Here is a 72089-nt window from a genome sequence, read left to right as displayed (position 1 = left end):
CCCACTCCAGTCATGCCTCCTCTTCTTCCTCTGATTCTGGCTTTCTCCCCCTGTCTCTTCCTCCTCTTCCTGGATTATACTTTTCTACTTTTCCTCTCTTCTCTTTCTGCCTACAGTTTCTTAACTGGTGCCCTTTCCTTCCACAGTAACTACATGGTTCCTCACATTCTCTAGCAAAATGTCCCGTTTTGTCACAATTGTAACACTTCTCCACTATTACCGTTTCCTTCTTGTCTGTCTTTGCTATCGTAACCTCTCTTCTCTCCTAGGTCCTTCCAGTCTCTCCTACCTCCCATCTCCCCTAGGGCTGCCACTAGGTACTCAGCTCCCTTCACTTCCTTTTTCTTGTTCGTTCCTTTCCATTCTGCTCATGATGGATTGCATAACGCTTATCTTCAGCTAAGGTAGCCGTCCCCCAGTTTTTTATTGCTTGAGAGATTTCTGGCCTCATTCCACTTAGGAAGGCAATCTTTAACTGTTGGTGATACGGACCCTCTGGAGCCCCTGGTCCTGGATCTATTAGCCCACTGTTTGCATTGAACACATCTCTCAGTCTCTCTAGGTATTGACTAATAGTCTCACTGTCTCCCTGCCTACACTCATGGACTTTGGAGAAGTCGGCATGTCTGTGATAATATTCTCTCAGATTACCACAGAGTTGTGCCAACTTATCTCCATAAGCCCCTCCTTCTGCCCACTCTAGGACCTGCGCATTCCCATCTCTGGGAACCCAGTTTCCTCTCACTGCCGCCCAGTCCTTTAACACTATCTGTCTGACTGCCCTCTCTAGTTCCCCTGTATTCCGCTTAAAGCTGGCGGTCAGCCCATCCACATCTCTTCTGAACTGGTGTACCCCCGTCTTGGGGTGGGGTATCCCTTCCACTGCTCTCACTACATCTCTCTGAGTCCATGCTCTGTATACTTGTAAGGTATCAGGCTGGTTGTCTTCTCCTGCTCTGGGGTTTGGCAGGGCTATTAAAGGATAGGATTGCTCCATTTTACCCTTACCACTGCCAGCCCCATCTGACTCTTCCCCATCTATCTCCTCTACCTCTATTGCTGACTTTCCATCTAACATTACATTAACAGATAACCAATTATTTTTAACTTTTAGTCAAAACAAACAAAACATCTGTTCCCAGAGCTGCAACTTAAACTACTCTGTTATACTAACCGCTATGTGTTGCTAGGACAATCTCTTTTCTCACCCATGACATATATCTATGTTTGGGTGAGCAAGTCAATATATCATTATTCTTCCAATTATTATTTTATGAAATCTCTAGTCTCTCATTTAACACATCCCCTTCATCAACATTTGACATTTCACTATGGTCAATTTGACCATAATCCTACATTACTTCTACATTTCCCAACATTAATTACCCCCCTAAAAGCTTACCGAAATGTATTGTATCGACGTCATATGATCACCCCCGTACACGTGACCTGTTCCTCCACCAGGATTTATCATACCCCTCCTAGTAATGTGAATTTTCCACTCAGTTGGTAAATGAATATCCACATACCATGAATTCTCCTCTTCCGAATGCAAGATTGGGCAAGCCCTTTCTCTACCAGCTTTTAGAAGCTTCAAACGACCTTAAATATAGTCCCTTTCCTTACACTTTCTCCACAAAGAAAAGGCTATTATTTACAGGATTTATTTTTGTTGTCCGATCACCCACACAGATAAGCAGCCACTCGTGCTTAAATGAATCACTGAATGACTCACAGCCGCTCAAGCTAACCATTCACCCATACGAGATGAGCAGACCTACTCTATCTTAACCTTCTCTTCACAACACACCTGGAATCACTGCTTTCTGTATAGGTAGTCTTGACTAGTCCCCCAGAATGATCTCATACTCTATGGAGGAATTTATCCCCACAATGTAATCTTGATAATTCCTGACAGTCTCATACAACAGGAATGGGTTCTCCCTGTTTTCTATACAACCACCTGGAATTATTCATAGATGTGACTTTTGAGCAAATATTAGGTCTCACACGTATACAACCTTGCATGATTATTGGTTAACACCATCGGTAACCCGGAGTTTGTAAGGCTCCAGTTTCATGAAACGGATAGATTTACGGCAAAATCTACAGTTGTTTGTGACTTTTGACTTTACTAATATTCTATTTCTCACACATGCTATTTTAATTCCTTCTGGTGTACACCCCTCCCTGTATTTCTTTATCCCGGATTATTTGTTGAACATTACTGTTCTATAATCTACTACAGGTTCTCTGAATACAGGGTAGTTTATTTTGGTAATGGCCTATTACCGTGAATTGTTACGGACCCACCCTGAGCAATCCCAGACTGCCCCAATTAATGAAGAAAGACTACTGACCTTATCCTTGCAGCCGAGATTCAATGTAGGTTTGGATTCCGTCACCGTCTCTGTCATTAATCAGGTGTTCTCTGGCCTGTCTTAATCCTTAATGTTTCTATTTACAAATGTATCATTCGCCCGTCGACGGTTTTCAGAGTTACCTGGAATGACAGAGGCAGGTATTGGATTCCGAGCTCGAAGGACCAAGCTGTTAAGTGAATTATTTAACAAACTATTTCAGTGTCTCTGTGCGTCTCCCAAAAGGTTGTAAGTCTTTTGGGATTTAAGTAACGGACAGAGTCCCGGTCTGCATAGTCAGAGATTTATTCATTGAGAATTCTGCCATCACAATTTCAGAGTCCATCTTTTATACTCATACGTCATACAAACATCCCTCCTCTCTGTAGGCGGGTTGTAGTTTTCCACTTTAAAACTGCTCTCCTGACCACCAGTTCACACACACACACACACACATATACATACACACACACACACACACACACACACACACACACACACACACACACATGCATACACACATACATACACACACACATGCGTACACACACACAAATGCATTCCTTAGTTATCGCCGTCCTCACAATATCCTGCATCCTCCTTAAAAAGCCTAACAGTTTCTCTCCTCCCTAAATTGGGAGGCCCCTTTATCTTGGTTTAGACAGTTCTCCTTGTCCTTTGTTGTCTGGTCTAACTCTTACTCACATTGCTAAATAGTAGCTCAATGTCATAGTCTTTACTGGTCCTACACTCACACATTCTAACACATTTCACACAGTTTCAGGGTGTAATAATTAGTCATTAATAATTAATCTATCAGCTTGTTATTTATAGGTTTAGTGAATTTAATGAAACGTGGAGTTATCCGATGTGTTCTGAGGGGGGAGTTTTTAGTTTTTAGTTTTTTCCCAGGATTGAGGGAAATCCCCTACAGTATATGTTAAGGGACAGTAGGAGACAACGTATAATTAAAAAAAAAATAGATGCCTGGAATAAAATATCACTGCTTACTTATACGAAGTAAGGGATTATATTGGCAAATGAGTGAAATATGACATTAAGAAGGGTGACAGGAACAACATACAGGGAAACCGATATCTCCTATATTCTTGATTACATTTTGCATTTTGGCCATTTGGCAGACGCTCTTATCCGGAGCGACTTACAGTTGGTGAGTGCATACATTTTCATACTGTAAAGAAAGGGGCAATCCTATGAGATAATGTCTGGCATAAGGATAACTTATTAAATGTATTAAAGTCACTGTTTTGATATGCGGAAATATTGACACATGGGTAAAGCAATGTGTCAATAGGGGGAATGGTAGAGCAGGTTAGGAAACACTTTGTGGCCTATGGTATAACGAATTACTAAAAAAATATTTTTGGGTTCCAGATGTGTCATCTGTGCACAGAATAATCACCAAGATAGACAGAGAGCACCCAAGGGGGAATATCCCCCTGGCAAAATATCCAGTCCAGCAATTGGAAATTGATTTTATAGAGTTATCACGGAGTGAAAGGAAGAAATTGGGTACAATGTCTGCCAATCGTACTAATGACTATGCGAATAACGCCAGATAAGAATGGATTGTCCCCCTTTGAGAAAGTGTTTGGAAGACCTTACAGAATGCCACAGTTGGCAGGACCAGAACAGGCAGACATATAACTAGAGAATACACTAGCAGAACACATGAGAAAATTGTTCGTTAACCATACCCGAATGTCTAAGAATTTGTGTCCTACAGGAGAATTAAAGGAGAAGGTGACTCATAGTATTCAACCTGGAGACTGGGTGTGGATCCAATCATTGAGGAAAAAGGATTGAAAGCAGCCACGCTGGGAGGGACCATACCAAGTCCTATTGGTAAGTGCCTTCGCTATAAGAATAGCTGAATGGAAAACTATTGTTGCTACTATTCTGGGTGCAGCTATAGCTTGTATGGGTATGCTTGTTCTTTGTGGATATTGTCTTATTCCCTGTGTCAGAGGGTTGGTGAGCAAGGCGTTGGAGAAAGCAGTGACCTTTGGGCCCATTCCCTACTCAGACCGATGGAATGAGGACCTATATCCTCCCGCTCTAGCGGATGATGCAGAAGATTTTAACCCTGATGAACCTAAACTGGATGAGACAATTTTTGATGTTTAGTATACTATCTTTTCAATGAAAGTTATAGTGAAAATCCTAACAAGGAGAGTGAGTTATGGTTGGAAGTAAAATTTGGTAGCAATGCAAGACAAATTGTATTTTATAGTGTGTTTTGTACTAGTGACTCATTTAATATGCAAAACAAGTTGTATGCCTTGTTGTGTGTTTCATTTTATAAGAATGTATTTTAAATGTGTGTGTGAAATTTAGTCAAAGGGTGGATTGATAAAGAAATGTGTGAGTAAGATATGACTAAAATGTCACACCCTCAGTTAAACTAATAATGTATGACTAATTAGTAGACTAGAGCTTAGTCAAATGTGTTTATATCACAGCAACAGAGTATTTGTGTCTTGTAATTAGGCAAGCAGAAGTGCAAAACGATTTAAACCAATAACAGGAGACTGGTTCCAAAAACACACAGGGAAATGGGAGTGAAAAGGCTTCCAGGATATTGTGAGGACGGCGATAACTAAAGAATGCAGCCTGCCCGAGCAGGGAGTAGACTATGATAAGAACGTGTGTGTGTGTGTGTGTGTGTGACCTGATGGTCAGGAGAGCAGAGGGAAATCAAATGAGCTAAACCCAGGTGTGAGCTGGACTACACCCTGTCGTTCTCCGCTAACATCAAAGTGGTGACCCGATCCTGCAGGTTCATGCTCTACAACATTCGCAGAGTACGACCCTACCTTACACAGAAAGCGGCACAGGTTCTAATCCAGGCACTTGTCATCTCCCGTCTGGATTACTGCAACTCGCTGTTGGCTGGGCTCCCTGCCTGTGCCATTAAACCCCTACAACTTATCCAGAACGCTGCAGCCCGTCTGGTGTTCAACCTTCCCAAGTTCTCTCATGTCACCCCGCTCCTCCGCACACTCCACTGGCTTCCAGTTGAAGCTCGCATCTACTACAAAACCATGGTGCTTGCCTACGGAGCTGTGAGGGGAACGGCACCTTCTTACCTACAGGCTCTGATCAGACCCTACACCCAAACGAGGGCACTACGTTCATCCACCTCTGGCCTGCTAGCCCCCCTACCTCTACGGAAGCACAGTTCCCGCTCAGCCTAGTCAAAGCTATTCGCTGTTCTGGCACCCCAATGGTGGAACAAGCTCCCCCACGATGCCAGGACAGCGGAGTCACTGACCACCTTCCGGAGACACTTGAAACCCTACCTCTTTAAGGAATACCTGGAATAGTATAACAGTAATCCTTCTACACCCCCCCTCCCCCAGTGGTTGAACGCACCAATTTGTAAGTCGCTCTGGATAAGAGCGTCTGCTAAATGACTTAAATGTAAATGTAAAATTCAATTCAATGTAAAAGCCATGAATTCAATGTCAAAATTCACATTTTAACATGTCAGAAATGATTCCACACCCAGAACCCGAAGCACCCACCAGCATTTCCACCCCTGGTTATACCTGATCCACAAAGACAGTCTTTATTTAAAGAGGGACTTTTCTTACAAGCTGATTGTGAATAAGAACATTTGTAGTTCTGTTGCATACTTTGCTTCGTCCCACAATGAGCCATTGTTTACAGACGTCCTTGATCAACCAAATTTAAACTATTCGGTTTCACCAAAATAACGTTTTCAGTCAACAGAGGCATATTCACTATCTCTAGGAATAATATTTACAATTTCACGTCTTACATTTTTATTAACCTTTATTTAAACAGGGAGTCACATTGAGATAACTATTTTACAAGAGAGCCTTGTATACGTTTACAAATAAAAACCCAATACATAAATAAAACACAACAGCCCTACAAAACACACTATAATAAAACACATAATACACAACATTAAATATATTTAAGAAAAGCAATCGCATTCTGTAACGTAAAGGTCTCCAGTCATAAAATGCCTGAAAGGCACCAGAATATCTAATTGCAAGGAATTCTGAATATTGTTCCACACATAAGGGGCAAATAAACTAAAAGCAGATTTTCCCAATTCTGTGGAGACCAAAGGGATCTCCAGAGTTATCGATCCCTGAGAAGGGGTTTGGTAATTTCTATGTCTAATATTAATCAATGAAGTAATATACAGAGGACGTTTCTGCAAGACTGCTTTGTAAATTAATAAAAGAGAGTGCAGCTCTCTTCATACAGACAGAGAGGTCCATCCCACATGTTTGTAAAGAATAAAATGATGAGTCTTAAAACCATCCCCAGTGATAAAACGTATTGCTGAATGGAATACTGAGTCTAATGGATTCAAAACAGAGGCTGCCGCGTGCATATAAATAATGTCACCATAGCCTATTACAGGGAGAAGCGTTGTTTGAGCAATCTTCCTTCTATTTTCAAAACTGAGGCAGGATTTATTTCTATATAAAAAAACAATCATAGATCTCAGCTTCTTTGTCAAGTTTTCCATGTGTGTTTCAAAAAACAACTTCTCATCAATCCAGATACCCAAGTACTTATAGTGAGAAACTTGCACAATTTGGGCTCCATTTGGAGTGAAAATATGCAAGTCCTCAGGGACCTAGAGAACAGCGTAAACTTGGTTTTATTTGCATTTAACACTAATTTAAGATCAGTAAGTGATTTTTGGATTGAGTCAAAATCATGCTGAAGGTCACAAATGGCCTGCTGCACTGAATAGGCACAGGAATAAAAAGCTGTGTCAGCTGCGTAGAGATGAATGTTACAGGTGTTAACATTATTTCCAATGTCATTTATATACAACGTGAGCAACAATGGCCCCACAATTGAACCCTGGGGTACCCCTTTAAGCACTTCAAGAAATTTGGTTTTAACCCCGTCTATCATAATAACTTAGGTTCTGTCACTAAGATAATTCTGAAACCACAAACAGGCATCAGTGCCAAGGCCGAACACAGACAACTTACTCAATAAGATAGAATGATCAACTGTATCAAAAGCTTTTGACAAATCTATAAATAGGGCAGCACAATTCATCTTAGCATTCAAAGCATTGACTATCATTTACAACTGATGTGGTTGCAGTACTAGTACTGTGCCCTGGTCTAAACCCTGATTGATGTACATTCAAAATACAGTTCACATTCACCAAGGAGTAAATAATCTTAGCTAGACAAGGAAGCCTTAATATGGGACGATAGTTGTCAAGATCACAACAATCACCTCCGTTATGTAGTGGCAGCACACAAGCTGATTTCCACACTTTAGGAATATTTCCAGATAACAATGTTAAATTAAAGATGTGGGTTACTGAACCAACAATAAGGGACGCTGCACATTTCAGCAGACCTGGATCCAAATGGTCGGCCCCTGTAGATTTCTTCATGTCTAATGCCAACAACACATCAAGGACTTCATTGTCTGTAAATTGCCGAAAGGAAAAACCCTGTCCGACATTTTCAAAATTATTCAGTAGAATTCCCCCATCAACATCCAATACATTGTCACAGTGAGTAGATTTTTGCACTGTATCAAAGAGAGAGCCGGCAGAAATAAAATGTTGATTACATTCATTAATTATATCAATTTGATCAGTAATAGGGCCAGACTCTACATTAATTTGTAAGGGAAGAGTAGAGGAAGTACAACCCTTTAATGATTTCACAGTTTTCCAGAATTTATAGGGATTTCCAGTACAGTCAGCTAGTGTTAATATCATAATCAGACTTTGCTTTTCAAACAAGTTTTACACATACATTTCTCAATTTTCGGAAGGATTGCCAGTCCCGGCCGAAGTCAGTACTTCTAGCCATGGCCCAGACAACATCTCTATTGCATATGAACTCAGATAATTCAGGTGTGAACCAAGGGTTCAATCTATTTTGAACTCTCAGTTTTTTAAACGGGGCATGCTTATCTGCAATGCTGTTAAAAACAGTAATAAAGGGATTTAGAGCCAATTCAGAATCCAGTATAGCTAAGATACCATTAAGACCACAATGGTAGAGAACATGTAAAAAAGCTTGTTCACTAAACATTTTAACATTTCTGCTTGTAATAATGCATGGTTTTGCCCTATGAGTCCTAACATCTCTAATACAAACAATAGGACAGTGATCACTAATATCCAGGGAGAAAACAACACTAGCCAGACATTTCTCTGGAGTATTTGTAGACATAAGGTAAATTATTGTTGATTTAGTAGAATCCCTCAGATTTGGATGTGTGTGTTTAGTAATCAACTGAGTGAGGTTTAGGTTATTTCAGAAATCCTTTAAACAGTCTGAGTCTTGGGTTCCCCAGGACAGGTTAAAGTCACCTACGACAAACATCTCAGAAGTAGAAAAGGATGCTATTAAGTCAGTGAGACTAGTTAACAAACATTTTTTAGCGGAGGGAGGCCGGTAGACTCCCAGAACAGTTACTTTAGAATTAGAATCTAGTTGAAGACGTAAAGCTAAAAATTCTAATTGTTTAGGACTGGACAAAGCCTTTAAAAGAGACACAGAAAGGTTACGTTTTGTATAGATAGCAACACCACCACCTTTGCCCATTCTATCATCCCTGAAAATATTAAAACTATCAATAGTAACTTCAGAATCGACAATTTTCTCAGATAACCATGTTTCTGATAACATAAAAATATCTGTCTCCGCCTGTGAAGCCCAGATCTTGATATAGTTCATTTTTGGCAAAAGGTTGTGAACATTTCGGTGCATTCATTTTAAACCTTTTCGTGCTTTGAAATCCCCTGGAGTGTCAATAAAAGCCGGATAATTACCTGCTAACCCATTATTGATAACCAAAGGCTGCATAGCAATGGAAATTAAATGGTCAAAATTGACCCCAATCCACCCTACATATTGTTAATCATTCACTGTTTGCTGGGGGCGTTGAGATGTAATAATAGTAGGGATTACCTGAGACAGCAGCGGCTTCACTTTACCATACAAATGAGTACAAATGCTAATGGGAGTACCCTCCTTTGTAGCCATAGCAGGGCTAGTAAAAGAGCACAACTGTCAATTTCTCAGAGCTGCCTTGTAGTGATTACATGTGTCCTTCGCTATTAATTAAGCGTTTAAAACACGTTTTTATCCAGGGTCGCCCATTCTTTTCGCCTGTGGGCTGCCATTGTAGTCCATTCTAGACCACACAGTCACGCGAGAGAAAGCTGCAATTTAATCTCCCGCTTCTACAGTGAAAAATGGGAGACCCTGGGTAAAAATGTGTTTTAAACGCTTTCTTGATAGCGTTAAACACTTATTTGATAGCGAAGGACACATTCAACACGTCGAATCGTAGGTATTGTTCCTACAGATATTGGATATGCCTCTGTTGACTGGAAATGTTATTTTGGTGAAACCTAATAGTTTGGTTGATCAAGTATGCCATGCTACGGAAGCTTCCACAACGAGCCATCTCTAAACAATGGCTTGTTGTGGGACGGTCCGCTAATACAAGAATAGTAAAGGCCCAGTGCACTACTTTAAAAAAAAAATGTTTTTACTAAATGTATTTGAGTGTTTACCAGCATTTATAACTTGTCTGATAATTATCTGTACAAAACAGTTAATCTGATAATACTTGTGGAATATAAAAACACTTACTTGATAGATGTTTTCCAGTTTCTTGAAATACACATTTTCACATTTCTATGTGAAAACTGAATGGTACATTAATTCCTTTTCACTAGACACTCTTATCCAGAGTAAATGGATACATTTTCATACTGGTCCCCCGTGGGAATCGTACCCACAACCCTAGGATTGCAAGCACCATGCTCTACCAACTGAGCCACAACACACAATCACAATCCACTTGATGTCTCAATGTACTCAATTACTGTATTGTGCATTGTTTTTCTTCATGGTGATTGAAAGTCTACAGGTACAAACCTAGATCACCAGCTTATGTACAATACAGTGATGTACAATTACATTAAGTGGTTTGTAAGGATGGTAAATTAATACTGCACAAAAAGTGGTTGTTTTCCATGTTATTTGATCAAGAAAAATATTTAATTTGATGTGGATGTTTTGTGTCTTTGCCGATAACTCCTCTGTTCTCATCCTCCTCGATCTGTCCGGTGCCTTCTACACCGTGAACCATAAGATCCTCCTCTCCACCCTCTCAGGACTGGGCGTCTCAGGCTCTGCACACTCTTGGATTGCCTGCTACCTGGCAGGCTGCTCCTACCAGGGGATGTGGAGAGGATCTGTGTCTGCACTACGTACTCTCACTACTGGTGTCCCCCAGGGCTCGGTTCTAGGCCCTCTCCTCTTCTCTCTATAGACCAAGTCACTCGGCTCCGTCATATCCTCACATGGTCTCTCCTATCAATGTTATGCGGATGACACTCAAATCCTTTTTCTCCTTCCTCCTTTCTGATACCCAGGTGGTGACACGCATCTCTGTTTGCCTCGCAGATATCTCAGCTTGGATGTCGCCCCACAAGCTCAACCTCGACAAGATGGAGCTGCTCTTCCTCCCGGGGAAGCCCTGCCCGCTCCAAGACATCTCCGTCACGGTTGACAACTTCACAGTGTCCCCCTCCCAGAGTGCAAAGAACCTTGGCGCCCTGTTTTTCTCTGCAAACATCAAAGTAGTGACTTGCTATACAAAAGCTGGGTGTCAGAAAGGGCATCCCTAATTCCTGTGGCTGTGCCCTATTCCCTATAAAATACCACAAAAGTAGTGCACTATACAGTGGGGAAAAAAAGTATTTAGTCAGCCACCAATTGTGCAAGTTCTCCCACTTAAAAAGATGAGAGAGGCCTGTAATTTTCATCATAGGTACACGTCAACTATGACAGACAAATTGAGAAGAAAAAAATCCAGAAAATCACATTGTAGGATTTTTAATGAATTTATTTGCAAATTATGGTGGAAAATAAGTATTTGGTCACCTACAAACAAGCAAGATTTCTGGCTCTCACAGACCTGTAACTTCTTCTTTAAGAGGCTCCTCTGTCCTCCACTCGTTACCTGTATTAATGGCACCTGTTTGAACTTGTTATCAGTATAAAAGACACCTGTCCACAACCTCAAACAGTCACACTCCAAACTCCACTATGGCCAAGAACAAAGAGCTGTCAAAGGACACCAGAAACAAAATTGTAGACCTGCACCAGGCTGGGAAGACTGAATCTGCAATAGGTAAGCAGCTTGGTTTGAAGAAATCAACTGTGGGAGCAATTATTAGGAAATGGAAGACATACAAGACCACTGATAATCTCCCTCGATCTGGGGCTCCACGCAAGATCTCACCCCGTGGGGTCAAAATGATCACAAGAACGGTGAGCAAAAATCCCAGAACCACACGGGGGGACCTAGTGAATGACCTGCAGAGAGCTGGGACCAAAGTAACAAAGCCTACCATCAGTAACACACTACGCCGCCAGGGACTCAAATCCTGCAGTGCCAGACGTGTCCCCCTGCTTAAGCCAGTACATGTCCAGGCCCGTCTGAAGTTTGCTAGAGTGCATTTGGATGATCCAGAAGAGGATTGGGAGAATGTCATATGGTCAGATGAAACCAAAATATTACTTTTTGGTAAAAACTGAACTCGTCGTGTTTGGAGGACAAAGAATGCTGAGTTGCATCCAAAGAACACCATACCTACAGTGAAGCATGGGGGTGGAAACATCATGCTTTGGGGATGTTTTTCTGCAAAGGGACCAGGACGACTGATCCGTGTAAAGGAAAGAATGAATGGGGCCATGTATCGTGAGATTTTGAGTGAAAACCTCCTTCCATCAGCAAGGGCATTGAAGATGAAACGTGGCTGGGTCTTTCAGCATGACAATGATCCCAAACACACCGTCCGGGCAACGAAGGAGTGGCTTCGTAAGAAGCATTTCAAGGTCCTGGAGTGGCCTAGCCAGTCTCCAGATCTCCACCCCATAGAAAATCTTTGGAGGGAGTTGAAAGTCTGTGTTGCCCAGCGACAGCCCCAAAACATCACTGCTCTAGAGGAGATCTGCATGGAGGAATGGGCCAAAATACCAGCAACAGTGTGTGAAAACCTTGTGAAGAAAACGTTTGACCTGTGTCATTGCCAACAAAGGGTATATAACAAAGTATTGAGAAACTTTTGTTATTGACCAAATACTTATTTTCCACCATAATTTGCAAATAAATTCATTAAAAATCCTACAATGTGATTTTCTTGATTTTCTTTCCTCATTTTGTCTGTCATAGTTGACGTGTACCTATGATGAAAATTACAGGCCTCTCTCATCTTTTTAAGTGGCAGAACTTGCACAATTGGTGGCTGACTAAATACTTTTTTTCCCCACTGTATGTGGAATAGGACACATACCCAGTCACACAGCCAGAGTTAAAGGAGGTAAGACTACAGACAAAGTCTGTTCATAATCATATCCTCCTTAACAAGTGAATGACACAATCAGAGCTTTATATTTATTTTATTTGCAAAACAAGAGGAAAACAAACTGTCTTCTGTACTGTGGCAGCTAAATACAATATATTTGTGCTAGCTAGCCAACGTTTAATTATTGCTGCGTTATGAAAGGAACTAGACACGGACACGAATTATCTGCTTAGTGTGTTAACACACTATTGGTGGTTTGTTGTGACCAAGTGTTGGTGCTAAACTGTGTGTTATTGGATGCTAGCATGCTAGTTAGCTATGGTGTCATAGTTAGCTAGCTGAATAAAGTGGGTTGAGTCTATTCCTTTAAACATTGAACCGCTGTGGTTCACAACAATTCTGATTTCTAAAGGTGGAAGTTGGGAGAGTTTTTGTTCGGGTGGTTCAGTGAAACAATTATAGTTTCTGAGGTGGAAGTTTTGGTGAGGGAGGCCCTGCTCTCTCCTCTCCCAGATGTTTAGTTCATTTCATTCCGATCTCCTCTGCATTATTGTAGCCATTTGCTACAGCCTGTCAACTATGCCTCTGCCTATCACTGTTCTCTCCTCTCTGCACAGGCTACACAAACGCCTCACACCGCGTGGCTGCTGCCTCTCTAACCTGGTGGTCCCTGCACGCACCCCACACCTGGAGTTCCAGGTCTCAGGCAGCCTCTGGAACTGCCGTTCTGCTGCCAACAAAGCTGACTTCATCCCAGCCTATGCTAACCTCCAGTCCCTCGACTTCCTGGCGCTGACGGAAACATGGATTACCACTGAAAACACTGCTACTCCTACTGCTCTCTCCTCGTCTGACCATGTGTTCTCGCATACCCCGAGAGCATCTGGTCAGAGGGGTGGTGGCACAGGAATCCTCATCTCTCCCAAGTGGACATTCTCAATTTTTCCCCTAACCCATCTGTCTATCTCCTCATTTGAATTCCATGCTGTCACAGTCACTAGCCCATTTAAGCTTAATATCCTTGTCATCTATCGCCCTCCAGGTTCCCTTGGAGAGTTCATCAATGAGCTTGACACCTTGATAAGTTCCTTTCCTGAGGATGGCTCACCCCTCACAGTTTTGGGGGATTTCAACCTCCCTATGTCCACATTTGACTCATTTCTCTCTGCCTCCTTCTTTCCACTCCTCTCCTCTTTTGACCTCACCCTCTCACCGTCCCCCCCTACTCACAAGGCAGGCAATACGCTTGACCTCATCTTTACTAGATGCTGCTCTTCTACTAATCTCACTGCAACTCCCCTCCATGTCTCCGACCACTACTTTGTTTCCTTTTCTCTCTCGCTCTCCTCCAACACTACTCACTCTGCCCCTACACAGATGGTAATGCGCCGCCGCAACCTTCGCTCTCTCTCTCCCACTACTCTCTCCTCTTCCATCCTATCATCTCTTCCCTCTGCTCAATCCTTCTCCCTCCAATCTCCTGATTCTGCCTCCTCAACCCTCCTCTCCTCCCTTTCTGCATCCTTTGACTCTCTGTGTCCCCTATCCTCCCGGCCGGCTCGGTCCTCCCCTCCAGCTCCGTGGCTTGATGACTCATTGCGAGCTCACAGAACAGAGCTCCGGGCAGCGGAGCGGAAATGGAAGAAAACTAAACTCCCTGCTGACCTGGTATCTTTTCACTCCCTCCTCTCTACATTTTCTTCATCTGTTTCTGCTGCTAAGGCCACTTTCTACCACTCTAAATTCCAAGCATCTGCCTCTAACCCTAGGAAGCTCTTTGCCACATTTTCCTCCCTGCTGAATCCTCCCCCCCCCCCCCCTCCTCTCTCTCTGTGGATGACTTCGTCAACCACTTTGAAAAGAAGGTTGACGACATCCGATCCTCGTTTGTTAAGTCTAATGACACTGCTGGTCCTACTCACACTGCCCTACCCTATGCTTTGACTTCTTTCTCCCCTCTCTCTCCAGATAAAATCCTGCGACTTGTGACTGCAGGCCGCCCAACAACCTGCCCGCTTGACCCCATCCCCTCCTCTCTTCTCCAGACCATCTCCGGTGACCTTCTCCCCTACCTCACCTCGCTGATCAACTCATCCTTGACCGCTGGCCATGTCCCTTCCGTCTTCAAGAGAGCGAGAGTTGCTCCCCTTCTCAAAAAACCAACACTCGATCCCACTGATGTCAACAACTACAGACCAGTATCCCTTCTTTCTTTTCTTTCCAAAACTATTGAGCGTGCCGTCTTTAGCCAACTCTCTTGCTATCTCTCTCAGAATGACCTTCTTGATCCAAACCAGTCAGGTTTCAGGACTGGTCATTCAACTGAGACTGCTCTTCTCTGTGTCACGGAGGCTCTCCGCACTGCTAAAGCTAACTCTCTCTCCTCTGCTCTTGTCCTTCTAGACCTGTCTGCTGCCTTTGATACTGTGAACCATCAGATCCTCCTCTCCACCCTCTCCGAGCTGGGCATCTCCGGCGCGGCTCACTCCTGGATTGCGTCCTACCTGACCGGTCGCTCCTACCAAGTGGCGTGGCGAGAAGCTGTCTCCGCACCACGTGCTCTCACCACTGGTGTCCCCCAGGGCTCAGTTCTAGGCCCTCTCCTTTTCTCCCTATACACCAAGTCACTTGGCTCTGTCATATCCTCACATGGCCTCTCCTATCATTGCTACGCTGACGATACACAACTAATCTTCTCCTTTCCCCCTTCTGATAACCAGGTGGCGAATCGCATCTCTGCATGTCTGGCAGACATATCAGTATGGATGACGGATCACCACCTCAAGCTGAACCCTGGCAAGACGGAGCTGCTCTTTTTCCCGGGGAAGGACTGCCCGTTCCATGATCTCGCCATCACGGTTGACAACTCCGTTGTGTCCTCCTCCCAGAGTGCGAAGAGCCTTGGCGTGACCCTGGACAACACCCTGTCGTTCTCCGCTAACATCAAGGCGGTGACCCGCTCCTGCAGGTTCATGCTCTACAACATTCGGAGAGTACGACCCTGCCTTACACAGGAAGCGGCACAGGTCCTAATCCAGGCACTTGTCATCTCCCGTCTGGATTACTGCAACTCGCTGTTGGCTGGCCTCCCTGCCTGTGCCATTAAACCCCTACAACTCATCCAGAATGCCGCAGCCCGTCTGGTGTTCAACCTTCCCAAGTTCTCTCACGTCACCCCCCTCCTCCGCACACTCCACTGGCTTCCAGTTGAAGCTCGCATCCGTTACAAGACCATGGTGCTTGCCTATGGAGCAGTGAGGGGAACGGCACCTCTATACCTTCGGGCTCTGATCAGTCCCTACACCCAAACGAGGGCATTGCGTTCATCCACCTCTGGCCTGCTGGCTCCCCTTCCTCTGCGGAAGCATAGTTCCCGCTCAGCCCAGTCAAAACTGTTCGCTGCTCTGGCACCCCAATGGTGGAACAAGCTCCCTCACGACGCCAGGACAGCGGAGTCACTCACCACCTTCCGGAGACATTTGAAACCCCACCTCTTTAAGGAATACCTGGGATAGGATAAAGTAATCCTTCTACCCCCCCCCCCCCCCCAAAAAAAAAATGTGTAAAGTGGTTATCCCACTGGCTATAGGGTGAATGCACCAATTTGTGAGTCGCTCTGGATAAGAGCGTCTGCTAAATGACGTAAATGTGCCCTTGAGCAAGGCACTTAACCCTAATTGCTCCTGTAAGTCGCTCTGGATAAGAGCGTCTGCTAAATGACTAAAATGTAATGTAAATGTTCATAGTGCTGATTATTCCCTCATCAAAAATCACAAACACTTTTGTTTAATGAAACTGGTTTACTTTTGTCATGCGATGTGGCGTGATCTCAGTTACACAGACGATGCAAAGCTGGTTTAAAGTGACACACTCACGCACCACGCACACACACACACAAGCTCTGCTCTTTCCAAGGTAAAGGTATGAAACACTGACAGACAGTAAGTTAGATGAAAAGCCAAGTCATGATACACTCAATAACATACATACAATAACTATACTGAAACAGAGTAAACACTGTGTGTGTGTGTGTGTGTGTGTGTGTGTGTGTGTGTGTGTGTGAGAGCGGGTATATTTGTTACAAACCTTGAATCACATCTTTATCTACAGGTGGAATCAAACTGGTTGAATCAACTTTGTTTCAATGTAATTTGTCAACGTATTGTGACGTCGAATTTGAACAAATTATCAACTGTTCTCAACCACAGGATTATGTCATCAGCATTGACAAATCTTGTAAAAATATGTTGAATTTGTACCTTTAAAACAACGTCAGATCTTCAACGATCAGAAAAAACAACAGGTATTAGCAGCACCTCCTAATGGAGAATTGATCCATCTACAGCTACCCTTCAGTCTCCCATCCAGGGACTTAACCCAACCCTGCTTAGCTATGATATTTATCACAGACTATTATCAATGTGCTATCATGAGAATAACTATTGAGATCTCCACTTAAAAATGAAATAGATTCACTAATGCTATCAAAGTAATTCCAAAGGGTAGGTTTAACAGAGCAAATGAAATGTGACCATACTTTAACACTTATCTTTCATCAATGATGCTATTTAGGCCTATATACTGTAGCATTTGCAATGTCATCAACAGCTATTGTTTCAGGATTTGACTAAACATAGACAATAGATAGGCCTAGGGTTTCAAGCTCTGGTTGATTTCAAATGTAATTATATTCAGTGATATTGAATTGTGTTTGGTTGTCTTCTGCTTGGAATAGGACTAAATCAAATAAAACTTTATTTAAAATGCATTTAAAGTTTGATTAGATTTACTCCTATTCTTTAACTTAGATTTTGGGTTGAGATGGAGACGTGAATCCAACATAACACTTATTAATTTGTAGACAAACTGGAATTAAAGCCAGACTAAGTCCGTGGCACAGATGGAACTATCCAAGCAGAAGATCCATCTCCTTCAAGTTTTGATATTTTGGTTGCCTTGAAAACCAAACAATTCAATATCACTTTTGAAATACAATAAATAGCCTATTAACTTGTGGACAAGTTAACAAATTATAAACTGCATGACCAAAAGTATGTGGACACCTGCTTGTCGAACATCTCATTCCTAAATCATAGGCATTAATATGGAGTTGGTCCCCCCTTTGCTGCTATAACAGCCTCCACTCTTCTGGGAAGACTTTCCACTAGATGTTGGAACATTGCTGCGGGGACTTGCTTCCATTCAGCCACAAGAGCATTAGTGAGGTCGGGGCTCTGTGCAGGCCAGTCAAGTTCTTCCACACCGATCTTGACAAGCCATTTCTGTATGGACCTCGCTTTGTGCACAGGGGTATTGTCATGCTGAAACAGGAAAGGGCCTTCCCCAAACTGTTGCCACAAAGTTGGAAGCACAGAATCATTTAGAATGTCATTCTATGCTATAGCGTTAAGATTTCCCTTCACTGGAACTAAGGGGCCTAGCCCGAACCATGGAAAACAGCCCCAGACTATTATTCCTCCTCCACCAAACTTTACAGTTGGCACTATGCATTGGGGCAGGTAGCATTCTCCTTGCATCCGCCAAACCCAGACTCGTCCGTCGGACTGCCAGATGGTGAAGCGTGATTCATCACTCCAGAGAACGCGTTTCCACTGCTCCAGAGTCCAATGGCGGCGAACCTTACACCACTCCAGCCGACGCTTGGCATTGCGCATGGTGATCCTAGGCTTGCTTGCAGCTGCTCGGCCATGGAAAACCATTTCCAGCTCCAGACTAACAGTTATTGTGCTGACGTTGCTTCCAGAGGCAGTTTGGAACTCGGTAGTGAGTGTTGTAATCGAGTACAGACTATTTTTACGCGCTACGCGCTTCAGCACTCAGCGGTCCTGTTCTGCGAGCTTGTGTGGCCTACCACTTTGCGGCTGAGCCGTTGTTGCTCCTAGACGTTTCCACTTCACAATAACAGCACTTACAGTTGACCGTGGCAGCTCTAGCAGGGCAGAAATTTGACAAACTGACTTGTTGGAAAGGTGGCATCCTATGACGGTGCCACATTGAAAGTCACTGAGCTCTTCAGTAAGGCCATTCTACTGCCAATGTTTGTCAATAGAGATTGCATGGCTGTGTGCTCGATTTTATACACCTGTCAGCAACGGTGTGGCTGAAATAGCCAAATTCACTCATTTGAAGGGCTGTGCACATACTTTTGTATATAGAGTATGTTGGATTCACGTCTCCAACTCACCCAAAAATAAAAGTTAAAGAATGAGATTAAACCAGTGACTCAGATGAAACTATCCTAGCAGTGGCTACATCTCCTTTAAATGTTGATGTTTGGTTGCATTATCAAATAGCCTTAACTTTAGGCTATTTGATAATGCAATCTTACAAACTAATGTAACATTCAACCTTAAAATGAGTAACATCCATGGCCACATGTTGAGGTTACTGTAACTATAAATGTCTTCTTATGTAATCATATAAAGTGTGCATGTTCAAGGTAGCATGCACAGGTCGTAACAGGTCTGTGGAGATTGCTGTAATAATCTGCGCAGAATCTCAAACGGCATTGTTCACTTGCACTGTACTTTTAATGTAATCTCAACTACAATCGAGGTCATTTGGTTCTGCTATTAGATAAAGCACAGTGATAACACATTAATCTGTCGTATAAATAAACAAATATCTGACATTGTATTCCCATTAGAATTTTGCTGTTCTTTGAAATGGTTGAAAGCGCTGTGATAAACATTTGGGTGACAACTTAACAAAAAAATCGGACATTATTTGTCCATTGGAATTTGGTTGTGCTTTTAAATGGTTGAAAGCATAGTGATAACACGTTGGACATTCAACTAACTTTTGGCTGTCTTTTTGAGTGGGTGAATATAGGTTGTAATTTCATTGATCAACGTCTCAACCAAATATTACCCAATTATCCACATTGAAATGACGTGGTGTGCCTATTGCGAAGAAGACGTTTTTCAAAGTGGGTTAAATCTGTTTTATACATCTTTTGCAGGATACATTGGGCCGGTTTCCCAGACATGGATTGAGCCTAAGCTTGGACTAAAAAACACTTTCAATGGACATTGAACAAGCTCTTCAATCCAGGACTAAGCTTAATCTGTTTCCAGGAATTCACTCCCCATTATGTTTAACATTCACCATTACTCCAATCCTTATCCACACCCATGCTAAATAAATATAAATCAACTCCATTCAAATATATAAAAATTGAATATATGTGATCTATCTGTACCCACAGCCCCCGGAAAAGTAAAGTACCTAGTACCAGACCCCCTTAAAAACAACAAAAAACACTTAAGTACCCTTAAATTGAGAAATTACAAAATTAATATCAAATAAAACCTTGCTGGCCTGTATGGTCACAAACATCTTAATCGCATTATAATTGTAAATACTTTATAAACAATATTTTAATTATTGCTGCAGTTGCATTTAAAGCTTAAAACATTTCTTCAAGGCTTGGCCTACTCTGTTTTTAAGCTACAGCGGTAATGCTGTATAAAAAGCAAATTAGCAAAAAAAATAGCAAAAAAGCTATTAGAAAAGACTGGGAGTCTGTCTGTCTATTTGAACTGGTATGTCCAGAGAGAGACACCTCCTGTAAGGCAACAGATGAGTGAAGCTTTGCAGTGAGAATTGTGTCCATGTAAATGTCATTTAACTTGGTCTTCTTTAGTCCATGTAACTTATTTATTTTTCTTTAGTCTATGAAACGTATTATTTTTAATTTTTTATCCATGTAACTTATTTTTTTTTATTTACTCTATGAAACTTTTTTTTTTTTTTTTCATTCATGTAATTTATTTATGTCTTTAGACCATGTCACTTATTTCTTCTTAGTCCATGGCCATGTTCTAATATCCATACTAGTTGTAGACCCCTTAGAATAAACCAGTGTATTGGGCATGCATTCGAAGTGGTATGCTAGCCTATAGTGTGAACGATGGGAACGTAGCTCTTCCTCTGTGGTGCCTCTCTGTGAGGACGGAGTGATTTTACGTCTACTTCCTCTTCTTGAAGATCGTGAAGGTGTGTTTCTTGCGCCCGTTGGCCGAGTCGATCTCTTCGCCCGTGGAACAGCTGTCCTCTTCCAGGGGGCTCTTCTTGGCCTGCATGTTGGGGATACGGCTGTCCCCCTTCCCCGACTGCGCATCAGGGTTAAAGGAGGCGGGGCATAGGGAGTGTGTGGAGTAAGCAGGGGCGAGGGTGGGACTTCCTCCGCCACGGAGCTCCCCGAGACTGGAGCTCTTCTCCAGGCCATATGACATCATCAGGGGGCTGTCGATGCGAGCCCTGCTCCCATTGGAGCTGTGGCCCTGCTGGGGGAGGGGCTTTGATGGGAGGGGGAGGGGCTTAGATATATAGGTGCGCTGTGATTCGCTCTGGGACAGGAAGAGGGAGGAGTCTGAGTCAGACCGGTTCAGATCCCTGAGGGATGGAGAGAAGAGCAAGAGAGAGAGGGAGAGACAGAGCGAGAGAGGGAGAGAGAGAGAGGCTGATAAGATACATAAAACATTGTCAGTAAAAACAAGCTCATAAAAAGCAGCAAATTGAAATCAGATCTTTACTCTAGAAACTAGATCTACAGATAAATGCAGTTAGCGGGGGGAGCACATACTGGATTAGGGGATGGAGAGGGGTGAGGGATGGGGTAGTTAAATGGAGAGGGGTGAGGGATGAGTTAGGTCAGGGATGGGCAACTTTTGTAGGCCTGCGGATCAATTTCCAAAATGTAAAACATTTAGCTTAGGGCCACCAAAAGGCTAGGTCCAGCTCTGGCTGCATGTTTGGGTATGGATGTGGGTACGCAGACCACTGCAGCCCCTCATAATCAGTTCAGATTTATTTGGGCCCCACCCCCATCAAAGTTGCCCATCCCTGAGTTAGGTAAAGGAAGATAGGTATGAAAAAAGTATGAAAAAGTATGAAATGTATGCACTCACTAACTGTAAGTCGCTCTGGATAAGAGCGTCTGCTAAATGACTAAAATGTAAAATGTAAATAGGTGAGGGAAGGGGGAGGTAAAGAGAGAGGGGTGAGGGAGGGGGAGGTAAAGGGAGAGGGGTGAGGGAGGGGGAGGTAAAGGGAGAGGGGTGAGGGAGGGGGAGGTAAAGGGAGAGGGGTGAGGGAGGGGGAGGTAAAGGGAGAGGGTGAGGGAGGGGGAGGTAAAGAGAGAGGGGTGAGGGAGGGGGAGGTAAAGGGAGAGGGGTGAGGGAGGGGGGGTAAAGGGAGAGGGGCAAGGTAAGGAATGGAGAGGGGAGAATAAAGAGAAGAAGGGAAGTCGGTCTGGATAAGAGTGTCTGCTAAATGACTAAAATGTAAAAATATAATGCATATGATAATGCAACTACAAAATCTCATAAAAGAGACATATATGAGAAACATGCATGGGTCAAGCCAGGTCAGCTCATCCAAGTCATGCTGAGTGTGTGTGTGTGTGTGTGTGTATGTGTGCTTGCATGACTGGGTGTGTGTGTTACTCTATGCTTGAACGTGTCGCCATGCTGAGAGAGATGGGTACCCAAAGCTGCAGGAGTCTGAGTGTTGGGGTCTGGCTGTGAGTGTGTGTGTGTGTGTACACAAAGCTGCTGGCTGTGTTTGTGTGTGTACCCAAAGCTACCAGAGCGTTGTGGACTGGCTGTAGCGCCCCCTGTGGGTGGGAGATCAGAAAAAGCCTCCAGAGACTGGAAATAGGAGGAGCGGAAGAGCAGAATGGAAAAACAGACAGCGAATGGGGAGGGATGGGAGAGGGAGGGCGGAAGAGAGAGAATGCATAGGAAGGAACTCCAGCTGGCCAAAGGAGTGGCTGCAAAACCGCTTGCCCTGAGGACCTCCGGGTGAGCCCAGCCCCTCTACCAACCTCTGAAAGCCCAGGGCCAGCGAGGGGTCTCCCGGCCGCTGTCGCAGGGGCATCAGGTTGGGAGCTTAAGGAGGGAAGGAACACAAAAACGTTATACACTGTATACTGCAGACACACATGCACACACATCCTTATTGCACAATGATACGCAAATACAGTATTATCCTCCACAGAGAGGGATGTGATATAAGGGTATGATACTGTACTGATAAAGCCTGGGAGTGTTTAGGCATAATGAAGCTGAGACTGGAGGTGGGAGTGTGCAGGGCCAGACTCAACTGCACCGTTGGAAAAAGACAAAAGTCCTTAGCAGACAGAGTCCCATGTATGTTTACAGTAATGTTTGCTGTATTATTATTATTATAATTTTTTCCAAATACAGCCTTATACATACGAACAACAACTTACAGACGCACACAAACGACTACATCTCATCTGTCCAGACCCGCATGCTCACACCCCCATCCCTAGTGTCTGCATTATTGTTTGCCACTTGGCCTTAAATTGCACCAATTAGTGTTCCTCGGTCAACCATGCTATTTCAATATTTCAATAATAAATCATAAAAAATTTCCAATGTGTTAATGATGGCGGATTGATTGATTTCCATGTTTTAGTATACGTTTTTTCCCATTGGGTATCTCACTACACCCCCATATGCCATGTCTTGAAATATGCAGACAGACGGATTAAAAGTACATTTACATTGTACTTCTGACAGACAACTTTCTAGCTCCGCCCATAACTTTTGGACTTTATAGCATTCCCAGAAAGCATGGATTATTGAGTCAATATTAGTTTTACACTTAAGACATGACTCTGTCATTGTGCTGTAGAATTTGTGAATTATGTCTCTTGTATAATGAATTCTATACATTTGTTTATATTGGATTAAGCGTACATTTCCTTTAACGGTAATTTCGTTAGTTATGCTCCAACAGTTCCTTTTAAGTATTTTTTATTTATTTATTTATTTTTTAGGGGGTAGATCAGCTTTAATATTGCAGATAGATTGTAGCTTCCATCAATGTCATTGTCTGCATCATTTCCAATTCCCCATATATTTTTTTGTAAATACAGTATATACAGTACCAGTCAAAAGTTTGGACACACCTACTCATTCAAGGGTTTTCCTTTATTTTTACTATTTTCTACATTGTAGAATAATAGTGAAGACATCAAAACTATGAAATAACACATTTGGAATCATGTAGTAACCAAAGAAGTGTTAAACAAATCTAAATATATTATTTTTGAGATTCTTCAAATAGCCACCCTTTGCCTTGATGACAGCTTTGCAAACTCTTGGCATTCTCTCAACCAGCTTCACCTGGAATGCTTTTCCAACAGTCTTGAAGGAGTTCCCACATATGCTGAGCACTTGTTGGCTGCTTTTCCTTCACTCTGCGGTCCAACTCATCCCAAACCATCTCAATTTGGTTGAGGTCGGGGGCTTGTGGAGGCCAGGTCATCTGATGCAGCACTTCATCACTCTCCTTCTTGGTGAAATAGCCCTTACACAGCCTGGAGGTGTGTTGGGTCATTGTCCTGTTGAAAAATAAATGATAGTCCCACTAAGCCCAAACCAAATGGGATGGCATATCGATGCAGAATGCTGTGGTAGCCATGATGGTTAAGTGTGCCTTGAATTCTAAATAAATCACAGACAGTGTCACCAGAAAAGCACCCCCAAACCATAACACCTCCTCCTCCATGCTTTATGGTGGGAAATACACATGCGGAGATCATCCGTTCACCTACACCGCGTCTCACAAAGACACGGCGGTTGGAACCAAAAATCTCAAATTTGGACTCCAGACCAAAGGACACATTTCCACCAGTCTAATGTCCATTGCTTGTGTTTCTTGGCCCAAGCAGGTCTCTTCTTATTATTGGTGTCCTTTAGTAGTGGTTTCTTTGAGGCAATTCGACCATGAAGGCCTGATTCACACAGTCTCCTCTGAACAGTTGATGTTGAGATGTGTCTGTTACTTGAACTCTGTGAAGCATTTATTTGGGCTGCAATTTCTGAGCCTGGAAAACTCTAATGAACTTATCCTCTACAGCAGAGGTAACTCTGGGTCTTCCATTCCTTTGGCGGTCCTCATGAGAGCCAGTTTTATCATAGCGCTTGATGGTTTTTGCGACTGCACTTGAAGAAACGTTCAGTTCTTGAAATGTTCCGCATTGACTGACCTTCATGTCTTAAAGTAATGATGGACTGTCGTTTGTCTTTGCTTATTTGAGCTGTTCTTGCCATAATATGGACTTGGTATTTTACCAAATAGGGCTATCTTCTGTATACCCTCCCTACCTTGTCACAACACAACTGATTGGCTCAAACACATTAAGAAGGAAATCAATTCCACAAATTAACTTTTAAGAAGGCACACCTGTTAATTGAAATGCATTCCAGGTGACTACCTCATGAAGCTGGTTGAGAGAATGCCAAGAGTGTGCAAAGCGGTCATCAAGGCAAAGGGTGGCTATTTGAAGAATCTCAAATATATAATGTAGAAAATAGTAAAAATAAAGAAAAACCCTTGAATCAGTAGGTGTTCTAAAACCTTTGACCGGTAGTGTACATTTTACGGACACAGTATATTTTACATTAGTTATCTTGTTGTTTTTAGTCCCACCCTCTAGTTCCTTTTAAGTCTTGGTTCCAATAGTTTATATTCTTTAAAAAAAAGTTCTTAATATAATGTACATTGAAAATGCAGCAATGGTGTCAGAGGAAGGCCCTCAAAATTGTCAAAGACTCCAGCCACCCTAGTCATAGACTGTTCTCTCTGCTACCGCACGGCAAGCGGTACCGGAGCGCCAAGTCTAGGTCCAAAAGGCTTCTCAACAGCTTCTACCCCCAAGCCATAAGACTCCTGGACTATTTGCACTGCCCCCCCACCCCCACCCCATCTTTTTACGCTGCTGCTACTCTGTTAATTATTTATGCATAGTCACTTTAACTCTACCCACATGTACATATTACCTCAACTAGCCGGTGCCCCCTCACATTGACTCTGCACCGGTACCCCCCTGTATATAGCCTCCCTACTGTTATTTTATTTTACTTCTGCTCTTTTTTTCTCAACACTTTTTTGTTGTTGTTGATTTATTTTATAAATGCATTGTTGGTTAAGGGCTGTAAGTAAGCATTTCACGGTAATGTCTACACCTGTTGTATTCGGCGCGTGTGGCAAATAAAATTTGATTTGATTTGATTTGAATGAAACTCATTTTGATTTCATTTTAAAATGGGCAGTCTGTTGTAGTATGAGAGTTTCGGCACAGATACTGTATATACACTGAGTGTACAACATTCGGAACACCTGTTCTTTCCATGACATTGATTGACCAGGTGAATCCAGGTGAAAGCTATGATCCCTTTTTGATGTCACTTGTTAAATCCACCAATCAGGTTAAAGATGGATTTTTAAACCTTGAGACAATTGAGACATGGTTTGTGTGTGTGCCATTCAGTGGGTGAATGGGCAAGACAAAATATTTAAGTGCCTTTGAACAGGGTATGGTAGTAGGTGCCAGGCGCACCAGTTTGAGTGTGTCAAGAACTGCAACACTGCTGGGTTTTTCACGCTCAACAATTTCCTGTGTGTATCAAGAATGGTCCATCACCCAAAGGACATCCAGGCAACTTGACACAACTGTGGAAAGCATTGGAGTCAAAATGGGCCAGCATCCCTGTGGAACGCTTTCGACACCTTGGAGAGTTCCAGCGCCATCAAATTGAGGCAGTTCTGAGGGCAAATGGGGTGCAACTCAATATTAGTAAGGTGTTCCTAATGTTTTGTAAACTCAGTGTATATAGGAAGTGACAGACATGCTAGAAATCTTATTTTATCAGGCTTCTGTATGTTCTGAGAAAATAAAGTGTTCTGACTGAAAACCCAATGTGCAAATATCTTGGTGTACCAGCCAGAATATGTGGAGGGACAGAAAAGCTGTAGACCTGCAAGTGGAGGTTAGTCTGCAACAGAGGGAGGACAGGAGAGGAGGATAAATAATAAGTACTCCTTTCTGAAGGAAGAGTGAAAAAGGAGTAACAAGAGTCTTCCAGGTGGACAGAATGTCTGATGTGTAGAGAGATAGGGGGAGAGAGAAGGAGAGAAAGAGAGAGGGAAGGAGAGAAAGAGAGAGGGCATGTGATAAGCGGATATAAAGTAGCAAATTCTTGTCGCTTCTCCACAAGATAAGATCAACCCCCCTGTCCGGCTCAACCCCCCTACTCCTGAGAGGCAGTGGACTATTCCACAGGTAGTGGAATAGTCTGTGTGGGAGAATCCACAGAGGAAAGAAAGAGAAAAGGGGGGTTGGGAGGGTACAGAGGTAGTGCTTGGTTAGGATTGCAAGGAGAGTAAAGGAGGGTGGGCCCAACCAGAATACTTCCATGGGGATTGGCTGTCGGAGATGCCGCTCATTGGCCAGAGGTCACTCACTCGCCGGTCCATCTGCCAGGCCGCGTCTGAGGATAGCCAATCACGGTACAGATGATGAATGTGAGGAAACCAACCAATCAGGACACAGAATATGAGGAGATCATCCAATAAGGAGGCAGAGTGGAGAGAAGATAGGATGCCATTGACCTGGCACAGCAAATCACCAGTACAAATCAACAATCCGTCACATCAGACAGATACAAATCACTTGTTCAGGAAGAGGTGTTTTTTGGACAAACTAAATTAGAAGGTGAGACGTGTGTCTGCTCTTCTGTACTGTCTGTGTACAGGTGTGAGATGATTGATACAATCAACTCTGTACACATACAGGACAGGACAGGAGGGTGGTTGCATTGCACTTTCACAGCCAGCAACACTAATTCAGTATAGGGTGAAGTTGCCCCTAGACGCTGATCTTGGGACAGTTTTGCATTTTCCACACTAATAGTTAAGGTTAGGATTGAGGGAGGGGAAGCTGATCCTCGATCTGTACCACGGGGAAACTTCATCCCGGAGCCACTAATACGCAATATGATACAGAGTGATGTTGTGTCGGTGGGCGGAGTGGCGCAAAGTGATGACACGTACACCGCAGCGTCCCTGGGGACAGGATATCCTCGCCCATGTCATCTAAATCGTCTGATAGGATTAGGTGCTGCGGGGTGGGCGGGTGCAGGCCCAGGAAGGCGGGGTCTAGGTTGAGGGCGTTGGCCAGGGCGGGCAGACCGGGGTTATTGACCAATGGTAAGCCTGTAAGAGACTCCAACTGCTGCCAGCGGTGAAGCTTCTCCCTCAGTGCAGCCGTCACCTCACCCAGAGCCTGCCTAGAGAGGGGAGGGGGCGGGGGGAGGGTGACAGACAAGAGGAGAGAGAGAAGACAGAGTAAGGGGCAGAGAGAGAAATGGAGAGAGCCTCAAGTACAGGTGCGTAACCCAACAAGGTAAAGTCACTTGGCTGGAACTCAGAAACTTTTATGGAGGCAGCTTGCTGTCAAAACATTGGTTGACTGAATTCTAAAATGTAAGCGTGTGCGGCTACCGTCTTTTTATGAATCGTTTTGTTCTGCCGGCCTGCACCTCGCTAACTAAGATGTGCTTTTCCCTTCTATAGAACATCAGTTGGCTGAACAAGGTAAAGTCAGTTGGCTGAACAAGGTCAAGTCTGTTAGCTGAGCAAAGTAAAGTCTGTTGGTTGAACAATTTAAAGTCAGTTGGCTGAACAAAGTAAAGTAATCTGGCTGAAAAAGGTAACGTCAGTTGGCAGAACAAAGTAAAGTCAGTTGGCTGAACAATGTAAAGTCGGTTGGCTGAACAAAGTAAAGTCGGTTGGCTGAACAAAGTAAAGTCAGTTGGCTGAACTTACTTGGCAGTCAGGATCTTGTGATCAACGTCATCCAGGGAGGAGCTATGCGCCACATGGAATGTCCCAAACAGAGTGCTCCTCTTCTTCTTGATCTTGTCAGCCTACATCATCACCATCATCATCATCATCATCATCATCATCACCATCATCATCATCATCATCAGCAGCAGCAGCAGCAGCAGCACCATCATAATTCACAAAACCACCAACATCAACTTTCTCACCAGGTTTGTGTGTGTGTGTTTCTGTGTATGTGAATGTTTCTGTATGTATGTGTGTGTCTCACCCCCTCTTTGGCCTGCAGTAGTTGTTTCTCAGCGCTCTGTTTCTTGATGTTGTAGTACTGGACCTCTATCTCGTGGGTCAGCTGCAGCCATGTCTTAAGGGCCTCAGGGGGAGACCAGCAGGCCCGAGACTCCAGCTCCCGCTCTGCCTTCTTCAGGGCCATACGCACCTGGATACACACACACACACACAAACACACGTATATACACAGGTATACGCACACACGGACGTACGCACACGTGCATGCACACACAAACAAACAGATGGACACACACGTATACACATACACACACACACACCCATGTACGCTCACAGACATACACACGAGTGTATGCTATGTGTGTGTATGAGTGTGTGTGTAGGTGTGTATAGAAGTGTGTATGCAGGTCAGTGGAGGCTCCTCAGAGGAGGAAGGGGAGGACCATCCTCAGTGAATTTTATAAAAATAAAAATAGTAAAACTATACTAAATATATTCACGTCACCAAATAATTGATTAAAACACACTGTTTTGCAACGAAGGTCTACAGTAGCCTCAACAGAACTCTGTAGGGTAGCACCATGGTGTAGCCGGAGGACAGCTAGCTTCCATCCTACTCTGGGTACATTGACTTCAATATAAAACCTAGGAGGCTCATGGTTCTCACCCCCTTCCATAGACTTACACAGTAATTATGACAACTTCCAGAGGACGTCCTCCAACCTATTAGAGCTCTTGCAGCATGAACTGACATGTTGTCCACCCAATCAAAGGATCAGAGAATGAATCTAGTACTGAAAGCATAAGCTACAGCTAGCTAGCACTGCAGTGCATAAAATGTGGTGAGTAGTTGACTCAAAGAGAGAGAAAGACAATAGTTGAACAGTTTTGAACAAATTAATTTATTCAAAAATGAAGGAGAAGCAAGAGAGTGTCATTTTTTTTCACTTTCAGTTTCACTTACTTAGCTAGCAAATGCAGCCAACTAGTTTAGCCTACTCAAACACCCTGCTCAAACATGCTATGTTAGCTAGCTGGCTATGACTATCAAACACAACACTGGCACTCTTCCAAGTCAAGGTAAGCTTTTGGTTTTACTAATTTATTGCCACCGGGGCCCGCCAGTTTAACTGCTAAACTGCTTACTGACTATACACTGTAACGTTACTGCATGATTGTAGTGGGTTTACTAACGCGTTAGTTCTATTAGCTATGACGTTACTTTAGCTAATATGGTGACAATGATGTAGGCTGTGTAGGTTTTTTCGCCTGGTCAGCTTACAGCTGATGTGTTGTGCATTGAAGTCCACAAACGAACGGAAAAGGTGAGAGGAGGAGAGTGCATAGATTGAGTGAGTGAGAAGGAATACAACGTGGCTGCTATGAAAGTGAACTGTGTTTACGCGTGATCAGGGGTGTATTCATACCACTGATTCTGTTGAAAAACGTTTCATAAACGGAAGCAAACAGAACAAACCGGGGATAACCATACCTGAATTTGTCCACTAGAAATTGTCGTTTGCAACTGCTGTACTAATGACTACACCCTAGATCAGCTAGATGCAGGCAATTGTGTGCAAGGCGGTATTGAATGTGTCATTGTCTGTCCATGTGTCACTGTCTGTCACCTCAAATCTTTCATTTTTTAAATGTATTTGCATACCAAATTAACAAAATAATAAAAACATGTTTTTTAGCCTGATTTTCAAAACTTTAATATTTAATTTAGATAAATATAATCTCTATTGTTCTCTATAAAATGTTAAATGTTGATTGTATGAATCTGAAACTTGTTGATTATATTACTTAGGCATACATTTACTTATGCATACATTCTATTATGTTGTTAGATGTTTAAATTATCACTTTACCTATCCTTACTCTGCCAAAATAACAGGCGTTTCGGTGTCAATTGTAGAGATAAATAGGACTCTATATGGAAATAAGACATTGCCATTGAGGGCCATTGAGGGCTTCCACTATTTAAAAGTAGTCAACTGAGTGGGGATTCCTTTGGGTTGGAAGTGATCAGCCAATAATCAGAGAGCATTGTCTTCTTCAAATTGGGTTGCCTATGGTTTGTAAACCAAAGACTAATGCAATATTCAGGGGCCAAGATCAAGATTTATACAGGACATTGGTCCAAAGATCCAGACCCAGGCCCAGTGAGTTGAGACCATGACATGTTAAAGACCGAATTTGAAGACCACTAGATCAAGAGTCCATGGGTCCTTTCTTCAATTGTAAGAGTAAATTTGAGTACAGTACAGTACAGTAAAGCACAGTACAGTAGAGTACAGTACAGTACAGTAGGGAATGGGTTTTCAAACTTTTCTTGCCCAGGGACCCCCACCCAGGCAAACCGGCAACCCAGGGACCCCCATCATATGTTAGCAAAAAAAATTATAATGATAATGGCAAGTAGAAGTAATCAACATTTTTAAATGAATAGATTTGGTAGACAGTTAAATTTTTTGGACCTCCGCACAGTTCATTGGAAGAGGAAGTGTAAACTCTAACATAGTCTATTAGCTAGAAAGGTATCTTGGCAGCCTAAAGAAAATGTTGCTTTTGTAAAGCTAACTTTCTGCAATTCTACACAGTTTGGCATGGAGCTGAGAGACAATTTTTTTGTTTTAAAGCACATTTCCTGCAATTCTATGCATTTAGCTAATGCTGTGTTCCTCTGCTCAAACATTTTAACAAAATCAAATGGGCATGTGCCCTGAATGACTGTTTTTTTGGAATTTCCAATTCTCCATGACTGTCTAGCTTTTATTTGATTGTTAGTTCTCAAGATGGTATTATTCAAAAAAATATATAGTTAAATATCTTTACTGCATGCTTTCTATCTGGTTTTGGTCGTTTAAGTTGACACAAACTGTTTTTAGTTCGAGATTTTGGCAATGAAGCCCTTTATCTACTTCCCCAGAGTTGGATGAACAGGAACAGCTAGCAGTACAGGAACAGCTAGCATGCTAACTGTTTCCTGTAGACTTCCAGTCATTGCGCTAACACTAGTTAGCATTGGTTGTGGGAAACTACCTCTAACTACCTCCGTCATACTGGACGCAGAGACATAAAAATGGTGTCCACAAAGGTATTCTGCTGCAGCTAGCGATATTTTTTTTTTTTACATAAAACAAATCCCCCCAAAATTGCGGACCACCTGCAGAACCTCCACGGACCCCAGTTTGAAAACCCCTGCAGTATGGTACAGTACAGTATAGCACAGTACAGTACAGTATAGCACATTATAGACATCTATGTTTTGGCCAAATAGATGTCAATGTTTGGGCTCTTGCTGGCTATGCATCTCAATACTCTACATTTTTACCTGAAGTGTGGACTTGTCCACTACCCACATGGTGGTCCTCTGTAGCTCAGTTGGTAGAGCATGGCGCATGCAACTTTAAATTGGAGATAGCCTCAATGGCACTGCCCGTGCTGTCAGAGACTCCATAGTGTAGACTTTACCATGAAATGCTTAGTTACAAGCCCTTTCCCAACAATGCAAAGTTAAAAAATTAGCAAAAAATGAAATGGTAACTAAATAAGATAACAATAACGAGACTATATACAAGGACTACAGGCACCGAGTCAATGTGCAGGGGTACGAGGTAGTTGAGGTAATATTTACCTCAACTACCTAATGTAGTTACGGGTAAAAGTGACTAGGCTATCAGGATAGATAATAAACAGAGTAGCAGCAGCGTATGAGTAGAGTGTGAAAGAGTGTTAATGTGTGAGTGTGTGGTGTCTATGTGTGAGTGTGTGGCGTCAATATGCATGTGTATGTTTTGTGTGTGTGAGCGTATGTAGTGTGCGCGCGTGTGTGTGTGTTGGAGTGTCAGTGTAATATGTTCAAGTGTGTGGGTAGAGTCCAGTGAGTGTGCATAGAGCCGGCACAGGAGACAAAGGGCTGTGAGACAGGGGTATAATTCTAGATACATGGAAAGTGGGATTTATACGGAGGATGCGGGGCAAAAGAAGGCGAACAGCAGAGGGGCTAAGGACCTTAGAGATGGGGAAAGGGCCGATAAAACGGGGGGAATGTTTGTGGGACTCCAACCGGAGGGGCAGATCCCGAGTGGAAAGCCATAGCCTCTGCCCAAGATGGTAGCGGGGAGCAGGGGTCCGATGGCGGTCCGCCTGTCGTCGATACCTGGAGGTGGTCTTGAGAAGAGTGGCCCGGGCTCTCTTCCAGGTACGGCGACAGCGACGAACGAACATCTGGGCAGAAGGTATGCTGACCTCTTTTTCTTGCTCCGGGAAGAGTGGGGGCTGATATCCCAGGGAACACTCAAAAGTATGTATGCCAGTTAGGCTCTACACCCTCTGTTAAGCGGATTAATGTGCTTAAAGTTTTGGGGGGTACTTTTCACCCCAATTGGTAGTTACAGTCTTGTCCTATCGCTGCAACTCCGAAACACGACCCCGCCAAGACGCACTGCTTCTTGCCACACTGCCCGGAAGCCAGACGCACCAACGTGTCGGAGGAAACACCGTACAGCTGGCGATCAAAGTCAGCGTGCATGCACTTGGCCACCACAAGGAGTCGCTAGAGCGCAATGGGACGAGGACATCCCAGCCGGCCAAACCCTCCCCTAACCCGGACGACGCTGGGCAAATTGTGTGGCGCCTCATGGGACTCCCGGTTGTGACCGGCTGCGACACAGCCCGGGATCGAACCCGGATCTATAGTGACGCCTAATATATTATAATTTTAATGATAGGCTAATATTGTCAACCATCAGACTATTCTTGATTTAATATTGTCTTTACATATACACTACCTGTCAAAAAGTTTGGACACACCTACTCATTCAAGGGTTTTTCTTTATTTTTACATTGTAGAATAATAGTGAAGATATCAAAACTATGAAATAACACTGTCATGACTCTCCCTGGGTGAGGATCAAAGGCCTCACATCAGCTTGGCAAATGGCAGACAATAACCAGACCCTCTTACCCACAGGGGGACTGTGCCGGTCTTGACACCTTAATACTGCCATAAATTAGAGAGGAGGAGAATCTATCTCTAGCATTCTAGTATGGCGAAAGGAATGGCTTTGTTTCAGATACTTTTTGTCGCTCAAAAACTTCAACATCCAACACTGAATATTGGGACAATATATTTTAACATCCAAACATTGGGAATGATGAGAAATGGAATATGGAAAATGTATGTATATTTTGTGATACCATTCAAAATGGTATAAAGGCGTTATAATGAAAACATTGTGACTTGAAGAGCATTTACACTGTGTATATCAGGCTTACATCCTTTACCTTGGGTAGAAAATATCAAGGAGGAAGACAATGTTTTTGTGAAGATAGGAATGTGATTTTAGCTTTCTAATAAAATCATAGTGATGATAATACTTTTGCCTCGTAACTAGCCATGCCCGAGGGAGCTCAGAGAGCGTGTCAGTATGACGGAAATGCCCCTCTTTACCAGAGTGCATAAAAGATTGAGATAAGAATGATCAGATCAGACGGACCTCAAGCTGCAGCTTTAGTCCATATTGGTCCCGACCCTGAAAATCAACACGAGGTGAAGACGACAAAGTTGCCTCCACTAACAATCAATGTTATGGCTGAGTAGCTGTTCTAAGTACTGTATCTAAGAAGGTGAATTTAAGTGGGACCATCCTGTTACTCTCTTCAAGCCATCGTCTACTAAACTGCTCTCATCACCCCACAGGGGATCATCGACGCGGCTGATTAGCCGTCCTCAGAAGAACACTTCCCACGGAGCACCATTAAATCCATTATAAAAAAATGGAAAGAATATGGCACCACAACAAACCTGCCAAGAGAGGGCCGCCCACCAAAACTCACGGACCAGGCAAGGAGGGCATTAATCAGAGAGGCAAAAAAGAGACCAAAGATAACCCTGAAGGAGCTGCAAAACTCCACAGCGGAGATTGGAGTATCTGTCCATAGGACCACTTTAAGCCGTACACTCCATGGCCAGAACAAAAACCATTACTTAAAGAAAAAAATAAGCAAACACGTTTGGTGTTCGCCAAAAGGCATGTGGGAGACTCCCCAAACATATGGAAGAAGGTACTCTGGTCAGATGAGACTAAAATTGAGCTTTTTGGCCATCAAGGAAAACGCTATGTCTGGCGCAAACCCAACACCTCTCATCACCCTGAGAACACCATCATGCTGTGGGGATGTTTTTCATCGGCAGAGACTGGGAAACTGGTCAGAATTGAAGGAATGATGGATGGCGCTAAATACAGGGACATTCTTGAGGGAAACCTGTTTCAGTCTTCCAGAGATTTGAGACTGGGACGGAGGTTCACCTTCCAGCAGGACAATGACCCTAAGCATACTGCTAAAGCAACACTCGAGTGGTTTAAGTGGAAACATTTAAATTTCTTGGAATGGCCTCGTCAAAGCCCAGACCTCAATCCAACTGAGAATCTGTGGTATGACTTAAAGATTGCTGTACACCAGCGGAACCCATCCAACTTGAAGGAGCTGGAGCAGTTTTGCCTTGAATAATGGTCAAAAATCCCAGTGGCTAGATGTGCCAAGCTTATAGAGACATACCCCAAGAGACTTGCAGCTCTAATTGCTGCAAAAGGTGGCTCTACAAAGTATTGACTTTGGGAGGGGGGGGGGGGGGGGGGATAGTTATGCACACGCAAGTTTTCTGTTATTTGTCTTATTTCTTGTTTGTTTCACAATACAAATATTTTGCATCTTCAAAGTGGTAGGCATGTTATGTAAATCAAATGATAAAAAAAAATAAAAAATCAATTTTAATTCCAGGTTGTAAGGCAACAAAAAAGGAAAAATGCCAAGGGGGGTGAATACTTTCGCAAACCACTGTATATGCATAGCTTTTCTTCCCAAACGGGCAGCAGTTTGGGGCAAAGTATTAGGATTAGTGTGAGCGTAGGTCCATGTGTATCCAAGTGTTTTCTCTCTCCCTCTCTCTCTCTCTTTAACTTGCCATCTTTTGTAACAAGTGTCATATTGTGTTAGTCCGCTAGGGACCCGTTTTCATTGTATTAAGTTTCTAATCCCTACCTATACCGTGTACGTGTTTGTATCTTGTGTTATCATTTTGAATGAGTTAGTAAATAAATAATTAATACACAGAAGATAGCCCTATTTGGTAAAAGACAAAGTCCATATTATGGCAAGAACAGCTCAAATAAGCAAAGAGAAATGACAGTCCATCATTACTTTAAGACATGAAGGTCAGTCAATACTGAACATTTCAAGAACTTTCAAAGTTTCTTCAAGTGCAGTCGCAAAAAAACTTCAAGTGCTATGATGAAACTGACTCTCATGAGGACCGCCACAGGAATGGATGACCCAGTGTTACCTCTGCTGTAGAGGATAAGTTCATTAGAGTTACCAGCCTCAGAAATTGCAGCCCAAATAAATGCTTCACAAAGTTCAATCACAGACACATCTCAACATCAACTGTTCAGAGGGGACTGTGTGAATCAGGCCTTCATGGTCAAATTGCTGCAAAGAAACCACTACTAAAGGACACCAATAAGAAGAAGAGACCTGCTTGGGCCAAGAACACGAGCAATGGACTTTAGACCGGTGGAAATTTGTCCCTTGGTCTGGAGTCCAAATTGGAGATTTTTGGTTCCAACCGTCGTGGCTCTGTGAGACGCGTTGTGGGTGAGCGGATTATCTCTGCATGTGTAGTTACCACCGTAAAGCATGGAGGAGGAGGTGTTATGGTGTGGGGGTGTCTTGCTGGGACACTGCCTGTGATTTATTTAGAATTCAAGGCACACTTAGCTAGCATGGCTACCACAGCATTCTGCAGCGATATGCCATCCCATCTGGTTTGGGCTTAGTGGGACTATCATTTGTTTTTCAACAGGACAATGACCCAACCCACCTCCAGGCTGTGTAAGGGCTATTTTACCAAGAAGGAGAGTGATGGAGTGCTGCGTCAGATGACCTGGCCTCTACAATCCCCTGACCTCAACCAAATAGAGATGGTTTGGGATGAGTGGGACGGCAGAGTGAAGGAAAAGCAGCCAACAAGTACTCAGCATATGTGGGAACTCCTTAAAGACTGTTGGAAAAGCATTCCAGGTGAAGCTGGTTGAGAGAATGCCAAGAGTGTGCAAAGCTGTCAAGGCAAAGGGTGGCTATTTCAAGAATCTCAAATATAAAATATATTTTTATTTGTTTAACACTTCTTTGGTTCCTACATGATTCTCCTGAGTGGCGCAGTGGTCTAAGGCACTGCATCGCAGTGCTAACTGTGCCACTAGAGATCCTGGTTCGAATCCAGGCTCTGTCGCAGCCGGCCGCGACCGGGAGACTCATGGGCGGTGCACAATTTGCCCAGCGTTGTCCAGGGTAGGGGAGGGAATGGCTGGCAGGGATGTAGCTCAGTTGATAGAGCATGGCCAGGGTTGTGGGTTCGATTCCCACGGGGGGCCAGTATAAAAAAAAAATGTGTTCACTAACTGTAAGTCGCTCTGGATAAGAGCGTCTGCTAAATGACTAAAATGTAAATGTAAATGATTCCAAATGTGTTATTTCATCTACAATGTAGAAAATAGTAAAAATAAATAAAAACCCTGGAATGAGTAGGTATGTCCAAACCTTTGACATAATATATGTGTGAAATTTGTTCTGATTTAGAATGGAGCATTATCATGCACCTGTCTCGAAACAGAGCGGGGTAAAAAAATACATGTCATCTAAGTACTTAAATAGCGAACGGAGGACGCTTTTCCCGTGGTTCATTTTCACTCTGTTTTCTTACGCATTTGCATAGCCTATAGAAATGTGTTTGATTCGATTTTCGAAACATTTGCATTGATGTCAGAGTGATTAGAGGGACAATAGAGTTCTGAGTACCAGGCAATTAGCAAGTTTGGTAGGCTACTATTGACCATCAGTATCATCAGAGCTTGGAGAATCCTAATTACCGTGACTAAACGGTCACGTGGAATTTGACTGCCGTCATAACTCATGACCGCCGGTGTGGCGCTAATACGGTCACCGTAACAGCCCTAGACATAATGGCACAGATACAAAGATGAGACCTCTATATATTTCTATGGTGTGAATTGCCAAGAGTGTACCTAGAGCTGGCCGCCCGACCAATCTGAGCAATCATGGGGGAGAAGGGCCTTGGTCAGGGAGGTTACCAAGAACCCAATGGTCATTCTGACAGACCGCTTGGAGTTTGCCAAAAGGCACCTAAAGAATCTCAGACCATGAGAAACAAGATTCTCTGGTCTGATGAAACCAAGATTGAACTCTTTGGCCTGAATGCCAAGCATCAGGAGGAAACCTGGCACCATCCCTACGGCAGGGACTGGGAGACTTGACAGGATCGAGGGAAAGATGAACGGAGCAAAGTACAGAGAGATCCTTGATGAAAACCTGCTCCAGAGCGCTCAGGACCTCAGACTGGGGCGAAGGTTCACCTTCCAACAGGACAACGACCCTAAGCACAAAGCCATGACTAGTCTTTGAATGTGCTTGAGTGGCCCAGCCAGAGCACGGTCTTTAACCCGATCGAACATCTCTGGAGAGACCTGGAAATAGCTGTTCAGCGACGCTCCCCATCCAACCTGACAGAGCTTGAGAGGATCTGCAGAGAAGAAAGGGAGAAACTCCCCAAATACAGGTGTGGCAAGCTTGTAGCGTTATACCCAAGAATACTTGAGGCTGTAATCGCTGCCAAATGTGCTTCAAGAAAGTACTGAGTAAAGGGTCTGAATACTTATGTAAATGTGATATTTGAGACCTGTTTTTGCTTTGTCATTATGGGGTATTGTGTGTAGATTGATGAGGGAAAAAAACAATTTAATCCATTTTAGAATAAGTCTGTAATGTAACAAAATGTAGAAAAAGTCAAGGGGTCTGAATACTTTCCGAATGCGCTGTATTTATTTATGTGTGTGTGTGTATGCAGTTTGTGTGTGTGTGTGTGTGTGTGTGTATGCAGCGTATGTACAGTATGTGGAGGTGTATGTGTATAAACAGGTGTGTGTATGTACAGGTGTGCTGTATGTGTGTATGCAGTGTGTGTACCTGATCCAACTCTTCCTCAGCGTATTTCTGCCTGCTCCACTCGTTCTCTGTTCCCTCCCGTAGCTTACCGAGTCTCTGGGCCTCTTGCTTGGCTTCGTTGATCTCGTCCCTCAGACGTTGCTCCAACGTTACCTTCTCAACCTCCACACTACGATGCTCCTCCTGGGCAATCTGCAACCTACAGAGAGAGGGGGAGAGATGGGGGAGAGAGAGAGAAACAGAAATAGAGAGAGAGAGAGAGAGAGGATTAATAAACTACTCTTCACCCGGAAGGACTCTGACAACGTTCACGCAGACATCGTTCACACTGCTCGTTCCATGAGTAAGCGAATGCTCCTACCACTGTCTCTCCCAAGCATCTTTGACCGGTGTTTTGGCTTACTGCCCCACATACTGCTTGTATCCACAGCACTAACTTGCGAGTTGGTAAAGTAAAGTGCAGCCAGGATCCATACAATGAGCAAGTTCTCCACTTTCTCTCTGTTTATCGTACTGGTGGATGTGTGATCAAGTGTGTGTTGCTTGTGTGTGTTTGCCATTTCACTGGCATAGCTTGTTTTTGGGAGGCAGAGTGTGGGTTGTGTTCGCAAACTAATTTTAGCTCACAACAAGCTTGTAGCATGGCTAATACTAGACAAGAAATGCCGCAAAACTCAATGCAGAAGAGGAATACGTATTAAGCACTACACTCCATGAACTACTCGATCAACAAAAATAATTCCATAAAGATCGAATTGACCTGCAGGAAAATAACTTTAAGTCATTCCTGCAACTCTTTATGGATTCTACCAACAAAAGGGTTGATGATCTGTTTAAGGATGTAATGGAATTTAAACACAGTTTGGAATTTACACAGTCTGTGGTGGAGGAGCTAAAGGGCGTGAATGTCACCAGCCAGACTGCATTCAAAACGATGTCTGAGGATTTCTCAATTTTCCAAACATCACTTGACAAGCACTTTTCCAAAGGATGCTACCTCGAAAACCAATCGAGGCGCAATAACATTATACATTTTTTTTTTTCACCTTTATTTAACCAGGTAAGCCAGTTGAGAACAAGTTCTCATTTACAACTGCGACCTGGCCAAGATAAAGCAAAGCAGTGCGATAAAAACAACAACACAGAGTTACATATGGGGTAAAAAAACATAAAGTCAAGAAATACAACAGAAAATATATATACAGTGTGTGCAAATGTAGCAAGTTATGGAGGTAAGGCAATAAATAGGCTATAGTGCAAAATAATTACAAATAGTATTAACACTGGAATGCTAGATGTGCAAGAGATTATGTGGAAATAGAGATACTGGGGTGCAAAAGAGCAAAATAAATAACAATATAGGGATAAGGTAGTTGGGTGGGCTAATTTCAGATGGGCTGTGTACAGGTGCAGTGATCGGTAAGGTACTCTGACAACTGATGCTTAAAGTTAGTGAGGGAGATAAGAGTCTCCAGCTTCAGAGATTTTTGCAATTCGTTCCAGTCATTGGCAGCAGAGAACTGGAAGGAATGGCGGCCAAGGGAGGTGTTGGCTTTGGGGATGACCTGTGAGATATACCTGCTGGAGCGCAGACTACGGGTGGGTGCTGCTATGGTGACCAATGAGCTAAGATAAGGTGGGGATTTGCCTATCAGTGATTTATAGATGGCCTGGAGCCAGTGGGTTTGACGGCTGCACAGTACTGTCTATTATCGATCGCGGTTATAATATCGTTTAGGACCTTGAGCGTGGCTGAAGTGCACCCATGACCAGCTCGGAAACCGGATTGCATAGCGGAGAAGGTACGGTAGGATTCGAAATGGTCGGTGATCTGTTTGTTAACTTGGCGTTCAAATACTTTCGAAAGACAGGGCAGGATGGATATAGGTCTGTAACAGTTTGGATCTAGAGTGTCACCCCCTTTGAAGAGGGGGATGACCGCGGCAGCTTTCCAATCTCTGGGGATCTCAGACGTTACGAAAGAGAGGTTGAACAGGCTAGTAATAGGGGTTGCGACAATTTCGGCGGCTAGTTTTAGAAAGAAAGGGTCCAGATTGTCTAGCCCAGCTGATTTGTAGGGGTCCAGATTTTGCAGCTCTTTCAGAACATCAGCTGTCTGAATTTGTGTGAAGGAGAAGCGTGGGGGGGCTTTGGGCAAGTTGCAGCGGAGGGTGCAGAGTTGGTGGCCGGGATAGTGGTAGCCAAGTAGAAAGCATGGCCAGCCATAGCAAAATGCTTGTTGAAATTCTCGATTATTGTAGATTTATCGGTGGTGATAGTGTTTCCTAGCCTCAGTGCAGTGGGCAGCTGGGAGGAAGTGCTCTTATTCTCCATGGACTTTACAGTGTCCCAAAACGTTTTGGAGTTAGTGCTACAGGATGCAGATTTCTGTTTGAAAAAGTTAGCCTTTGTTTTCCTGACTGCTTGTGTATATTGGTTCCTAACTTCCCTGAAAAGTTGCATATCGCGGGGGCTATTTGATGCTAATGCAGTACGCCACAGGATGTTTTTGTGCTGGTCAAGGGCAGTCAAGTCTGAGGAGAACTCAGACTTGACTGCCCTTGAATAATTGCTGGAATTGAGGACACAGAAGTCAAGGCCAAGAAACTCCTGGCAGATCAACTCAAACCGGACCCTAAACTCATCAAGATGGAGAGGCCGCATAGGAATGGCACTTTCTTCCCCGAAGGACGGCCCAGATCTATAGTGGTGAAACTGCTGAACCCTGATAACATGGTCTTTAACCCATTAGATATTTTAATGAAGCGAACGATAAATGTAATGATTGTGTTGATCCAGATTGAAATTTCCTGATATTTACCAGAGATGAGTCTATCACTTGTGATAACGTTAAGCAATTTAACAATCTGTATAGCAGTTTATCTAACACCAAGACAAGCTTATTTTCTACCTTAAATTTCCTAAAAATCATGACCATGTTGTTCATTATTTGTCTTCTCTCAGTCATGAATTTTCCATTGTTGCCCTTTCAGAAACATGGCTGACTGAAGAGACAGCCATGCTTTATGACATTTATGTCTCCTTATAATGCTATTCACCACTGTAGAACATCAAGAGTGGGAGGAGGAGTGTCCATTTTTGTTCATAAACGTTTTCAATTCTTTGTAAGAGAGGACCTCACACTTACATCTGATAACATTTCTGATAACATTGCTGTTGAATCTCTTTTCATAGAAATTCCCTCCTGTTCATTTTTTGGTGGTAAAAAAGTGGTAATTGGGTGCAACTATCGGCCACCAAATTCTGACATTTGCATCCTTGCATCAACCTTGGATTTGATTAATAATGAAGATAGAATGTGTTTTCTATTGGGTGATTACAACATAAAGTTATTTAAAAGTGAGAACCACGGACATCACAAGAGTGACCAGTTCATCTGCCACCCTTAATGATAATATTTTTACGAATTCTTTGAATAATGTGGCTAATACAGGTATACTTTATACTGACATTTCTGACCACTTTCCAATTTGCCACTTCTCTTTAGCAGCTGGAAATTAACAGATGGGAATGATTAGTAGCATTAAATGTAAAATATTTAACAAAAGTAATTGTGAGTGCTTTAAGATGTTGATTGATGGTATTTCATGGTATTTTTTAAAATAATCAGGCCAATGTGGAGTCTGCTTATCAGACTTTTCTCACATCTTTAAATTCTGTATTTCACCACTGCTTTCCTTTAGTTAAACCATGTAAGAGAGCAGCAGAAGGGTTCTGGAAACCGGTCTCAAAAAATCCTCAGCAAAACAAAAAACAAGTTGGATAAAAAGTTTCTCAAAAATCCCTGTCCTGTGAATTCTGCAAATTACTAATTATTACAAACAGAAATACTCCTCAGCACCCCTCCCCATCCACCTCAGACGATCCTACAGGTGAAGAAGCTGGATGTGGAGGTCCTGGGCTGGCGTGGTTACACGTGGTATGCGGTTGTGAGGCCGGTTGGACTTACTGTCAAATTCTCTTAAACAACGTAAAATGTATGCACACATGACTGTAAGTCGCTTTGGATAAAAGCGCCTGCTAAATGGCATATTATTATTATTATTAACATTGGAGGCAGCTTATGGTAGAGAAATGAACATTCAATTCTCTGGCAACAGCTCTGGTGGACATTCCTGCTGTCAGCTTGCCAATTGCACGCTCCCTCAAAATCTGTGGCATTGTGTTGTGTGACAAAACTGCACATTTTAAAGTGGCCTTTTATTGTCCCCAGCAGAAGGTGCACCTGTGTAATGATCATGCTGTTTAATCAGCTTCTTGATATGCCACACCTGTAAGGTGGATGGATTATGTTGGCAAAGGAGAAATGCTCAGTAACAGGGATGTAAACAAATTTGTGCACAAAATGTGTTCAGTGTATATCAATGACCTTGCTGCTGTGTGTCACGGAGACCGCCGAGGCTGCTCCTCCTCCTTGCTCGGGCAGGCTTCGGCGTTCGTCGTCCCCGGAGTACTAGCTACTACCGCTTGATGTTTTCGATGTTTGTTTGGTTATGTCTAGTTGGTGCACCTGTCTCGTATTCTGTCTTGATTATGTCTCCTATAAGTTCCCCTGTATTAGGTTTGCATTTTGTGTGTTATTGTCCGCCTGTCTTGTATGTTTAGGTTCTGTGTCTTTGGCTTTTGTGGGATTTACGCACTCGTGTATTTGTTACACCTCTTGTGTTTTGGAGGCTGTTATTTTGTGTGTACCTTAAGAGGTACTGAGTAAAGTCGTCTTGACTATTCCTCTGTGTCCTGCGCTTGACTCCACCACCGCATCCACATCAGAACCTTGACAGAATAACACACCACCTATGGAGTCAGCAGGAGCAGCAGCGGCGGTGACCGAGTCACTGGAGGAGCGGGTCAGCAGCCAGGACGCCATGATCCAGCAACTCGGCGCCGCCATGCAAGAAGTCATGAACACCCTGCGCCGATTGGAGAGAGGAGGCTTGCCCACACCTCCTCCTACCGTACCACCACCATCGGCCAGCCCCATCATACCAGCTCCGGAGTCCAGTGGGATTCGGCTCTCGCTCCCGAGGGCATATGATGGCACTGCAGCCGGGTGTCAGGGGTTCCTCCTTCAGGTGGAGCTCTACCTGGCAACCATACACCCGGCGCCCTCGGGATACGAGAGCGTTTCCGCCCTCATCTCCTGTCTCTCCGGCAAGGCTTTGGAGTGGGCCAATGCCGAATGGAGGGGAATAGACGCCGCCACCATCAGCTACGCGGAGTTCTCCCACCGCTTCAGGGCTGTTTTCGATCATCCCCCAGAGGGTAAAGCGGCGGGGGAGCGTCTGTTCCACCTCCGACAGGGGAAGAGGAGCGCACAGGAGTTCGCCCTGGACTTCCGGACTCTAGCGGCGGATGCGGGGTGGAATGAGAGGGCCCTCATCGACCACTATCGGTGCAGCCTGCGAGAGGACGTTCGACGAGAGTTGGCCTGCAGGGACACCAATTTAACCTTCGACCAGTTGGTGGACATGTCAATCCGTCTGGATACCCTGCTGGCCACCCGCGGACGTCCGGAGTTGGGGCCGTCCATTCCATCCCCCAGCACCTCCGAGCCGAGCCCTATGGAGCTCGGGGGTGCTGGCGCTAGAGAGAGGAGGAGAGAGATCTGGAGGGAGGCCGTCCCCTGCACCAACTGTGGCCATAGAGGACACACTGCGGTTCGGTGCTGGGGAGGGTCTCCAGGGGATCGAGGTAACAGGTCACGCACTGGGGAGTCATTTCAGGTGAGTAGGCGCCCAACTCACCCAGAGCTCTCTGTTGGTCACATGTGTATACCTGTAGTATTTCCCCAGGTTGCATCTCATTCCCAGCATAAGGCGCTAGTCGATTCAGGCGCAGCTGGGAATTTTATTGATCGTAATTTTTGTGTTAAGTTAGGGATTCCCCTCCGACCAGTAGATGTGCCTTTCCAGATTCATGCCTTAGATAGCCGTCCGTTGGGATCTGGGTGGATTAGGGAGGTCACAGCGCCACTAAAGATGAAGGCGCAGGGGGGTCATGAGGAGTTCATTCAGTTATATCTGATCGACTCTCCTGCGTATCCCGTGGTGCTGGGGCTTCCTTGGTTAATCGCCCATGACCCCACCATTTCGTGGCAACAGAGGGCTCTCAAGGAGTGGTCTGCCCAGTGTGTTGGGCGATGTCTAGGTGTTTCCGTAGGGGCGACCACGGTGGAGAGTCCGAACCAATTGCCCGCACTGCACATTCCTCCTGAGTATGATGATTTGGCACTAGTGTTCAGCAAGACTAGGGCGACGCGATTGCCACCTCATAGACAGGGGGATTGTGCGATAGACCTCCAGGCAGGTGCTGCACTTCCACGTAGTCATGTGTATCCTCTGTCTCAAGAGGAGAAGGTGGCTATGGAGACATACATAGCCAATTCTCTGAGACAGGGATACATACGGCCCTCCACTTCCTTTTTGTGAAGAAGAAGGATGGAGGGTTGCGCCCGTGTATTGATTACCGTAGTCTCAATCAGATCACTGTGAAATACAGTTATCCACTCCCTCTGATTGCGAGTATGACGGAATCATTACACGGAGCGCGTTTCTTCACAAAACTGGATCTCAGGAGCGCATACAACTTGGTGCTTAGGGAGGGAGATTAATGGAAGACAGCATTTAGTACCACCTCGGGTCACTACGAGTATCTCGTCATGCCATACGGGTTAATGAATGCTCCTTCAGTCTTCCAATCCTTTGTGGACGAGATCTTCCGGGATTTGCATGGGCAGGGTGTAGTAGTGTATATTGACGACATACTAGTTTACTCTTCTACACGAGCCGAGCATGTAGCCCTGGTGCGTCGAGTGTTGGGTAGGCTGTTGGAGCATGACTTGTATGTCAAGGCAGAGAAATGTCTGTTTTTCCAGGAGTCCATCTCCTTCCTGGGCCATCGATTGTCCGCGTCAGGGGTGGAGATGGAGATTGACCGCGTTTCAGCCGTGCGTAATTGGCAGACTCCAACCACGGTTAAGGAAGTGCAGCGGTTTTTGGGTTTTGCCAATTACTACCGGAGGTTTATCCGGGGTTTTGGACAGGTGGCAGCTCCCATCACCTCCCTGCTGAAGGGGGGCCCGGAGTGTTTGCAGTGGTCAGCTGAGGCGGACAGGGCGTTTAGTAAACTGAAGGACCTGTTCACCTCTGCTCCGGTGCTGGCGCATCCGGATCCCGCTTTAGCATTCCAGGTGGAGGTGGACGCGTCAGAGGCCGGTATTGGGGCTGTACTGTCTCAACGCTCAGGCACCCCCCCTAAACTCCGGCCCTGCGCTTTTTACTCTAAGAAGCTCAGCCCGGCGGAACGTAATTATGACGTGGGGGACAGGGAGCTGCTCACCGTGGTTCAAGCCCTAAAGGTGTGGAGGCATTGGCTTGAGGGGGCTCAACACCCTTTTCTCATTCTGACTGACCATCGTAACCTGGAGTATATCCGGGCAGCTAGGAGACTGGACCCTCGTCAGGCTAGGTGGACCATGTTTCTGGCCCGGTTTGTGTTTAAGCTCACGTACATCCCAGGGTCCCAGAACGGTAAGGCAGACGCCCTGTCCCGGCGATATGATGCAGAGGAGAGGTCCATTGAGCCCACGCCCATACTGCCGGAGTCTTGTCTGGTGGCACCGGTGGTGTGGGAGGTCGATGCGGAGATCGAGCGGGCGTTACGCACCGACCCTACTCCTCCAGAGTGTCCAGTGGGGCGGACGTACGTTCCGCTCGAGATTCGTGATCGCCTCATATATTGGGCTCATACGTCACCCTCCTCTGGACATCCTGGTATCGGCCGGATAGTGCACTGCCTTAGTGACAAGTACTGGTGGCCAACATTGGCTAGGGACGTGAGGGTTTATGTCTCCTCCTGTTCGGTGTGCGCTCAGTGTAAGGCGCCTAGACACCTGCCCAGGGGGAAGTTACAACCCCTACCCGTTCCACAACGGCCGTGGTCTCACCTCTCGGTAGACTTTGTCACGGACCTTCCCCCCTCCCAGGGGAATACCACCATTCTGGTCGTTGTGGATCGGTTCTCTAAAGCCTGTCATCTCATCCCAATGCCGGGTCTCCCTACTGCCCTACAGACTGCTGAGGCTTTGTTTACCCACGTCTTCCGGCACTACGGGGTACCCGAGGATATAGTGTCTGATCGGGGTCCCCAATTCACCTCTAGAGTCTGGAGGGCGTTCATGGAACGCTTGGGGGTCTCGGTTAGCCTTACCTTGGGGTTTCCACCCTGAGAGTAATGGGCAGGTGGAGAGAGTGAACCAGGATGTGGGTAGGTTTCTGAGATCATATTGCCAGGACCGGCAGGGGGAGTGGTCGGGATATATTTACATTTAAATTGTTTTACATTTTAGTCATTTAGCAGACGCTCTTATCCAGAGCGACTTACAGTTAGTGAGTGCATACATTATTTTTCATTTTTCATACTGGCCCCCCATGTGAATCGAACCCACAACCCTGGCGTTGAATTCATCACTGCTGAAGTGAAAGGCATCCTCTCTTGGGGAATGCAGCTTTTTAGTTAGCTTTGCGACAGTATCAAATATACATTTTGGATTGTTCTTATTCTCCTCAATTAGGTTGGAAAAATAGGATAATCGAGCAGCAGTGAGGGCTCTTCGATATTGCTCTGTACTTTCTTTCCAAGCTAGTAGGAAGACTTCCAGTTTGGTGGAGCGCCATTTCCGTTCCAATTTTCTGGAGGCTTGCTTCAGGGCTCGGGTAATTTCTGTATACCAGGGAGCTAGTTTCTTGTGACAAATGTTTTTTGTTTTTAGTGGTGCGACTGCATCTAGGGTATTACGCAAGGTTAAATGTAGATCCTCAGTTAGGTCGTTAACTGATTTTTGTACTCCGACGTCCTTGAGTAAGCGGAGGGAGTCTGGAAGGGCCTCTAGGAATCTTTGGGTTGTCAAGGAATTTATAGCACGGCTTTTGTTGGTCCTTGGTTGGGGTCTGAGCAGATTATTTGTTGCGATTGCAAACACAATAAGATGGTGGTCCGATAGTCCAGGGTTATTCCCTGTAGCTCAGTTGGTAGAGCATGGCGCTTGCAACGCCAGGGTTGTGGGTTCGTTTCCCACGGGGGGCCAGTATAAAAATGTATGCACTCACTAACTGTAAGTCGCTCTGGATAAGAGCGTCTGCTAAATGACTAAAATGTAAATGTAAAATGTAAAATGTTATGAGGAAAAACATTTAGATCCACAATATTTATTCCACGGGACAAAACTAGATCCAAGGTATGGCTGTGGCAATGAGTAGGTCCGGAGACATGTTGGACAAAACCCACTGAGTCGATGATGGCTCGGAAAGCCTTTTGGAGTGGGTCTGTGGAATTTTCCATGTGAATATTAAAGTCACCAAAAATTAGAATATTATCTGCCATGACTACAAGGTCTGATAGGAATTCAGGGAACTCAGTGAGGAACTGTATACGGACCAGGAGGCCTGTAAACAGTAGTTATAAAAAGTGATTGAGTAGGCTGCATAGATTTCATGACTAGAAGCTCAAAAGACGAAAACACAGTCATTTTTGGGGGGGGTAAATTGACATTTGCTATCGTAAATGTTAGCAACACCTCCGCCTTTGGGGGATGCACAGGGGATATGGTCACTAGTGTAACCAGGAGGAGAGGCCTCATTTAACACAGTGAATTCATCAAGGCTTAAGCCATGTTTCAGTCAGGCCAATCACATCAAGATTATGATCAGGGATTAGTTCATTGACCATAACTGCCTTCGAAGTGAGGGATCTAACATTAAGTAGCCCTATTTTGAGATGTGAGATATCGCAATCTCTTTCAATAATGACAGGAATGGAGGAGGTCTTTATTCAAGTGAGATTGCTAAGGCAAACACAGCCATGTTTGTTTTGCTCAACCTAGATCGAGGCACAGACACAGTCTCAATGGGGATAGCTGAGCAGACTACACTGACTGTGCTAGTGGCAGACTCCACTAAGCTGGCAGGCTGGCTAAAAGCCAATCATGTCAATGCGGAGCATTGTTAAAACATTTGGGAGGCGCATGGCGATGCAGTACAGAGCTCGATTTGGCCTCTGCATGCCTCTGGAGGCTCTGCAATCGCATCACATCCTCCATATGGAGCCTCCGACCACATTTTTGAATCAAGCATAAATTGGCTTTTAGTTCACTGCTCAACTAAAACAATCTTGGTCGACCAACAGCCTAACGACCAAACAATCGACCAGTCGACTAATTGGGGTCAGCCCTAGTTGTCTATCACTTGTTTTCTTTGGTGCAAATAAATAAAACAAAATAAAACAAAACTATCCTGTTATCTAAAACGGACATATCAATTTAACTGATAAGATAACTGATAAGATATTGACATAAAGACGCATCCTAGGAACGAGTAGTTTAGTCTACTTCCTGGCTAAGTTTCAGTTAGAAACAAAACACCAATATCGCCCATATAAGGAGTGGGAGGAGGATCAGTCCCTGTGGGTGCAGTTCTACAACTCTTAACAGCAGGGGGAGCTGACAGGAGGACTGAGAGCAGCCTTGGGAGGTTAAAGGTCACAAAAACAGACAGGCAGGCAGATGGGCAGGCAGACAGACAGACACATACAGACAGGCAGGCAGGCAGACAAGCAGGCAGAGAGACAGACAGACATGCTCTCCGCAGAGCCAGAAAGAAGGGAGAGATTAAATGAAGGGGAGAGAAAGTGAGCAGGGGAGGAGGAAGGGGAGACAGTTGGGGGATATAGAGGGAATGGGGGTGAATGTTTTTGAGCCTGCACGTGACTGTGTGTGTATTTTGGAGAGAGAGATATTTTGAGAGGTGACACACCGATTCAAAGAGAACAAAGGGATTAGCTAGAGGAAATAGAGTGGATCTATGGGTTGATCCCCCACTTGATCCCTGTTTGTGTCTGCGTGTGCATGTCTCTGTGTGTGTGTGTTCTCTGCATGGTCTCCCTGGAGTGTTGGGAGTGTGTCGATGTGCCCTTGAGCAAGGCACTTAACCCTAATTTGCTCCAGGGGCACCGTACTACTATGACTGACCCTGTAAAACAACACATTGCACTGCACGTATACGGTGTATGTGACAGTAAAACGTCCATTTAAACATAATAATAATTGCTCTGTGTTTACCATTTGCAGTAGGCAAAATTACAGCTTCCACACTTTCTTGTGGTTCTTCATCTACGTTGTTGTTCAGGTGTTATAAGACCAGACCATAACGTTAGTCATTCATTTAACCTTTATTTAGCCAGGTATACTATTGAGAACATTTATATTTTACAGTAATAACCTGGTTGGTCCAGAGGTGAACTGAACGATGTCTCTGTCTGCAGAGAGCTAAACCCTAGAGACCATCATCCTTATTTGAGAGATCTGACACCAGGATTTGAGCCTGGTTACCTTATGTAATAAAACAGTGTGTGTGTGTGTGTGTGTGTATGTGTGTGTGTGTAATGGTCTGAGACAGTCTGGCTGTATTCTCAGAGAGCTGGCTGGTCTTTGCCCATATAAGGGCCTCAGACAGAACCCTACGGCACTAAGTACTGACAGCAGGCCCCCAATGTCTGGTCTGGAGCGTGAACTCACCAGCTCTGCTGGTCGGCTACAGCGTAGCAACCTAGCGGTGCCAAAAGCCCTGGTCTGCTCTAGAAAGCCTATGTAAATTACGATCGCCAGAATGCCCCCCCCCCAAAAAAAAAATGTGTTTATTATAATCAAGTTTGATCCCTACAGTGAATTATTTTAAAGATTGCTACAAATCGAGATATTTAATAAAATAAATAGTGATCCATTCTGACTCCTACATTTGTCGTGACACAGGACCACGTGCTGACACAGACCAATCACAGGTAGGCTTCAATGAGGCTAGCGCCCTCATACACGTTCTTTGCATGTGCACCACATTTTGTTGTGTTACATCCTGAATTTAAAATGGATTAAATTTAGATTTTTTTGTCACTGGCCTACACACAATACCACCTAATGTCAAACTGGAATTATGTTTTATCGAAAGTTTTGAGTGTTCCTTGGGATATCAGCCCCCGCTCTTCCCTGAGCAAGAGGAAGAATTCAGCATACCCTCTGCCCTGATGTTCGTCCGCCTCTGTCGTCGTACCTGGAAGAGAGCCCGGTCCGCTCTTCTCAACACCACCTCCAGATATCGGCGACAGGCGGACCGCCACCGGACCCCTGCTCCCCGCTATCGTCACTCAGGATCTGCCCCTCCGGGTGTAGTCCCGTAAACTTTCCCCCCGTTCTATTGTCCCTTTCCCCATCTCTAAAGTCCTTAGCCCCTCTGCTGTTCGTCTTCTGTTGCCCCGCACCTTCCGTATACATCCCACTTTCATGTGTCTAGGATTAAACCTCTGTCTCACAGCAATTTGGCTTCTGTTTCTGGCCTACACACAATATGACCTAATGTCAAAGTGGAATTATGTTTTTCAAAAGTTTTACAATTTAATAAAAAATGAAAAGCTGAAATGTCTTGAGTCAATAAGTATTCAAACCCTTTGTTATGGCAAGCCTAAATAAGTTCAGAAGTAAAAATGTCCTTAACAAATCACATAATAATTTGCAATAATAGTCTTTAACATGATTTGTTAATGACTACCTCATCTCTGTACCCCACACATAACATTGTCTGAAAGGTCTCTCAGTCGAGCATATTCAACCACAAAGACAAGGGAGGTTTTCCAATGACTCGCAAAGAAGGGCTCCTATTGGTAGATGGGTAAAAGAAAACAGACATTGAATATCCATTTGAGTATGGTGAAGTTATTAATTACACTTTGGATGGTGTCACTACAAAGATACGGGCGTCCTTCCTAACTCAGTTGCCGGAGATGCCGGCTCAGGGATTTCACCATGAGGCCAATGGTGACTTTAAAACAGTTGCAGAGTTTAATGGCTGTGATAGGAGAAAACTGAGGATGGATCAAAAACATTGTAGTTACTCCACAATACTAACCTAATTGACCGAGTGAAAAGAAGGAAGCCTGTACAGAATACAAATATTCCAAAACATGCATCCTGTTTGCAACAAGGCACTGAAGTAATAGCAATTAACTTTTTTCCTGAAGTGTTATGTTTGTGGCAAATCCAATACTGTCACACCCTGATCTGTTTCACCTGTCTTGTGCTTGTCTCCACCCCCCACCAGGTGTCTCCCATTTGTCCCCATTATCTCCTGTGTATTTATACCTGCGTTTTCTGGTTGTCTGTGCCAGTTTTGTTTTCTAGTCTTCTCGGTTCTGACCATTCTGCCTGCCCTGACCCTGAGCCTGCCTGCCGTTCTGTCCCTGATTGACTCTGCCTTGGATTACTGACCTCTGCCTGCCCTTGACCTGCCGTTTGCCTGCCCCCTGCTGTATAATAAATCAGAGATTCGAACTGTCTGCCTCCTGTGTCTGCATCTGGGTCTCATCCTGAGTCGTGATAAATACAACATATTACTGAGTACCACTCTAAATATTTTCAAGCATAGGGGTGGCTGCATCATGTTATGGGTATGATTGTAATCATTAAGGAAGTTTTTCAGGATTAAAAAAGAAACGGAATGGAGCTAAGCACAGGCAAAATCCTATAGGATAATCTGGTTCAGTCTGCTTTCCACCAGACACTGCGAGATTAATTCAACTTTCAGCAGGACAATAACCTAAATCACAAGGCCAAATCTACACTGGAGTTGCTTACCAAGAAGACAGTGAATGTTCCTGAGTGGCCGAGTTACAGTTTTGACTGAAATCTGCTTGAAAATCTATGGTAAGACTTGAAAATGATTATCTAGCAATGAACAACAACCAGAATTTTGAAAATAATATTGGGCAAATATTGTACAATCCAGGTGTGCAAAGCTCTTAGAGACTTACCCAGAAAGACTCACAGCTGTAATTGCTGCCAAAGGTGATTGTAACATGATTTGACTCAGGGGTGTGAATACTTATGTAAATGACATATTTCTGTATTTAATTTTCAATACATTTGCAAACATTTCTAAAAACATGTTTTCACTTTGTCATTATGGGGTGTTGTGAGAAATATTTTCAATTTAATTAATTTTGAATTCAGGCTGTAACACAACAAAATGTGTAATAAGTCAAGGGGTATGAATACCCCATAATGGGGATGACAGAGCAGATAACAGAGGATGGAGATGGAGGATTGCGCTCACACAATGTTTGAAATATCAATTTAGTATGCAATATATTTTGAATTCCAAACTACATCATATTGTAAACGTTTTTATTGAGGTTAGTAGGGGTGCCAGGTAAGTATGTTTTCTCTTTTGTTTTGTGAGTTGGTCTCATCTGTCAGTTATAGTCTAGACCAATACAAAGGACTTACATAAAAGTAAATGTTGTAAAATACACTTTGCATAAACCCTTAACTTAAAATAACTTCAAAAACAACTGTGTTATTTTGTGTTGGTTGGATATTCAACATAAATGATCTAACAAACACAACACAGTCACAAAATAATAATACCTTAGGTTCACTTGTAAATGTCCCGTACCTTGGGCATAATTTTTTTTGTCCGGCCCGGTAAATGATTAGAGTGAACCAAGTAACCTCAGTTGCAAGCGATTGTCCAGTCATACATTCAGAATCCAATAACAATCTGTTCCACACAGGAATAGCAATGATAAGGATTCACTATCTTTTCACCAACAACTGAACACAAAACCCAACCCATCTGAGTAAATCACAATAAAAACAAATGAAATACCGCTTGGGAAAAGTTGTAGTCGGTCGGTCGGTCAGTCAGTCAGTCAGTCAATCTAATCCGCCAACAGATCTCCAGTGGAGAAAGGCCCCGGAGAATAGATGATACCAACTGAGATTTGTAATTGTCCATCAATAGAAATGAGTTGATCCGATCCATGTTAATCTTACGACACGGCTACAATGCACCTGACAGTTTCGAATGTGGGACTTTACATCCAGACTCAGATTTGGCCTGTACAGTAGTGCTTGCAACCACGTGTAGGTTTTGAACCTGCGCAAATGTCTTCATGGAAATGTTGCAGCAGTTGAAGGCGTAGAGGTTCAGGTATGTTCTGTGAGGTAGTTGCACAACTCAGTAGACTTTGTCTTCAATGATGGTCAGCTTTGTGGTAAGATTGACCATCTTTTCTCCATCTTCCAGGATAGTCTGGTACAGAGCCTGTCCTTCTGGATCATGCTGTTGGGCCTTCCATATGGAAAAGTCAGTTTTGGATGAGTCTCGACTGCTTGAAGGACAGTAGCACATGTAAGATGAGTGCCACTGTTACCATCACCTGGAACAGTATTGTACTTTCCATTTCTGTATTCTACAGCAAAGGTGAACTCTTGCAACCGTAGAGCCCATCTGATGAGTCGGGTGCATGTTTTGTTGGTCTTGAACATCTACACAAGGGAGGAATTGTCAGTGACCACAGTGAAGTATCTTCATTCCAGGTAGTTCCTCCACCTTTCCAAAGCCCAGACAACTGCAAGGCACTCTTGCTCGTTTTTGGAATAGTTCCGTTCTTCTCTATTCAACATCCGACTGGCGAACACCAGCACTTCTTCAGTGCCAATTCCAGTCTGTTGGACTAGGACTGCACCAACTCCAACATCACTTCCATCAGTGTAAACAACAAAAGGACAATAAAAGTTGGATGACCCAAACTGGGAGGTGTGACAAGGTGTCGTTTCAGGGTTTCAAAGGAGGTCTGGCACTCTGCCATCCATTGGAACTTTGCTCCATTACGCGTTGAGTTGTTCTGCCACCAGGGAGAAGTTTGACACAAACTGATGGTACCATCCTGTTATCCCAAGGAACCGTTGAAGGGCCTTGAGGGTGGTTGGCACAGGGAAGTCTTGTACAGCCTTGGTCTTTTCAGGATCCACATGGATGCCGTCAGAGGACACAATTTGACAAGGAACTTCAGGGAGGTCTGGCAGAAGTTGCTCTTCTTCATGTTCACTGTCAGACCAGCTTCTCTTAGCTTGTCCAACACTGCATGAAGATCTTGAAAGTGTTGTTCTCTGGACTGGGAGTAGATAATTATATCGTCCAGATAGACTAAACTGATCTTCCCTTTGAGCTCACCTAATGCAATCTACATGAGTCTTTGGAAGATGGCAGGTGCATTCTTTAATCCAAAAGGCATCACCTTAAGGGAAAACAGGACCTCAGCACAGACAAAAGCAGTCTTGTCCTTGCTGTTGTCATGACTCTCCTGACAGTGGATCAAAGGACCCATCAGCTAGGCAAATGTTTGAAGATAGCCAGACCCCCTCTCTCCCACAGAAGAGGGGAAGGGGGGCTGTGCCGGTCTTGACACCTTAACAACTGGGTCGTAAATTTAAGCAGGAGGGAACTTTCCCTCTCTGCCTTTCAGGACCCACCAAAGAAATCTCTTTGTTACAGATAGACTCTTGCCACCTAAAAACTCTAACGTCAAAAGATTGGACATTGGAACATTATTCCTGGTTGGTCGGGATCTAAAGAATAATCATGTCATATTGTTTATTATTTTGTGATGTCATTAAGGATAGTATCAAGAAATAACTGTAACTCGGAAAGTGTACATACAGTGGGGAGAACAAGTATTTGATACACTGCCGATTTTGCAGGTTTTCCTACTTACAAAGCATGTAGAGGTCTGTAATTTTTTATCATAGGTACACTTCAACTGTGAGAGACAGAATCTAAAACAAAAATCCAGAAAATCACATTGTATGATTTTTAAGTAATTAATTTGCATTTTTTTTGCGGATGAGGACAACAGGAGCAGCCCAGGGAGAGGAGGAATGTTCAATTATATCTTGTGTCGACATATCATTAATGAGTCCCTTTGGATGATGAGCTTTGCTGGGGACAAACAATATAGCTTCTGCTTGATAGGCATTTTCTGTGTAAGGAATAACTTGTGCTTCAGGAGCCGGTGCATCCCAGCTTTGGGCTACATATATCTGAGTTATTCTGTAGCTGTTCCAACAGCCTTAACTCCTCTGGCTGTTCAAGCTGAGCTCTTCTAACTGCCTGTGAAAGGAGATCATCAGAAGGATTACCAGGGGTTAGCTGTACCGGAGCAACAGCAGAGAAGACTACCACATTTGGACCCCAATCATGTAACTTCGTAGCTTGCTTGGAAGAAATGCTTCTCGCTCTGATTGTGTGTAAACCAGTAGCAATTGTGTGTGATGTCAATCTGGACACCACTGAAGTACATAAAATCAAGTCCCAGCACGACAGGAAAAGCAAGGGTCTTGGAAGGCAGAATAACAGAAGGAATCATATCGGAGCGGTTACACAGGTGGACTCCGCACTCCAGCCGAGTGGTCGTTTAGCCTCACCGTCAGCCAGATACAATGGACCTTCTGTCACAGGCTTCATGTTGTCTTGTGGACCTTTCACCTCCTTCCATAGCTTCTCATTGAGAAGTGTGTAGGATGACCCGGTGTCCAGGATGGCTCTTCCTGTCCAAGGGCCTATGGATAGGGGTAATACCAGCTGGTGTGGTATTGGCTGAAAGGAAGGGGGTGTCAATGTGTGGGCGTAGGCAGTGACTCTTGCGGTTTCAGCTCTGGACAGAGCACCCAGAGTAGGATGCTTGTTCTTGTGATGGGAGTTAGGTGTGTTGGCCTGTTGTGACTTGTTGTACGGTTTGTGGTTTCTGGGGGGGTTTACTTGATATGGATTTGGACATGTGGCTGGAGAATGCCCCTATTTGCTACATCTCGAACAGAAAACCGGAGAGGTCTTAGTTTGAAGGTCTGGCTTGGATGACTGTTTGGGTATCTGTTTCTTTCTCTTTTCATGTTGCTGTTGGCATTCTCTGTCCTTCTCGAACTGCTGTCCCAGTCTAACCAGTCCATCTGCAGTGGTGACTCTTTCTCTGAGTTGACTGGCTCTTAGAGGGTTGATGTTCTTCAAGATCAACATAACGATTTCCATCATCTGCACAGGGAGTGGTAACTGTATGCAAAGTAACGGATACTCTCTCTCTCTCTCTTTGCACTTGATTCCTGACTCTATCTGCCAGCTCATCCTCAGACAGAAAGGCAGAGGAAAACGTTGACTTAAAGTCAGCCCAGGAGGTAGTGGGGACATGTGCCACATCCCACCAGTCTCGAGCTGTCCAATGTGTAGAATAGTGAAAACTAACTTTGTCTGAGGATGACAGACCCTACTATGATATACCATCTGACTCCATTATCATGTGAATGCTATAGGTCCATAATCGTATCCAGTGGGTATAGCCAAGGTTGCGAGCCTTGCGTCACCACTCTGAATATTATATGATGCACGTGTCTACCGTTACGCAATTACATAAGGGACAAGGAGCTAATATATTGCAATCGAAGCTCGCATCCACTACAAGACCATGGTGCTTACCTATGGAACAGCAAGAGGAACTGCCCCTTCCTATGCTATGTGTACTGTGAATAACATTTACCATTAAACATTTCACCAAATAATAATTCAAGGAATATTACTCAGAAATGTGAGGACTATGGTTTGTATCCATTTAAAGGTAATCCGATTTATTACAGTTACGCAATAAGAATACAATCAGCAAATGATACATACCAGAAATCTTCACGATAAAAATAATGCAAAAATATCCTAAGTCTTAACAGCATAGAAATTTCATTACTATGACATACAAACGTACATCAGGAGATCCGTTTATCAATGACTCCATGATCAAAGTTCAAACCCAGCTTTTATTCTTCCAAGAGCGCCAAATCCCAGTATCTCCCATGGTCTAATTAACATAACTGTGCATGTCCCAAAACAGTTTCTCTGTAACAATAAATCCATAGCTCTTTATGAACTCTTAAAACAATCCAAACATGACCATTTAATTCACAACGTAACATTCATTTCGTCGTTTCAAGTTTCACCAGTCTTCACACCTCTCCTGGTGTCAGTGTCCTAGGACTTCTGTGGGAATGTCTCTTCATCGAGCCACAGATAAGGTATGTTTGACCCCTGTGATAGCCCCCAGATGGTCTATCATTCAAAAAATGCCATAAATCGTGATTGAGTCATCACGCTGGCCCCCGGCGCCTGCAAGTCGCTAGATGCGTCTTCATCTCTGGGCTTCATCATCGTTCACATTTGTTAACTCTCTCTATTTTCAACTACACATGCAACACATTCCTCAATGTAGCAAGGAGTTCTTGGTCAGCCAGAGGATTGAGGACAAGAAAGTCACAACATCTTTCCAGATACATTAGCGGATCAGGACTGTCATCCTTTTTCTCAAAGGTAGGAAATGGCAATTTAATGGGCTTCACACCCACATGACGTCTACTGAAAATGAACACCAGGATGCATGGTGGATTGCATCCGGCAGGGTGTGGCTGCAGCATGGCTTTGCCTTGGCTGTTCTGAGGTGACAGCTCAGCCCTGAGTGGTCTGAACAAAGGTGGACACCAGGGAAGCTGTGTGCAAGGAGTTGTGCCTAATGGAGGCCATGTCAACGGACACATCATCCAACATTTTACCACATTTAGTGAGCTTTATCTGTAGGTGGTCTACAGTGTTCACCAGAGGAGAAAATACTGAATAAACGTCCTTGAGGACCTCAGTGTGGTGATGTTGCAGGCGCCACTGAAGGGTGGTAGCGAGTTGGGTTCTGTGGTAGTAACTTCCCTTCTTCCACTCTCACTGAGCTCTGTTAGTTAGTGGGTTAGAGTGCTCAGTGAGTCTCTGAGGTCCATTGTGCTCTGTTGTTGATCTTCACTCAGACGTTGGAATTTATGGTGGATGAGAGCTTGGAGATGTTGGTGAGTCCGACAAATATCAAGTATGCCACCTTGACGTTGCAGGACTACGACCTCTGGAGATGAACCAGAAGAGGGAGGGAGGTCGGGGGTCAGAGGGAGGGCTAGCTCAGAACTTCCACACAGGTCCATGTCAATAAGAGAGTGACTATTTATGCCTCCTGTGGCCTGTGGTCGAGACAGAGCATTCAGATTCCCAGAGCTCTGGCCCAAATCAACTCCATTATCTCCATTCACATTATCCGTATTCACATTATTATTTGCATTGTCCCCACTGTTATTTGCCTTTTAAGCTCCATTGTCAGAATGACCGCATGCATTCCCATTGACATGTATGATAAGGAAGAGCACATTTTCTTGGGTTGAATCCATTGTTGTAATTCCACACACACACAATGTTGTCTCAATGTTGTTAATGTCCCATCTGGGGTGCCATTTCTAAAGTAACATCGGTCTCATTTTTCAGTCATAGTCTAGACCAATACAAAGGACTTATGTAAAAGTCAGTGTTGTAAAATACACTTTGCATTAACCCTTAAACATTAAAATAAATAACTTGAAAACAACTGTGTTCTTTTGCTTTTTGTTGTATATTCAACATAAATGATCTCACAAACATAACAGTCTCAAAATAATAATACCTTAGGGTCACTTGTAAATGTCCCGTACCTTGGGCATGTTCGTTCATGAATTCAGAATCCAATAACAATCTGTTCCACACAGGAATAGCAATGATAAGGATTCACTATCTTTTCACCAATAACTGAACACATAACCCAACACAACACAGAGTAAATCACAATAAAAACAAATGAAATACCGCTTGGGAAAAGTTGTAGTCAGTCAATCAATCCAATCCGCCAACAGATCTCCAGCGGAGAAAAGCCTGGAGAACAGCTGATACCAACTGAGATTTGTAATTGTCCATCAATAGAAATGAGGAGATCCGATCCATGTTAATCTTACGACAAGGCTACAATGCACACTGTTAAATACAACAAAACGGTCTAAAGGAGCTATGAAACTGAGGGTTTAACTTCCTCAGCCATCTTTGTGCAGCTAATGCTGGCCATTTAATGGGGAATTAAAAGGAATGTGCTGCGTCGGGAGGAGCATTGAGATGGTTCAGACATAATTCGGGGCCGTGACAATATGTCTGAGGTTATCTTTTATGATGACAAAATGATGCAGTTGTACAAATTATAAAGATAGTCTACAATCATAAAAATACAGAATTGAGATAAAATAATTGAATAATTTATATATGTGACTCGTTTCAGGAACCTATGCGTATGTCGCAAGTCACGACTTTACAGGAGAAGCATTTGAACGTTTATTTTACATTTTTTATCAAAATTCGTTTTTTTGGCAGAAATACCTTCTGGAACATTTGAACTTTTATGTGCCTTAATAACAAACTTGTCTGCCATCTGTAAATATGAATACTGCTGTTAAATTACGAGACTAGTTGGTTTAGCCACAGGAAAAGACAGGAACCTTCCTGCTAGCCATGATTGGCTGAGATAATGAATGGGCTGGACATGCCGAGAGATGAGTTTCGGATTGGTCAGTGGGAAAAGGTTGTGATGGACTACTTTCAGGAGGACGACGGCACCATGCTGACTCTTTCTGACTCTGAAAATGAATCAGACGATGAGGAAATCCCTGATTTAGGTAAAACATTTTAATTGAAGAAGACATTGTAGAGTCTTCTGATGACAGTGATGTGGAAGAAACGGCGATCAACAGTGTTCTTGTCACGGAAGAAGTTGACCGAGTTTTGAAATCAGTGGAATGTCTGGTAGAAGCAGAGTATGATAAGGAGATGAATAGAATTCTGGCGTTTCATTGTAAATGCAGAGGGAGTCGAAAAGAAAACACAGAAGGCTGTTCTATAAAACACCTGTCTTCGGATTACATCTTCAAACTAAGAGAAACCATGGCATCCGTGACAGAGAGGAAGAAAGATCGGATGATTCTTATGGCATTGCACATGGTCAGTGTGAACCAGAGTGACTTGACACAACGGCCAAACAAGCTGTACAAACAAAACGGAAACGACACAGGACGTCTTATTTAATGAAAGGGGTTGCAGTCTGCCATGAAGCGTTCATCCATGTATACGGGTAAGAGTCCAGCTACAGTTTCAGATATTATACATTTCTAATTTTGTCAAAGTTGTTTCATTGTAAGTTATTGTTTAGCTAGCTAAACAAAAGACCCCAAGTCAAAGCGTACTGTTAGCTAGCTAGCTGACAATCGGTTTGTATTGCTAGTATTCTATGGATTGGGATTATGGTTCATTGTTTAGCTAGCTAGCTAGCTAGCTAGGTGTCTAAACAAAAGACCCCAATTTAAAGCGTACCGTTAGCTAGCTAGCAGACGTTAGATGGCTGGCTCACTAGCTAACATTATGTTTATGATCTGTGTAGTACTATTATCTCAGCAAGCCATTTGCATTGCTAGTTATAGCCTAATGTTAGCTAACTAGCTAACATTGAACCTATTTGGTTAACTTTAGCTAGCTATGACAATCGGTTTGTATTGCTAGTACTCTAAGGGTTACGGCCATCTATTGTATAGTAATGCTAAAATATTTGGTAGAGCACGGCGTTTGCAATGCCAGGGTTGTGGGTTCGTTTCCCACGGGGGGCCAGTATGAAAAATATATATAATGTATGCACTCACTAACTGTAAGTCGCTCTGGATAAGAGTGTCTGCTAAATGACTAAAATGTAAATGCTTACATGAGGGAAAACCAATGAATTAATCATTCTGGCACAGCGGCCAGGACCATAAATGTTGTAGTTTACCATTTAGACGAGTTGCAGCCTCCTCCATGCTGTGTTGAACCTCATGAGAAGTTTCTGATTCCATTCTCCTTCCTGGTGAAATGTACTTGTCAGATCCCTCTCAAATGCCAACTGGACAAGCTTTTCGTTGATGTGTTCACTGTGGAGTGGAGAAGGAATTTTCACACATTGCTGTAGGTCCATGTCTCAGTGCCAACAGCACAGTCGGCATTGCTGACAAAGGCCTGCCGTATCTTTGAAGAACATTGAGTGGGGTAAATTTGTTGTTGCTGGCTGTGGTTGCGATTTCACTTAGCAAGAATTAATAAACTCTGCTTCCACCGTTTCAGTTTTGGTTAGATCCTACAGGTCATCAGGTGCTAGTGGCTGGGGTAACGGAGGTGCAGGTGCTTGTTGTTGTGACGAGTTCCCACGAGGGGGCCATGTGCAATGGGGGGGTGATTTACAATTACACCTTCACACAGGAACCAGTGTCACCCTTCCTGTCTTTGAGGGGTTTACCAGAGCTACAATGCAGGATCCATGATATGGTGGGTCCATAAACGCCACCAGGGACAATAGCTTATCTGTCCCAGAGGAGATCAGGAATAGGAGACACACCTTACATTTTACATTTACATTTTAGTCATTTAGCAGACGCTCTTATCCAGAGCGACTTACAGGAGCAATTAGGGTTAAGTGCCTTGCTCAAGGGCACATTTATGTCATTTAGCAGACGCTCTTATCCAGAGCGACTACAAATTGGTGCATTCACCCTATAGCCAGTGTCATTGCCAACAAAGGGTATATAACAAAGTATTGAGAAACTTTTGTTATTGACCAAATACTTATTTTCCACCATAATTTGCAAATAAATTCATAAGAAATCCTACATTGTGATTTTCTGGATTTTTTTCTTCTTATTTTGTCTGTCATAGTTGACGTGTACCTATGATGAAAATTACAGGCCTCTCTCATCTTTTTATGTGGGAGAACTTGCACAATTGGTGGCTGACTAAATACTTTTTTCCCCACTGTATACTGTTGTATTTGCTGAGTTGGGTAGGGAAGTTACAGTGGGGAAAAAAGGTATTTAGTCAGCCACCAATTGTGCAAGTTCTCCCACTTAAAAAGATGAGAGAGGCCTGTAATTTTCATCATAGGTACACGTCAACTATGACAGACAAAATGAGATTTTTTTTTCCAGAAAATCACATTGTAGGATTTTTAATGAAATTATTTGCAAAATATGGTGGAAAATAAGTATTTGGTCAATAACAAAAGTTTCTCAATACTTTGATATATACCCTTTGTTGGCAATGACACAGGTCAAACGTTTTCTGTAAGTCTTCACAAGGTTTTCACACACTGTTGCTGGTATTTTGGCCCATTCCTCCATGCAGATCTCCTCTAGAGCAGTGATGTTTTGGGGCTGTCGCTGGGCAACACGGACTTTCAACTCCCTCCAAAAATGTTCTATGGGGTTGAGATCTGGAGACTGGCTAGGCCAGTCCAGGACCTTGAAATGCTTCTTACGAAGCCACTCCTTCGTTGCCCGGGCGGTGTGTTTGGGATCATTGTCATGCTGAAAGACCCAGCCACGTTTCATCTTCAATGCCCTTGCTGATGGAAGGATGTTTTCACTCAAAATCTCACGATACATGGCCCCATTCATTCTTTCCTTTACACGGATCAGTCGTCCTGGTCCCTTTGCAGACAAACAGCCCCAAAGCATGATGTTTCCACCCCCATGCTTCACAGTAGGTATGGTGTTCTTTGGATGCAACTCAGCATTCTTTGTCCTCCAAACACGACGAGTTGAGTTTTTACCAAAAAGTTGTATTTTGGTTTCATCTGACCATATGACATTCTCCAAATCCTCTTCTGGATCATCCAAATGCACTCTAGCAAACTTCAGACGGGCCTGGACATGTACTGGCTTAAGCAGGGGGACACGTCTTGCACTGCAGGATTTGACTCCCTGGCGGCGTAGTGTGTTACTGATGGTAGGCTTTGTTACTTTGGTCCCAACTCTCTGCAGGTCATTCACTAGGTCGCTCCGTTTGGTTCTGGGATTTTTGCTCACCGTTCTTGTGATCATTTTGACCCCACGGGGTGAGATCTTGCGTGGAGCCCCAGATCGAGAGAGATTATCAGTGGTCTTGTATGTCTTCCATTTCCTAATAATTGCTCCCACAGTTGATTTCTTCAAACCAAGCTGCTTACCTATTGCAGATTCAGTCTTCCCAGCCTGGTGCAGGTCTACAATTTTGTTTCTGGTGTCCTTTGACAGCTCTTTGGTCTTGGCCATAGTGGAGTTTGGAGTGTGACTGTTTGAGTTTGTGGACAGGTGTCTTTTATACTGATAACAAGTTCAAACAGGTGCCATTAATACAGGTAACGAGTGGAGGACAGAAGAGCCTCTTAAAGAAGAAGTTACAGGTTTGTGAGAGCCAGAAATCTTGCTTGTTTGTAGGTGACCAAATACTTATTTTCCACCATAATTTGCAAATCAATTCATAAAAAATCCTACAATGTGATTTTCTGGAATTTTTTTCTCTCAATTTGTCTGTCATAGTTGACGTGTACCTATGATGAAAATTACAGGCCTCTCTCATCTTTTTAAGTGGGAGAACTTGCACAATTGGTGGCTGACTAAATACTTTTTTTCCCCACTGTAATTTATATTGACCTGTGGAGATTCTCACCTCAATAACTGTGCTGTATCCCGTATACACTGCCTCTATAGTGTATCTGTTAACTACATCATTTTCCAACTTATTTAGTCTAGTAAGTAAAATATTCAACAAATTATTTGTGGCATCAGTTCATTTACAAGCGATTGGGTTCTTGAAGTTTCCAATCTCGACGACCGTTCAGAATGATAACATAGTAAATTGACTGTTGATTAGCGCAGTGGTCTAAGGCACTGCATCACAGTGCTAGCTGTGCCACTAGAGATCCTGGTTCGAATCCAGGCTCTGTCGTAGCCGGCCGCGACCGGGAGACCCATGGGGCGGTGCACAATTTGCCCAGCGTCGTCCAGGGTAGGGGAGGGAATGGCCGGCAGGGATGTAGCTCAGTTGGTAGAGCATGGCGTTTGCAACGCCAGGGTTGTGGGTTCGATTCCCATGTGGGGCCAGTATGAAAAAATAAAAATAATGTATGCACTCACTAACTGTAAGTCGCTTTGGATAAGAGCGTCTGCTAAATGACTAAAATGTAAAATGATTAAGACTATTGTTGATATAGGATTAATGATATAACGGTTAATGAGAACTACTGATAGAGTTAATTCAAGGGGTCTCTCTTTATCAAAACCCTTAATGGTGCCCCTCTTTGATTCATTTGGATAGGAAAACCAAATTAATTAAATCAATTAGTTCAATTAATTATTCCAGTAATTATCTTGTTGGGCAGCAGGCAGCGTGGGGGATTGGCAGGTATTACATTTGCTGCTAGGCTCCTCAACCTCGGTGGTCAGCACTCGACATGGTGGTCCTCTGTTTTCTTGGCGGTGGCCAGCCATTTTCGGATATCCATGCTATAATAATTATTATTCAGCTTGCCACTACCAAAACGTAACGAAAGTAGTAGCTAATAGCTGTAGCTGTCTGGAAAAGTGAACAACTTTTTTCCCTCTGTGAGAAAAAAACGGTCAATTTTACCCCACCCTGGGTGTGATCCAATGAGCTTCCTAAACAAGGTAATGAAGGCGGTATCTTATGACATTGCATGGCTAGGTGCCCAATCAGAATGCATTTTTAGATTTGAACTACTAAATATCACATTATTATATCCCCCCTCCTCAGATCATGAGCGCACACCAGGCATAGCCTCTGTTCCGGTCAGCACTACTGGCAGGCCCGACAATGCTACATTGGCAAAGCTGGGCATTTTAATTCATTTACCATTTGTTATGATTTTGGAGAAACAAAACTTGAGGGGCACAAATTCTATCTGGGGGATCCATGCCCGGCTTTTCCACCCCGTAGAGCCGGCTCTGCCTTGTTGTGGTGAGTTGGCTTTAAACCAAACCAGGCATCTCAATTTGTCTCAATTCCCATTTGTTGTTTTTCACTGGTATTCTGTAACTTGAATATTTTCTCAAATTCCTACAGCCCAGAATCATGTCCATTTGCATAGAATTCTTTAACACCATTAAGGCTGGGTTAGCAATAAGATTATCCGTTCTTTATGTCATGATGAGTCCAGTGACGCGAAACAAATGTCAATTTTGATCCTTAGCAGATCACTATCCCACCATTTCACAACTCTTACAAACAGCCATGAGGTCAAGGGAATGCTCTGTGGGGTTAGAGTTGGCTCATCACTGTTTAACAATGAGAATTACATTTTGGTCTGTACAAATTATGTATCTATAAATTTTTCGTTCAGTAATGTGGGTGAGGAAGATGTGACACAACAAGGCATCCCTCCATGGCAATTACTGCTCAGTACCATGTCCACTTTCACCCTGGCCATCACACCCCCAGATGCCCCAAGACCAGTGGAGGCTGCTGAGGGGAGGACGACGCATAATAATGGCTGGAACGGAGCGAATGGAATTGCATCAAACCATGTGTTTGATGTATTTGATACCATTCTACTGATTCCGCTCCAGCCATTACAACGAGCCCGTCCTCCCCAATTAAGGTGCCCAAGACTGACTGGTTTCCTGAGAGGGGTTGAATCTTCTTGTGTTTTTCACCTTCAACCTTAGATACTCAGGGTCACTGACCAACAGCCTTTCACATGGGCGGTCCCTGGAGAAGGATTTGCCCAGTTACAGAGAACACTAACAATATTTGATTTAATTTCCCAGATACAGTACCTCCTATTAGTGGACCTACACCCTTGAATTGAGATAGTGGCATGTGTTTGTTGTTTCTAAGTAACTAAATACAAAAAAAAATCTGTCAGGTAAGTTCAGTATTGGTATTTTAACCCAGTCTTGTGACTAACATACAGTGGCTTGCGAAAGTATTCACCCCCCTTCGCATTTCTCCTATTTTGTTGCCTTACAACATGGAATTAAAATTGATTTTGGGGGGGTTTGTATCATTTGATTTACACAACATGCCTACCACTTTGAAGATGCAAAATATTTTTTCTTGTGAAACAAACAAGAAATAAGACAAAAAACTATTCACCCCCCCCCCAAAGGCTTTGTAGAGCCATCTTTTGCAGCAATTACAGCTGCAAGTCTCTTGGGGTATGTCTCTATAAGCTTGGCACATCTAGCCACTGGGATTTTTGCCCATTCTTCAAGGAAAAACTGCTCCAGCAAGTTGGATGGGTTCCGCTGGTGTACAGCAATCTTTAAGTCATACCACAGATTCTCAATTGGATTGAGGTCTGGGCTTTGACTAGGCCATTCCAAGACATTTAAATGTTTCCCCTTAAACCACTTGAGTGTTGCTTTAGCAGTATGCTTAGGGTCATTGTCCTGCTGGAAGGTGAACCTCCGTCCCAGTCTCAAATCTCTGAAAGACTGAAACAGGTTTAATTCAAGAATTTCCCTGTATTTAGCACCATCCATCATTCCTTCAATTCTGACCAGTTTCCCAGTCCCTGCCGATGAATGGTGTTCTCGGGATGATGAGAGGTGTTGGGTTTGCGCCAGACATTGAGTTTTCCATGATGGCAAAAAAGCTCAATTTTAGTCTCATCTGACCAGAGTACCTTCTTCCATATGTTTCGGGAGTCTCCCACATGGCTTTCGGCATTGCTTATTTTTTTCTTTAAGCAATGGCTTTTTTCTGCCCACTCTTCCGTAAAGCCCAGCTCTGTGGAGTGTACAGCTTAAAGTGGTCCTATGGACAGATACCCCAATCTCCGCTGTGGAGCTTTGCAACTCCTTCAGGGTTATCTTTGGTCTCTTTGTTGCCTCTCTGATTAATGCCCTCCTTGCCTGGTCCGTGAGTTTTGGTGGGCGGCCCTCTTTTGGCAGGTTTGTTGTGGTGCCATATTCTTTCCATGTTTTAATAATGGATTTAAATGGTGCTCCGTGGGATGTTCAAAGTTTCTGATATTTTTTTTATAACCCAACCCTGATCTGTACTTCTCCACAACTTTGTCCCTTACCAGTTTGGAGAGCTCCTTGGTCTTCATGGTGCCGCTTGCTTGGTGGTACCCCTTGCTTAGTGGTGTTGCAGACTCTGGGGCCTTTCAGAACAGGTGTATATATACTGAGATCATGTGACAGATCATGTGACACTTAGATTGCACACAGGTGGACTTTATTTAACTAATTATGTGACTTCTGAAGGTAATTGGTTGCACCAGATCTTATTTAGGGGCTTCATAGCAAAGGGGGTGAATACATATGCACGCACCACTTTTCCGCTATTGATTTTGTAGAATTTTTTGAAACAAGTAATGTTTTTCATTTCACTTCACCAATTTGTATGTCCATTACATGAAATCCAAATAAAAATCAATTTAAATTACAGGTTGTAATGCAAGAAGATAGGAAAAGCGCCAAGGGGGATGAATACTTTTGCAAGGCACTGTCCTTTGCTCATATGTGTAATTTTCTCCTGTTCATAATTTCTTGCTTGAATACAAAATGGATGAGCACCTCAAATTTGTTTTCAGGGTTGCCTTTTAGGCATTATTTGTGCCATACACTGTGAGGTACAAACCCTTGAGGTCATACAAGTAGTCATAGTCTCTTGCGCCCTCCTGGCCTCTTGACCCCACTGCCCTCCTGTTGCATCTCAAAAAGTAAAGGTGAAAGAATGCTACACACAAATGAATGATCATGTGATGTGTACAAATACTAGCTGTGTAATCCTTCACCATATCATTTAGCAAATTAACAAATTATACATTCAGTAATGAATATTTATTTATTTAACTATACTGTAGTAATATTTTTCATATCATTTTAGATTGTGTGACCTGTCATGCAATCTTTGTCATGGATTCAATTCAAGGATAAAGCAGTGGACTCCAATGTAAGTTAATTTCTCAAATTATAAATGACACTGGTTGTACTCTTAGTTATGGCAGTTACATTGCAAGCATGATCATCTCACCTGACATTATTTTAAGGAGCATTTCATGCCCAAAAAAATGATTTATATGGAATGAAGCCAAGAAACAGGCAAGTAATGTGGACTCAAAACTTTCATTACAGTGAAAAGGATTGGAATTGTGCGTTCCAATCTGGTGCGCCGAGCTGAATCAAGGGCTATCCGTATATGCAGGGGGCAATGGTTTAGGAAGGCTTAAGAGCGTGGAGCTGGTTATAAGAATGAAAAGAGACATGCTGAGTCTATGCGCAGAGTTCCCCTCAATGAAGATATTTTACTCCTGTATCATTCAACGCGTGCATTGGAGGAATGCTCATCCAGTGAAGATCAACAAGGCACGGATCTGGGTCAACAATGTGATGACAGTCTTTTCAGTGGATTGGGGGGAGCAGCAATAAAGCACACAGACATTAAACACAGTCACTCAGGGCAATTTTTGAGGGATGGGGTTTATCTCACTGTAATGCTTCTGAATGCCATCCACCTAGGAATTAAAAAATACTGCGGAGGTCCTTTGGCCCCCTTCTCAGCTGTAACATACAAGCTCTCTGTTTTGCACACAGACTTTCACACACATGAAACTTAACTAAGCAAAAATTGGCCATACAATAATGTAACCCCCCTTCCCACACACAATTCAGTCCCATTCAAAATCCTATTTTCCCTAACCCCTAACCCTAAACCAAACCCTAACCTGTACCCTAACCTTAAAACCTATCCTTAACCCTAAACCTAACCGTAGCTCCTAACCCTAACCCTAAAACTAACCCTAGCTCCTAAACCTAAACCTAAACCTAATTCTAACACTAATTCTAACCTTAACCCTAAACTTAGAAATATCATTTGACCTTGTGGGGACTAACAAAATGTCCCCAGTTGGTCAAATTTTTGTTTGTTTACTATTCTTGTAGGGGAAAAAACATACATTTAATATCCCTTTGAGCATGGTGAAGTTATTAATTACACTTTGGATGGTGTATCAATACAGCCAATCACTACAAAGATACAGGCGTCCTTCCTAACTCAGTTGCCAGAGAGGAAGGAACCCACCATGAGGCCAATGGTGACTTTAAAACAGTTACAGACTTTAAAGGAAAAATCAGGCCAAAACCACTCATTCCTATAATCGAACGTCACTACTTCACAGGAGCGGCATTTGAACTTAAAAAAAAAATATATATCCAAATGCGTTTTCGGAACATGTGGAACATGTGAACTTTCATGTGCCTTAATAACAAACTTGTATTCCATCCATAAATGCGAATACAATTATTAAATTACGAGCCTAGTTGGTTTAGCCATGGAAAAAGACAGGAACCTTCCCGCTAGCCATGATTTGCTGAGATAATGGATGGGCTGGACATTTCGGGAGATGAGTTTGGATTGGTCTGCCATGTAGCAAGCTTCTGTCTATAACGTGAGCTGTTCAGTATGTGTTGACAGTCCTTTATACCACACCGTTTTTGAAAGATATAACGTTAGCCATCGAGAACTACAAACGTTTTGCTACTTTTCTCAACAACATTGATGCCCTGAATTTAGCAGGCGCTATCGACAGATCAGTTGGAAAAAGTGATGGGCTACTTTCTGCACACGCCACGGTCAGTGTGAACCGGAATGACTTTACACAACGCTGACCAAACAAGATGTAGCTACAAACAAAACTGAGTTAAATGGTTCCAGTCTGCCGTGAAGCATTCATCCATGTATACGGGTAAGGGTTTAGCTACATTTTCAGATATACAGTGAGGGAAAAAAGTATTTGATCCCCTGCTGATTTTGTACGTTTGCCCACTGACAAAGAAATGATCAGTCTATAATGTTAATGGTAGGTTTATTTGAACAGTGAGAGACAGAATAACAAAACAAAAAAATCCAGAAAAAGGCATGTCAAAAATGTTATAAATTGATTTGCTTTTTAATGAGGGAAATAAGTATTTGACCCCCTCTCAATCAGAAAGATTTCTGGCTCCCAGGTGTCTTTTATACAGGTAATGAGCTGAGATTAGGAGCACACTCTTAAAGGGAGTGCTCCTAATCTCAGCTTGTTACCATGGAAGATCTCACCTCGTGGAGTTGCAATGATCATGAGAACGGTGAGGAATCAGCCCAGAACTACACAGGAGGATCTTGTCAATGATCTCAAGGCAGCTGGGACCATAGTCACCAAGAAAACAATTGGTAACACACTACGCCGTGAAGGACTGAAATCCTGCAGCGCCCGCAAGGTCCCCCTGCTCAAGAAAGCACATATACAGGGCCGTCTGAAGTTTGCCAATGAACATCTGAATGATTCGGAGGAGAACTGGATGAAAGTGTTGTGGTCAGATGAGACCAAAATCGAGCTCTTTGGCATCAACTCAACTCGCCGTGTTTGGAGGAGGAGGAATGCTGCCTATGACCCCAAGAACACCATCCCCAACGTCAAACATGGAGGTGGAAACATTATGCTTTGGGGGTGTTTACTGCTAAGGGGACGGGACAACTTTACCGCATCAAAGGGACGATGGACGGGGCCATGTACCGTCAAATCTTGGGTGAGAACCTCCTTCCCTCAGCCAGGGCATTGAAAATGGGTCGTGGATGGATATTCCAGCATGACAATGACCCAAAACACACGGCCAAGGCAACAAAGGAGTGGCTCAAGAAGAAGCATATTAAGGTCCTGGAGTGGCCTAGCCAGTCTCCAGACCTTAATCCCATAGAAAATCTGTGGAGGGAGCTGAAGGTTCGAGTTGCCAAACGTCAGCCTCGAAACCTTAATGACTTGGAGAAGATCTGTAAAGAGGAGTGGAACAAAATCCCTCCTGAGATGTGTACAAACCTGGTGGCAAACTACAAGAAACGTCTGACCTCTGTGATTGCCAACAAGGGTTTTGCCACCAAGTACTAAGTCATGTTTTGCAGAGGGGTCAAATACTTATTTCCCTCATTAAAATGCAAATCAATTCATAACATTTTTGACATGCGTTTTTCTGGATTTCGTTGTTGTTATTCTGTCTCTCACTGTTCAAATAAACCTACCATTAAAATTATAGACTGATCATGTCTTTGTCAGTGGGCAAACGTACAAAATCAGCAGGGGATCAAATACTTTTTTCCCTCACTGTAAGTTTCAAATTTTGTAAGAAAGTTGTTTTTATTGCAAGCTAAAGCGTACTGTTAGTTAGCTAGCAAACGTTAGCTTGCTGGTTCGCTAACTAACATTAAGTGTAATATTATTCGAATCAGAAATCCATCTGCATTGCCAGTTCTTGCCTAATGTTAGCTAGCTAACATTGAACCTAGTTTGTTAGCTTTAGCTATCTGCAGATTCATACTACAGCTATGACAATGTATGTATTGGTAGTAGTATGTTGGGATTATGCCGGTTCATTGTTTAGCTAGCTAGCTACATGTCTAAATTTAGAAATGTCATTTGACCTTGTGGGGACTAACAAAATTTCCCCAGTTGGTCAAATGTTTGTTTGTTTACAATTCTTGTAGGGACTTCTGGTCCCCACAAGTATAGTTACGCAAGCACACACACACACACACTTTTGCTGACCCTGTACAATACCCACACATGCACACATACACTCAAGTCAAATACATGTGTTTATGTCTCTGTGTGTGTGTGTGTGTGTGTGTGTGTGTGTGTGTGTGTATCTGTGTGTATGTACGTGAGGCTCTGCTCTCTGCAGTCCCTCCAGGTGTACATGTGTGTGTAATGTGACTGACTTCTCCTGCAGGTCATGCAGGCTCTGCTCTGCTCTCTGTAGGCCCTCCAGGTCCATCATCATCTTGCCA

At 43.6% G+C, this 72089-nt stretch overlaps 1 protein-coding gene across 3 annotated transcripts; it reads right to left on the bottom strand.

Moving 5' to 3' along the window:
- Positions 1–20519: 20519 nt before the first annotated feature.
- Positions 20520–72083, bottom strand: LOC311117034 (stromal interaction molecule 1-like). 3 transcript variants are annotated; one of them, XM_084192028.1, is made up of 8 exons: positions 72021–72083; positions 38722–38899; positions 28694–28861; positions 28408–28508; positions 27634–27869; positions 26985–27071; positions 22592–22655; positions 20520–21159 (listed from the first exon to the last, which is right to left on the bottom strand). In XM_084192028.1, the coding sequence occupies exons 1-8, from the start codon at positions 72080–72082 to the stop codon at positions 20733–20735; spliced, it is 1323 nt and encodes a 440-aa protein (XP_084048154.1). In that variant the 5' UTR covers position 72083; the 3' UTR covers positions 20520–20732. The 3 variants fall into 3 exon arrangements, with proteins under 3 accessions (XP_084048154.1, XP_084048155.1, XP_084048156.1); XM_084192029.1 differs by lacking the exon at positions 26985–27071; XM_084192030.1 differs by lacking the exon at positions 72021–72083 and having other exon boundaries at positions 20647–21159; positions 38790–38868.
- Between the last annotated feature and the right edge of the window lie 6 nt (positions 72084–72089).

The sequence above is a fragment of the Coregonus lavaretus genome, assembly GCF_964263955.1.
Source record: "Coregonus lavaretus genome assembly, contig: HAP1_SCAFFOLD_2489, whole genome shotgun sequence".
Lineage (NCBI taxonomy): Eukaryota > Metazoa > Chordata > Actinopteri > Salmoniformes > Salmonidae > Coregonus > Coregonus lavaretus.
Note: the sequence above shows the minus strand (reverse complement) of the source record. Positions and strands in the feature narration are given on the sequence as shown.

Excerpts from the sequence above, each read along its gene's own strand:
- LOC311117034 (XM_084192028.1), bottom strand. The coding sequence starts at position 72,082 with ATGATGATGGACCTGGAGGGCCTACAGAGAGCAGAGCAGAGCCTGCAT. Across the intron at positions 28,862-38,721 it reads CTGAGGAAGAGTTGGATCAG|GTGCGTATGGCCCTGAAGAA; the intron begins GTACACACACTG and ends GTGTGTATCCAG. Across the intron at positions 27,870-28,407 it reads CACAAGATCCTGACTGCCAA|GCAGGCTCTGGGTGAGGTGA; the intron begins GTAAGTTCAGCC and ends TCCCCTCTCTAG.